The 71,721-nt window shown below is 52.3% G+C and overlaps 1 long non-coding RNA gene across 1 annotated transcript; it reads right to left on the bottom strand.

Annotated features, from left to right (window-relative positions):
- Positions 1–46,088: 46,088 nt before the first annotated feature.
- LOC132594093 (uncharacterized) lies at positions 46,089–54,715 on the bottom strand. The gene is made up of 3 exons (XR_009560211.1): positions 54,597–54,715; positions 54,393–54,513; positions 46,089–46,309 (listed from the first exon to the last, which is right to left on the bottom strand). It is a non-coding gene; the product is annotated as an uncharacterized lncRNA (long non-coding RNA).
- Between the last annotated feature and the right edge of the window lie 17,006 nt (positions 54,716–71,721).

The raw sequence follows: 71,721 nt of genomic DNA on the forward strand, positions 1-71,721 counted from the left end.
ACCCTGCGTGGCCCTGACTGGATCCCAGAGGCCCTGCTCTGAGGGGCAGGTGGTCCCCAGGAGACGGGGCGGGTGGGGGGACGTGGACAAGGATAGGAGCCAGGAAGCAGGACCGCAGGAGAGCAGCGTGCCTCCAGACCTCCTGCGCTCCGGGACCCCCAGATACTGCTTCTCCTACATGCTGCTCACCCCTTGAAAGGCCCCATCTGCAAACAGGGCTGAGCAAATAAACACCAGGGAGTACCTGGCATGTGGAAGGCTCCCTGTTGTCTGTGAAAAGGGAGGGAGGGCGGGGAGGTGGGGCAGAAGGATGGGAGGGAGGAGGGACGGGGGCCACTTTGTAAAAGCCGCTGGAGGAACAGAAAAAAATGCTGAACTGGAAACTAGAAGTCTCACATTTTTGTCTCTGCCCTCTCCTTAGCTAGCAACGCAACCTCGGACCTCCTCCCCTCCAGACACTCTGCTGAAGGGCGGGGGACTCTCTCCAGGCCTCGGGTGGACCCAGGTGCCCTGACATTAGCTTTGACATCCTAGGATTCCAGCCTTCTCACTGCCACGGGGATCTTCTCCGGAAACGGATGGCGTTTATGGCATCTGGTCTCCCTCCCAGGCTCCCTAGTGGGGCAGGGAGGAAGCATCACCTTCCAGCCCCAGGCAGGTGAGACTCATCAGTAATGACAGGGAAGGATGTCAGGCTGTGTCTGAAGCCACCAGAGGCCCAGCAGCCTGCCGCACTTTGTCATAAAATATGTTGTCACCTGGGGAAGGACCATCACCGATGAAATATTTCAGGAGACAAAAACAAGAGGTGCATTGATTTTTCCATGAGGTCAGACAACTTCTGGGAGGCCTCTTGTAACTCAGTTGTCACGGGGTCTCTCCCTGAACATCCATTTAGCCTGTGATGTCAGCGGCCTCTGACCTAGGTGGGCTGCCTTCCCTGACCACAGGCTGCTCTTTGCAGAGACCAGCGCCATCCTCTGGCCTTCCCGGACTCTGCGGAGCAGAGATGACGCAGGTCCAAGGAAAATTTCCTCTCTGGACTCACCCAAAATGGTGCGGAGAAAGGTCTGCCATGGGGACTCCAGAACGGCCTCTGCTGATGAGCAAGGTTGGTCATTAGTTGAGTTAATGACTCATGCAGAAGCACCTGCCAGCCTCCTTGACCTCCACCCCCATCTGCAAAGCTGAAGCCAGAGTGCTCTAACATACAGTACAGTAAGAGAAAAGCTGAGTCAGAGGGAGGCCAACAGATCAGGAGAAAACTGCCATTGAAAAGATAGTTTGTGACTCACGGTTCCCGAGAGGACGGGGCACGCCGGGCCATGCAGGGTCACATGGGAAAACACCAGAGGCAGAGAGGAGAAGTGTGGGCGAGAGCCTGTACTGTGGTTTCCATGGGGAGGGATGGGCGAGGCAGGGTGATCAAACTTAGGACTGGGCAGTTTGAGTAATTTCAGGAGGCTGTGGGGCATAGAGGCTGCCTTAGTCGTTTGGTACCTGGTCCTGGGGTGATTAGGGCAGGTGTTCAGTGGCCCAGAGTGTGAGAGCCCCATAGAGGAGGTGGTTGGAGGCACGGGCTCTGGATTGGTCTGTTTGTATATAAAAACCACACTCAGGTGAGGGCTTCCCTGGTGTTGCAGTGGTTGAGAATCTGCCTGCCAATGCAGGGGACACGGGTTCGAGCCCTGGTCTGGGAAGATCCCACATGCTGCGGAGCAACTGGGCCTGTGAGCCACAACTACTGAGCCTGAGCGTCTGGAGCCTGTGCTCTGCAACAAGAGAGGCCGCGATAGTGAGAGGCCCGAGCACCGCGATGAAGAGTGGCCCCCGCTCGCCGCAACTGGAGAAAGCCCTCGCACAGAAACGAAGACCCGATGCAGCCAAAAATAAATAAATAAATTTAAATTCATTCTATAAAAAAAAAAAGCACACTCAGGTGAGTTGTTTGCAATCTCTAGAAATTGGCTAACCCTGGAAGGGGGTCTCTCCAGTACCTGCAAAGACCCAGATGTCAAAGCATCAGAAATCCACACAATAAAAGACATGGTTAATACACAGAGCTGAAGTGGCCGTCCTTTATTTGCAGATGGAAATTGGAATCTATACAATATGGCTGACACCTAAGCACACTTTCTAACCTTTTGTGGGTCACAACAGGTCCCTCTCAAGAACAGGATGGATGTCGGAAAAACAAACAACCCGAGACTTCGCAGGCAATCCAGTGGTTAAGACTCCGGGCTTCCGGGGCTTCCCTGGTGGCGCAGTGGTTGAGAGTCTGCCTGCCGATGCAGGGGACACGGGTTCGTGCCCCGGTCCGGGAAGATCCCACATGCTGCGGAGTGGCTGGGCCCGTGAGCCATGGCCTCTGAGCCTGTGCGTCCGGAGGCTGTGCTCCGCAACGGGAGAGGCCACAACAGGGAGAGGCCCGCGTACCGCAAAAAAAAAAAAAAAAAAAAAAGACTCCGGGCTTCCATTGCAAGGGGCACGGGTTGGATCCCTGGTCAGGGAAGTAGCTGTATGCCGCAACTAAAGATCCCGTGTGCCGCAACTAAGACCCAGCACAGCCAAATAAATGAATATTTTAAAAAGAAAAAAAAAAGAGTAAGCCCAAAGATTTGGGCATGACCTGAGCTCTGGTTCCATGGTTGCCACTGACCAGCTACTGGACTTGGAGCAAGTTACTCTCCCAGTCTCAGCCAGCTCTTGGTTAAATGATAATGGTAAGTCCTCCATGGTATAAAGAAGAACATATCTGGTGTTTGTCCCCAGTTCCTGGCACAGAACTTCAAAAACTCTTGGAATTTTCTGAGTGATGGGAGAATCTTTGTTGCTAATGAGATGACCCAATGGTAGGTTCCTAGATGGCTTCAGGATGGGAACTGATCACCAGAAAGACAAACCATGTGAATAGAGGGTTGGAACTTTGGACCCAAGGTTTGGAGAGGGGAGGGGAGGCTGGAGACTGAGTTCAATCATGCAATTAATGACGTAGTCAAGCATACCTGTGTAATGAAACCCCAATAAAAACTCTGGACACCAAGTTCTTGATATGTTCTAGATATTAATCCCTTATCAGATACATGATTTGCAAATATCTTCTCCCATTCTGTACCTTTTCACTCTGTTGATAGAATCTTTTGATGCACAAAAGCTTTCAACTTCTATGAAGTCCAGCTTGTCTATTTCTTTTTTTGTTGCCATGCCTTTGGCATCATAAGAAGTCATTGCCAAATCCAATGTAATGAAGCTTTTGCCCTACGTTTTATTCTAAGGGTTTTATAGTCTTAGCTCCTACGTTCAGATCTCTGATCCATTTTGAGTTAATTTTTTGTATGCGGTATTAGGACTGTCATTGGCCTTGACAGTCGAAATTTGTCATTAAATTTGTCATTTGTCATTTTCGAAATTTGCCAAAATCATTTGACCATGTGTGTGTGTGTGTTTATTTTTAGGCTCTCTGTTCTATTCTATTGGTCTATATGTCTGCCTTTATGTCAGTACATTGCTTTGATCACTATAGTTTTTTTGTTTTGTTTTTTGTGGTACACGGACCTCTCACTGTTGTGGCCTCTCCCATTGCAGAGCACAGGCTCTGGAAGCACAGGCTCAGCGGCCATGGCTCACGGGCCCAGCCGCTCCATGGCATGTGGGATCTTCCTGGACCAGGGCACGAACCCGTGTCCCCTGCATCGGCAGGCCGACTCTCAACCACTGCACCACCAGGGAAGCCCCGATCACTGTAGTTTTGTAGTAAGTTTTGAAGCTAATGGAGCTTCCCAGTTGGTGAACACACGGACGTACCAGGAGAACGATGTGTCCTGATTCCACAGAGAGAGGGCATGGAAGCTGTGTATCCAGGACCCTTCTGGATCTTGCCCTATCGGTAACCTTTATAATAAAACTTCAAGTAAAAGTATAGCACTGTCCTGAATTCTATGAGTCATTTTAGAGAATTGTCAAACCTGAGGTGGTCGTAAGATAAAACCCCTGAATCTATAGCCAGCTGGTTGCAAGTGAGGGTGGCTTGGGGACCCCTGGCTGGCCTCTGACATTGGAGCAGTCTTGTGAAGGACTCAGCCCTTTTGTGGGGTCTGACAATAACTTGGGGTGGGTAGTATCATACTTGAGTTGGAGTCCACCCACCTGGGGTGGAAACAGAACACTCTCATGAGGTGTTGTAAAGATGCAATGAAATAATGAAGGTAAAAGTCAGCCCAGTGCCCTGCCCGCACTGAAAGCTTTGCAAATGGTAGCTCTTACATTTGATTGTCTTAACAAATTCTTCTTCCGTTTCTGTCAGTGGAAGGAGGGCTGAACACTAAGGCCAGTCGTGGCTTCTAGATGGCCACAAGGCCTCGAGGGGCCGTATCTCCTCTTAGTCCTCTGTTTCCTGGTCTGTGAAATGAAGATACTGAACAAAATCACTTCTAAGTTGGCCTCGGGCTCTATGAATCGGCATGCCAAATTCTACCGAAAAGTGTGCTTTTCAATCTCAGAAAAAGAACATTCTATGGTACTCTGGGCTTCCTCATTAATAAAGAATTACAGGGCTTCCCTGGTGGCGCAGTGGTTGAGAGTCCGTCTGCCGATGCAGGGGACACGGGTTCGTGCCCCGGTCCGGGAGGATCCCACATGCTGCGGAGCGGCTGCGCCCGTGAGCCATGGCCGCTGAGCCTGCGCATCCGGAGCCTGTGCTCCGCAACGGGAGAGGCCACAACAGTGAGAGGCCTGCGTACCCCCCCCCCAAAAAAAAGCATGGCCGTTCTCCAGGTGAGACTCCCGCAAACTGCAGGCAAAGCATCTGAAAAACCCAATGTTGTGGAGGCAGCTCCTGTCTTACACGGGAAAGTGTCTGTTCTCCCGGACTCGAGATAACGAGGTACCCAGGCAGCCGGGATCTGAGCAGGGCTCTTCTGCAGCCCATACGTGACGTCCGTCATGGGGGCTAGCATGATTTTAAAACACCGCGCAAATCATCCAAGACTGAGTTGGGCTCTGCTGAGTGTGTTAAATATATTTCATCGCGTTCTGGTCCTTTTAAGCCCGTAACCGTGAGCTCTTCAGATGCAGGAGGCCTACGCGCCCCTGTGAAGTGCTGTCTCCCCAGGTCACTACAAGCATCCCCTCCTCACCCTCCCATTTCCTGTCACTGCTTCTTTGCTGCCACCTGTCTCTTGCTCTCGTCTGGCTCCCTTGGGCCAATGCCTCAAAATCTTCTTTGCTTCCACTCCAGGCTCAAGGTTTACTTGGGGTCCACTTCCCTGCACAGCTGACCTGGGGTGCAGGACTGGGCCCACTCCTCACTGTGGAGGGAAGAGTGACCATCAGGCAATGGGGCTTCCCTCCGTCCTGGAAGGTTTAGTGGGGATGGGACAGTGGTTGTTTCCGCTGGTGACTATCCGGGCTCCCCCAAGCCATGCCTCAGATTCACACCGTGTTCCTACTCCGAGGATCTGAGATATCTTCTGGGGAAAAAAACCTGTTTACCAATGAGGAAGGGGCTTGGAGCCTACAGAGGGGAAAGGCCTGGCCCCAGCTTACATCTTCTACATGGGCAGGTGTGAGTTCCGGGGTCCCCAAGACCATCCTCAGGCTCAATAATTCTCTAGCAGTACTCACAGAACTCGGCAAAGCCGTTACACTTCCACGGGTACAGTCTATCCCAGGGAAAGGACACAGCTGAAAGTCAGCAGTGGGGAGAGGCACCTAGGGCAGCGTCCAGGCGAGACCAGGCGTGAATATCCAGCTTCCTCTCCCAGTGCAGTCATGTGGACGGCCCCCAATCCTCCTACAACAATGTTCGACGGTGCTCACCGAGCGTTGCCAACCAGGGATGCGCCCCTGAGCCTTGGGGTCCAGAGTTTTCATTGGGAGTTGGTCACGTAGACATCACTGCCGACCCACATGGCTGACCTTTGTCTGTGGTCCCTCCAGAGCCAAGCAGATGCCAGGCAGCCTGAGACACCCATGCATTGTGGGCACAGACTGTCCAATGTGGCCCGAGGTCCCCAGGTAAACAGGCAGGACCTTCCAAGCCTTCAGACATGACCCCCCAGGCGTCAGAACCGAGGGTCAAACCTCTCTCTGGGTAAGGTTAACCCTTTACTGCACAGAAGGGACCCCATGGTCCTCCTCCATACCTACTAGAGCCTGCAGGCACAGAGCAGGTGCTTAACAATAAATGCTTAGTGAACTGAAGGCGTTACTTATTGGCTCTTATTTTCCTCTGGACTCCGCATACGTGATTCTCTTAACTTCCTTCCCAGGCTGTCCGACATCTCCAGCAGCACACTGCCAAGAAACAGCAAAGGGGGTGGGGGGAATGTCCCTAAATAGCCCAGATCGGTATAATACAGCCACATCCTTATCAGCCAGAAACTCGGGTCTCACTCACAAGCTACTCATTTTCATATCCCTGCTCTGTTTGAGTACAAATAGTTGGGTTTCACTACCCGCGGCACATTAATTATGGGGGAGAGGAAGAGCCAGGAGACAGGGCAGAAGCATCCGTCTTGGTACCAGCAAGAATTGAAAGTAGACAAGATGGACGAGGGAGTTGAAATCATGAAAAATACTTGCGAAAAAAAAACTTGCAAAAGCAAACCTTTGGAGTCTGGGACCGTTTTGCGTAGGGGCGGGCAGTTCCTTACGATTCAATCACCATGGGCGTGACTGGGACCAACCAGAGGGTGGTAATGAACCACCAGAAGCATCATTCCTGAAACTTCACTGAAAGGTTAAGTGTCATTTGTCATTTAGGAAGGTCATGCGTTTTCAAGGGATGATGGTAGACTTGCGGTGGGTGGGAAATCCTCGGGCCTGGAGTATTTACCTTCCCGCCAGCGCTGGTTAAGAGCAGCCGTGTGTACCTTCTACTCTCTTAGAAACTTCTGTTCCTCCCTTCCACCTCCCGTTAGCACGTCACTGTAACTGGACACAAAATCTACCGAGAACTCAGTCCCCAAGCACTACACATGCTTCTGCCTGGAAGGGCTCCCCTCCCAGGTGGGCCAGCCGTGGCTATTCCCGGGATAGTACCTGTGAAGGTCATTTCTGGACTGCAGGTGACGACCAGGCTCCCAGAAAAATGCGTGTGTGTGTGTGTGTGTGTGTGTGTGTGTGTGTGAGGGGGGATGATTTAAAGAAGACAGACAAGGGGCCACACAACATGTTGAGGCCTGGAAACGCCTCTTGGTACCATCGGCCCAGCCCCTGGGCCTCCCTCTTCCTCTCCCGTCACTTTGGGCCAGCATCCAGCAGGGTGACAGGTCTGGTACATTTTCAAGCTCCCAGGAAGAGTAAAGCTGGCTCCCGGGGGACCAAGCAGAAAGTTCTCACTGCACTTGGAAGCTCTGGGACTTAGATTCTCTGAACCAGAACCAGAGCTCTTGGGGGTGACTGAGGCCTAAACCCAGGATTGGGACCAGCTAGCGGACAACAGTCTGATGCCACCAGATGGGCCATGTTTCCCTGCTGGGGAGCGAGCATGGCTGTCTTCCATCCCTGACTTCGTGTCATCCTGTTCCTGGTCCCCAGAGACATTTTCCTCCCTCGCACCCTCTTCTAAGCAGCCTCCCATCTTCTCCAGCCCAGACCCAAATGCCCTTGAATCTGCTCAGACCTTGCCTGGCACTGGCCCCTTGGCACTGGCCTCTGTCCACACGGCACCCCGACACGTGGACTGTGCTCGCCCCCTGCCTGTGCCCTTAGCCAAGATTTCTGTTTAGCAAACTCATCGCCTTCCCACCCATCGGAACCCTGTTTGCATCACGGACCACTGTGAAAATGTGAAGGACACCACAGACCAGAAGACGGCCACACACAACACTTCATGTGTAACCTTAGGGGGCCTCAGACCTCCCCAAAGTTCATCCACAAGCCCCTGAAGGTCTACAGACCCAACTCAAGGCCAAGACCCCTGAATCCAGCTCAGAGGTCCTCTCTACACGAACGTCTCTGTGGCCCATCTCCTCATCAGCCAGCTTTTATCGAGGGGCTGCTGTGTGCCACGGACTGGGGTGGACACCCCCGGAACCGACTGACTGAGGGGAGCCCCTCCCACTCACTGGGCCCTCGGCTCAGGCCTTTATCGGGGCCCCGCTCATCCATTCGCACATTCTGCGTTCATGTGACCATCTCCCACCCACACCACAGAGTCTCCTAGGGCAGGCATGCAGTACATCTCTGTTTGAGATCAGCGCGGGGGTCATCGCTCAGGAAAAGTTCTCCGAGTGCATGAGCGAATGCAGTCGCGGGAAATGTTCAGCTGGGGGTGCTGTGTCCGAGGCTAGTTCGTTGGAAGGAGATTCCCTTCAAGGCCTCTGCCTGCACTTCGCCTGACTACCACCAAGGACCCAGCAGTTCCTGTTAAGAGGCGTGGCGGTCTGGCTCCAACGCAGCCTTCACTTCTCGCTTGTGTGCTTTACCCAAAAATGCTCTCTATTATGTTATTATTTTTACTCGTGAGTGGGTATATAAATCGTTCTCTCTTTATGTTACAGCGCGGTCAGGAAAACTGAGTATTCGTCTCTCCTTTTAGCTTGTGATCATAATACCTTTACGGGGGTAACTCTGCAGTTTTGCAAAGTGATCGCAGACACGTCCCAGCCTCCCAACAGCTTTGTGAAATAAGTGGGTGATGGCTGTTCTCTCCAGTGTTAAGACAGGCAACCGGCAGCTTCCAAAGGTTAAATTACTTGCCCAGGTCTCACGGTTACTATGCAGCCATAGTAAAGACCCCCTCCCACCCCTTGGCTCCCAGGCAGCTCTCTGCCCCCGGCCCACAAAACCCCTTCCCCTCTTTCTCTGCCCTTGCCCTCCCTCCCTGGAGAACTTGATCATCCCAGCCGCCCATCCCCAAGATTACACCTTGCAAGAGCTGATTCTGCACATCCAACGCTGTGTTCAGTCATATCACGTTGGCGGTGGGGATATTTACACCATGGAAATTGGCAAAGGCCCGGTGTCCACCCCCAGCCTCTATCCAGTTGCCTTTATGTCATCCTTCTTCCACCAGCTGGTTCTGGTCAGAACCTGGAGTTTTTGTGTCTCAGAGAGAAACGCACCCTTTCCTGGAGCCCCTTGGAGTAAGGGCTGGGCTAGGCTGTGTCGGGAAAGGTGGGCCTGCCAGCTGGAGGTGAAAGGAGCCTCTCTGGGAGGGGCGGGAGGCAGCAGCCAGGAGTTTAACCGCGATGAGCCCTTGAGCTCATTTTCTTCCGGTCAAGCCTCCTTCAGAGCTTCCTTGTAAATCCCGGTCAAACCTTACGATTTTCCCCTTTCATTATTCAGCGAGGAAGAGGCAGATGAAAAATACATGACGGCATCTTCCAGGTCGGATCGCTCAGCGTGGCAAGGGTGTTTATCAAGGGTCCTTGTTCCCGCTGCGACGTCTGGGATATGAAGCTGGGCCCCCCTCCCTCCCAGCCCCCTCAGCCTCTCCAGACCTCATGCGGGTGTCTGCCGTCTGGGAGACGCAGGCACAGCTCCTGCCAAAAGAGGAAAGGCCTTTGTGCTTTATTGAAAGAGACAGGATTTATTTTCATTTTCCTTTGCCTCCTATGCTTTGAGGTTCCCTAAAGCCAGGGGATTCGGGAATAAGCAAAGAAATCAGATCCCCCATCAGAGTGGCTTTCTGGCTAATTGCCTCGGGAAGGATTAGCTGTGCATCCTCTCCTCCTTTGAAATCTGCTCTCTCATTAGGCCTTATTGATCCTCAGGTAGGATAATTCCCAGCTCCCCTCCCCTTTTATTTTAGGGAAACTTCTAGGAATCTCACTCTTGCTTTGGACAGAGGTTCTGTGCAGGGGTGGGATGTGATGCTTTAGGACGGCCTGGGCCATGCTGGCTCTGTGCCCATCCTGGACTCACCTTTGCCCGCAGCCCCTGCTCAGGCCTCGCCGACTGACGGACCCAGCACAACTTGGCCCCAAAGGCACCAGGCAGAGGAACAAAGGCCCCTTGTGCGCCAGGCAGGGGGCGCCTAGAGAAGTTGCGGTGGGTTCTGGAGCAGGGTTTCAGGACCGTACATCGCTCTCGGACCCACCAGTGTGTTGCAGCTGCTCGCACAGACCTGCGAGAGCCGATTCTGCGCGTCTCTTTCCGGTTCCATGTTTAGTGACATCACGGTGGCAGTTTGACATTGGCGGTGGGGGCAGCAGTTACACCGCAGAAACTGGCAGACACCACCCCTGGGGCTTGCGTGTTTCTGGAGAGCCAGTTGGGGGCATTTAGCAGCATGCCACCTCACTCCTATGCATCTCTTCTCCCCACCCCGGGGCATAACCCACCTGCCAGGCGCTTCTTCACGAAAGCAGCAGGGCAGGAGCTCCAGGAGGCAAGCTGGAGCCACGAAAGGCCAGTGGGCGCGCCTGCTCTTCTAGATAACAGAGCTGGGACTTAAATGCTCCTGACCAGTGAGCAGGCTCCTCTGTTTACCCAAACTGATGTGAACGTGGGCAGCCGAGTAAGGCTAACTTACAGCCCCACCCCTAGCCCCCTGCAGAGGCCCCCATGGGTGAGACAGAGAGAGGTGAGGCCACAGAGGGACAGGTCTCCCCCCTCAACCACAGGCTCTGGACCATCTTCACTCCCCATAGGGAGGGGGGTCTCTGGGCCCAGGGCTCTGGAGCGGTGAGATAGGGGCTGTGTTGCGGGACTGCTGCTGGAGGTCCCACCTGGGGACACAGAAAAGGATTAGGAAACTTAGCCCGTTTGGTCTTGCCCACCTTGGGCAGCCCAGGGAGGTTCCAGCAGAGGAGATCGGGACACGCCCAGAAACCAGACCAGGATAGAAGGTCAACTGGGCAGCCAGGGCCCCAGAAGGAACAGGTGGTATCTGTCTCTCCATCCCCTCTGGCCGTGTTGACCAGTGGATCATCTCAGAGCTGCAAATCACTTGCAGCTTCCGGGAAGCAGTGGCCCAGATAAGAGACCTGCCCCAGTTTATTCCAATTAAACGGAGGCCCTGGGCTGGCTCCTAGGAGGAAACAGCCCCATAACCTGGTGATGCCTCCAACCTCCTCCGCCTGCCCCTCTTGAAATTAAAGGGGCCCTGGGCTTCCCTGGTGGCGCAGTGGTTGAGAATCTGCCTGCCAATGCAGGGGACACGGGTTCGAGCCCTGGTCTGGGAAGATCCCACATGCCGCGGAGCAACTAGGCCCGTGAACCACAACTACTGAGCCTGAGCGTCTGGAGCCTGTGCTCTGCAACAAGAGAGGCCGCGATAGTGAGAGGCCCGTGCACCGCGATGAAGAGTGGCCCCCGCTTGCCGCAACTAGAGAAAGCCCTCGCACAGAAACGAAGACCCAACACAGCAAAAATTAATTAATTAATTAATAAAAACTCCTACCCCCAACATCTTAAAAAAATAAAAAAATAAAAATTAAAGGGGCCCTGAAGCCCGATTACGGCAGGGAGGATGCTGCCTCTTTAAACCAGAGAATCTGACTCTGCTCAAGGGATATTTGCGATCACCTCCAGCCTCCCCCGGGGCTAAAAAATTATCTCCTTTCTCTCTTTGCTAAATCACCACATCCTCAAATTGGTGCTGAGGGGGTCCCTACTGGAAAGCCCGAGTGCCAGTCTACTTTGCAAACTCTGAGCCCGTAATTGGTTTGGAAATAACAGAGTGAATAGCTCAAAAGGCTTCGGGGGGATTAATGGCAAATACTGAGTCCCCTTGATGGCGTGGGGAGTGCTGTGTGGGCATAGGTGGCGGCAGGCGCTGTTAGCGTCAGCCCATGGCACAGAAACATCATTAGGATTCAGATTCCGGCACGTGGCTTCCAAGCTCCAAACTAGCCTGTGGAGCCAAAAGGATGCTGCAGGCATCTTCCAGCCACACCCTCTCCTTTCCTTGGAGGGCCTGGAACAGAGCCAGGGGCTGGGACTCACCTGGTGCCAGAGCAGGCCACACCCACACCTGCCTCTGAGTGGCGTTGGGCAGGCATTTCCTTTGCTCAAAGAGTATTCCCTGAACAGAGTGGCTGTAAGCAACTCAAGGGCAAGGTCCTTTCTATTCTTCCTCCTTGAGCAGGGTCCACACAGGCTGGAGAAGAACGGTCGTTCGTGTCAGAGACAAATCGCGTAACCGTGCTGAGCCTTGGTTTGTAAAATGAGAAAAATGCTTCCGGTGAGTCATTATGAAGATGAGATGATTCCTTAGACCTTCCCCCAAATCACCCACCCGTAGTAGACCGTATCCTATAATAGATTCTTCCTAACGTCCTGCACTCAGTCGTCTCATGATTCCCCAGGGTGTGTGATCTCTCTCTGCAGCAAGTAATAAATCCAATTTGTTCAGCTGCGAGTATATTCCTGGTGGTCTTTAGCTGGAGGACATTGACCCTAGCTACATTTCAAGTGTTCAGTAATCACGTGTGGCTAGTGGCTACCATGGTGGACAGCACAGATGTAGAACAATTCCATCACTGTAGAAAGTGCTATCGGGCAGTGCAAGTTGACACTATGTGATTCCAAATCTCAGCTCTGCAGGTAACCCACACACCTAGAGCCCGTGCTCCGCAACAAGAGAAGCCACCGCAGTGAGAAGCCCCTGCACTGCAAGAGTAGCCCCCACTCGCCGCAACTAAAGAAAAGCCCACGCGCAGCAATGAAGACCCAATGCAGCCAAAAATAAATAAATTTATAAAAAAGATTGTGTCTTCCTGCTCGTCCTCTTCTTGAATCACTCACTCTGGGGGAAGTTGGCCACCAGGTTGTGAGGACACTCAAGCAGCCCTGTGGAGAGGTCCACATGGCGAGGAACTGAGGCCTTCAACCAACAGCTGTGTGATCTTAGGAGCAGCTCCTTCTGCCCCCGTTAAAGCTTTCGATGACTGCAGCCTTGGCTGACATCTTAACCACAACCTCATGAAAAACCCCAGGCCAGGACCACTCAGCTAAGCTGCTCTCAGATTCCTGACCCCCAGAAACTGTGTGAGATAATAAACATTTGTTACTTTAAGCCACTGAGGTTTGGAGTAATTTGTTACACAGCAATAGATAACTAATACACATGGCCTACGGTAGTGCTTAATTCATGTTAGCCGTTCTAGCCAACTGGCCATAAAGTTGGCCTCCAGGGAAAGAGCCCAGGTCTGCTGGTTCAAGCAGTATGGTTTGCCCAATCCTCCTTCTTCTAATTATAAATGAAGAAATTGGTCCTTGGGCTTTGGACGTCAATCTGTGAGTATGGTCAGTACAGCCATTCCAAGTGTGGTCTTCGGACTCAAAACATCAGTCAAGAAATGAGTGGATGCTGGGAAGTTGGGGATCTGGGTGTCCAGGGCCAGCCCTTGGGTCCAGCCCATTTAGGGAGGTGCCTTACAGCCCCAGAGGGCCTTTTTAGCAGGACTTCAGTGTCATCCTGTGTCCACACTTCAGCCCTGAGCCTGTAAGATGCTACCCAGGGGCCTGTGAGTGAATTCACACTTTGCAAGGAAAGGTGCTACGAGGCTGGAAGGGGAGAGGGAGGTCCAGTGCTCCCCAGCTTCGGCACCAGCCCTTCCTTAGCTCTGTCCTCCCAGAATTTCACTCATCCCAGGCCAGGCCTCATCATCTCGGTGCCCCCCACCCCACTACCTGGGACACCGCCAAGTCCCAAGCAGATAAACAGAGACGGTGTGTCCCACCCCATACCACTCAGGGACCTCAACGGCTCAGAACAGGCAGAATTCCCCAGAACCCCTCCCTGTCCCACTGAACAAAGACACCGGAGAGAAGAAGGGGCACCTCCAAAAGTAAGAAGACAGATGGGACCCGTGTGGCCCTCTGCCCGTAATTCTTGGAGGACCATAGTGTATCATTTCATAACTGCGTGTGAGCATCCCCGGCCGGGGAGGGAGGGTGATCCTGCCAGCAAGCACTGGCAGGATCCCCCATTCCTGGCTCTCAGACCTCCAGACGCCCGGAGAGAGTGAGGAGGGGGAAGCCGAGAACACAGGTAAGCAAAGTAATTGAAGGTTGAACTCGGCACTCAAAGGAAGAGACCGGAAGAGACCGTCCTCTCGGGTGACTGCACATTCTAGAGGCTGCCACCTCCTCCATGGGGCCTCCCTCCCCTGATGGCTACACAAAGCAGAGGGCCCCCTCTTTTTCGAGTAAGTGAAAGTAAGCCGTCTACACCGGGGTGAACAATATAGATTTATGAGATGTTGCCGGCTGCTTCTGTGTTTTCACATGTGTTTGTTAATGAAAGGTAACCTAAGGTCAGGTTATTATGTAAATAACTGCTGGGGGGGTGGAGGTGACCACTCCGCCCATTTCAGGAGGCACTAATGAGTATTGGATCTTGTCACTTTACTGAGCAGAAGGACGGAAAGGACAGGCTCAGCTCCACCTGGGCTCCAGCCCTCTCCCTCCACTCCCGCAGGGCCACAGTGAATTCAAATTCTCCTGCATCCTCTTCCCTGCTCTCCCAGACTCCCGCATCCCCACGCAGACAGAGTGGGGCAGACGGGCCACGCTGGCTGCGGGCCCTTCTGGCTGTTGGCGGTTTGCAGTGTGGAAATCACAAACCATCTCCACTGCCTGGACCCTGAAACCATCACCCTAGGCCTCCCCAGAAAACAGAAGGAAAAAGCTTGGCCAAGGAGCAGTGTCATCCAGGGTCCCAGGTGGGAGGCTGAACACAAGGTGGCAGACAGAGGTGATGGGGGCGGGAGGCGGGGGAGGTGAAGCCCTCAGTGCCCGCCGGAAGCCGGACCCAGCGTCAGGGGTGGTGGGGCCCTGGACACCCCAAGAAGGGACAGCAAGCCCCTTTGCAGGGAAGTCCTGCAGGCAGGAGCAGCGAAGCACCGCCAGGCCACGGGGAGGGCCGTCCGTGCCTGTCTGCGGGGGCGGAGACACAGGAGCTGGGTGGCCAGGAGAGGCTGCGCGGAGGAGACCGGCGTGTCAGGGAGGTGGGTCCGCTCTTCTCTGAGGGCTCCCGGCATCTCCCGGCAGGCTGGAGGGAATGAGGCTGGCTGGTATTTTTCCAGCCTTCGAGCTGGAGAGGCAGCCGGTACTGATGGCCGAGGGGCCGCCCTGCCCTGCCCTCCCGTTGCACTGCCTGTGCCAAGCTCATACAGGGCTCTGGGTGATGGAGTGGTACCACTGGGGTGTCTCTGCAAACGAGATACTGCAACCTCCCTGGGTAAATAAAAGCCAAATACAAATAATGTGCCTGCGTGGCACTCCAGCTCTGCCTTTGACTAGAGGGAACACACTGAAAGGGTTGATTAAAGATAAATAAAATTAGGCTCTTCTAGCTGCTCCAGACAGACAGGCAGGGCTCCCCTCTCTCTGTGTGGCTGAGATGAAGCCCCAGCGCACGGGGAGCTCTGGGCAGCGTGGGGAGGGGAGTGCTGACTGCAGCTGGCTTCGTGGTTACCCGCATGAGTTACACCACATGCAGGCCTGGAGCAGACAGAGACATTTTTAACCGGTAATTGTCATGTGTACGGAGTCCTCCGTGTCGTGTCGGAGAACTATCTCTCCAGAGGAAGGTGGGTGTTCTCCTCACAGAGGAAGGTGGGTGTTCTCGTCAGAAGAAGGGATGGCAGGAGACAGGTAATCCGGGGTGGCTTACAGGGGCCACCCTGGGAGACTAGGGGGTCAGGGACACAAATGAGGCCAGCCTGGCCTTCCTCTGTCCCTTCTTGGACAAACACACCTTCCCCACTCCACCCTCCACCCCAGCCTCCAAGACGGGAAGCCCCTCCACTGCCGCTTTCTCCAAAGCTGGTGGGAGGGCACCTCACCTTTTCTGAACAGGTGCCTGGCTCTCCTGTGTGGCTAACTCACCAATGGGATGGAGACACCCAAAGGAAGCAGCTTCCTTCTTGTGTAATAACAACGTGATGATAAAACAGACTAACGGCTGACATTTGTCGACTTCCCAGTATTGCCCCGTTTAACCCTCGCCACCGCCCTTAACGCAGGCTCTGTGGGTGCAGACACTGAAGCATTGAGGAGGTCAGCTTCGGGAGCCGACAGGGCGTGTCTAGGATCCACGGATAACAAGCGGGAAAGGGGCATCCGGACTCACATCTATCTTCCACCAAAGCCTATGCTTGGGACCAACCAGCCTGGAAGCTCCAAGAAAGAGGCTGTGCATCCGGCAGATGCCCAACATTGGTTCCTTGAATGAGCTGTTTGACATCCAGTCGCTGCTTTGGGCTTCGGCAGTACGTGTCTCGCTCTCAAGTTCTAGGTGACATGTGATCCACTCTGTTTCGTTTCCACCTCGTGGCTGCCAATGCCGGCTCCGTGTCCTCTTGTCCTTGGGAAGGTCTGCTGTGTGAGCTCGGATGGGGCACCCCACCCGGCTGGGCCTCAGCCTTCCCGTCTGTAGGATGAAGGGGTTGTATTATGCAGAATGAAAGGAGCCGGCATGTGACAAAAGGTCACGTACTGAACGATTCCATTTATATGGAGTGCCCGGAATAGGCAACTCCACAGAGACAGAAAAAGCAGGTTCAGTTTGCAAGGGCTGGGGGGACGGGGTGGGTGGAGAATGGCCGCTAATGGGTCTCTCTCAGGGTCTCTCACAGGGTCTCTCTCCGGGGAGATGGAAATGTTTTGGAACTAGATAGAGGCGATGGATTTGCAACACTGTGAATGTACGAAATGCCACTGAATTGTATATTTTAAAATGGTTAATTTTCTCTTACGTGAATTTTACTTCCGTATAAGAAAATGGAGGGCATCTGAGGGAGACAGGTGTACTCTCCACGGTTTATTGTCTTGTGTGGTCCTATTACTGTTCCCCCCCTTGGCCAGACACCCCTCGACATCCTCATGGCGCCCCATTGGAATGGAACAACTGGTCCTAACGCCTCACTTATGGGAGGGGAGGGGCTCCACATGCAGGCTTCAACGTCAGAAGCCTCGTGACTCAAGGTACAAGTGATACAGGAAGACGGCACGCTCCAGGATGGCAGAGAATGTGGACAGTGACATGACCACATCACGAAATGAAGGATGCCAGCTCTGCCAGGCAGTGTGGCATCTGGGATGGGTCAGGAGCTGTCCGTGCAGCCAGGAAGCAGGAGAAGCCTTTAGCCCTGAGGGATGCGAGCCCAGGCAGGGGGCAGGGACAAGAGTGGGGGCTGTAGCAGATAATCAGACTGGCAGGAGGCTGGGAAGGGCGGTCAAAAACACCCTAAGTATTCTGGTTCTTTCTATCACACCCGGATGCTTTGTGGGAAAGCGTGACGTTTTCCTTAAAAGGTTAGGGCTCTGTCCCTAAGCAGCCCTGATTCCCCTCAATGGCCCACTCGTGCATGAGGGAGACACTTCTCGGATCGACATTTATATAAGTGCTATTTGTCCAGAGATGGTTCGTGGGAGGACCTCGTGGCGCTTTTCTCCTGCGACCCAGACCTTCAGATGTATCCTCATTGAGCCCCAATTTCCCTTTAAAACAAGTCAGTTAATGTGTGGGCGAGGAACCGGTGTTCCACCCTGCAACCTTCATCCCAGATGACTCGAGTCAGGACGGGAGGTCCGTGAGCCCCGGTGAAGGTCGGGGGGCGCTCACTGTGCCCACCACACCTGCCCCCACCCACCCAGCCACAGAGGGGGCTGCGCTGTAGGTTCTGTGTGTTTTAAGACATCCATCATCCTTTTCTTCTCTGATGAGAGCAACACATGTAGTGGCAGAAAATGTAGAGCTTATAGAAAAGCATGAAGAAGAAAGTTAAAATCCCCTCCAGTCCTACCCTTTAGCCCTTTGGGGAGCATCTCTGTACACAGATGCCGGCGGCTTCACACAGGGAATTCCCGTGCGTAGAGGTTTCCGAGGGCTACCCCCCCTTCCACCTCCCACAGCTCACACCCAGGGAACAGCCAACCGGAGACCTGGTTTCTACCTTTTCCAGAAACTTCCTTAAGTTTTCAACTCTAGCTCATTGTTTCATCTCTGGGGAGCCTAGATGACACAGGGGTGCCATCTTCCACGGGTTTGAGGAAGGCACAGAAAAGGGTGTAACGGATGAGGCAGGACAACTTAAGAACAACCAGCTCCTCCCCTCCCCCTCCCCCTCCCCCTCCCCCTCCCTCCTAATTTACATGGAAACAGCCACAGCCTCCTGGGCTTGCAAATTGGATCTGCCAGGGCCCCTCAGTAAGCACAGGTGAGCAGGGGCTCAGGCACCATAAATAATGAGCAGAACAGGGATTTGCTGATGATGGAGAGACCTTCGGAGAAGAGAAGCAACAAAATTCAGAAGGAACCCGCGTTTGCCCAGCAATACAGATGATCGGTGTAAGTGGAGGGGACATGTCGTTAACGTCACCTTGGCAAAATAATTACATGCAAAGGGAACCCAGCAGCAAAAATGGAAAACAGGTAAGAGCTTTGCAATGCACAGTTTTAAGAAGCATTGTGGGGCTTCCCTGGTGGCGCAGTGGTTGAGAGTCCGCCTGCCGATGCAGGGGACACGGGTTCGTGCCCCGGTCCGGGAAGATCCCACGTGCCGCGGAGCGGCTGGGCCCGTGAGCCATGGCCGCTGAGCCTGCGCGTCCAGAGCCTGCGCTCCGCAATGGGAGAGGCCACAACAGTGAGAGGCCCGCGTACCGCAATAGAAAAAAAGCAGCATTGTGGATTTCCCAAGTCTGCTGGTGCTGTGCAATAATGCCTGGGCAGACCTCGAGAGTGGGTGGGACGTGCTGAGCATTCCGCCCCGTTGGATGAGCGGACAGCACCGCTTTGGGAACCAAGAGACCTGTGCGGTTTGGGACTAGTTACTAAACCTCTCCGAGCATCGGTTTACTCATCTGACATGTATATTTACCTCAAAGTGTTGTGAGCATCAGAAATTGCCCTGGGCATTTGGCTGGAAGGAATGCAAAGCTTCAGTTCAAGTTGAGAAGGGATACCTCTACCAGCAATAATCATGATAAAAAGTTTTTTATAACCCTCTTTGAGGGAGCTCATCCTCCCACCGTCCATCCATTGCTGACATCAGTAAACTTCCATCGCCCACTCCACTCACCACCCGCAGGGACATACTCTGCACCAAAGGCAAAACACGCCAGGTGCTCTCACGGTGTGTCCAGGGGAGTGGGAAGGATGCCCCTCTGCTTTCCACTGATTTCTTTGCCCAGAGTCTGCACTGGGATCTGAATGGGGCTGCCGCCTTTCTCTCATGCTGTTCTGTCCTCCATAAATACAATTCCCGCCTTTTGTCTAGCCAAAAACTGCAAAAACTTCAAACCCCAGCACATATGTTATCTGCTCGGTGAAGTCTTCTTTGCTGCCCACTATCCCGGGAGGTGGATTACATTTCTTGGCCTCCACTTGTCCTCCCCACTTGCTGCCGACTGGCCACAAACATTATAGTCGCGGGAGCAGGAACGCTATTTCTGAGGACAGGAGCATGCGCGTACACGTGGATGGATGGATGGATGGATGGATGGGGGATGGTTGGATGGATGGAGGATGGATGGATGGGTATGTGACAGCAGCCAACAGAGAGAGTTAGTTCCTAGCTTTGGCAGCCCAGTGTCAGCCAATGGGAGTAGGTCATTCCAACCCAAGGGGGCCCAAGAACATTTGGGAGCCTCTCTGTCCCCATGCAGTGTTCTCCACTCCCCTGGACACCATGGAAACTGGCTTGACAGGGTTGCAGCTTTTAAAATCCTTCTCCCATCATCAGAGCCTGCAAATAAAACAGTAGCTATGCCTTGCAACCTCAGAGGCTCAAAGGCAGCTAGAGAAAAGCAAAATCAAATTACCTTGAAAGGCAACAGCCCCTGGAAGAAACATGGCTTTCAAAACTGAAAGCAGGGCTTCCCTGGCGGTGCAGTGGTTAAGAATCCACCTGCCAACGCAAGGGACACGAGTTTGAGCCCTGGTCCAGGAAGATCCCACATGCTGCAGAGCAACTAAGCCCGTGCGCCACAACTACTGAGCCTGTGCTCTAGAGCCCGCGAGCCACAACTACTGAGCCCACGTGCCACAACTACTGAGGCCTCCACGCCTAGAGCCCGTGCTCCGCAACAAGAGAAGCCACGACAATGAGAAGCCTGCGCACCACAATGAAGAGTAGTCCCCGCTCACCGCAATTAGAGAAAGCCCACGCACAGCAACGAAGACCCAATACAGCCAAAAATTTTAAAAATAAATAAATAAATTTATGAAAACTGAAAGCAGGAAGACAGGAGACTGGCCCTCCGCCCCTCCTCTCCCACCACCCCACCAGCCCCTGGAGGTTTTCAGCAGGAACTGTAAACTGGGGCGTGGATGGAGAAGCCAGTCCACTGTAGGCATTGTTTTGTTCATACTGTGCTTTTTAATTTAAAATTTGGGGTGCCAACACCTAAAATCATATACTTTCACGCAAAAATCCAGCTTGTATGTCTGGCTCCTCTAGAGAAACCAGCTGCTCTGGGTGACCCCAGGCTCTCTCCCTGTGACAGCAATAACCTGGAGCTGAGCAGTCTCTGCCTCTGGACCCAGCATTCTCCAGGTGACCCCAGACCCAGCCCCCTGTACCTGCCTGACCCTGGAAGACAGGTGAATATGTACCCTTTCTATTCATGGGGGACCCTGATTCCCTCCAAGTGCACATTTCTGAAGCTCCCAAGTATCCAGGGTTTGAAGGACTCTTCCTGGACTTTCACAGGATGGAACCAGCATGATTTCTCTTCCTTCTGTCTTTTTCATGCATCTGAATATTCTGACAGTCCCCAGATCAGGATCAAGATGCTAATTCCATAATCTCTGTGACTTGTCTGTGGAAAGAGGGGAGGCCAGTGGGGGCAACTGGGGTGCATCCCTGCCCCGTTCTCAGCTTTCAGACTCTGCTGATGCTGGGTCAAGGAGGATGAGGCCAAGTTTTCCTCTCGCCAGCTGAAGGAACAGACAGAAAACTGACGAGGGCCTCACCTAGCCGCTACCTACTCTAGCAGGTGGACCTACGTACCCGGTCCCACAACTCGTGGGCTACCTTCCCTGCCAGCCAAGACCCACCAACTCTGGACTCTGTTGGTGCAAGACTGGTTGACGGGGACTTCCCTGGTGGCGGAGTGGTTAAGAATCCACCTGCCAATGCAGGGGACGCGGGTTCGAGCCCCGATCCGGGAAGATCTCACATGCCGCAGAACAACTAAGCCCGTGTGCCACAACTACTGAGCCTGCGCTCTAGAGCCCACAAGCCACAACTACTGAAGCCCGTGTGCCTAGAGCCTGTGCTCCGCAAGAAGAGAAGCCACCGCAAAGAGAAGCCCGTGCACCACAACGGAGTAGCCCCCATTCGCTGCAACTAGAGAAAACCTGCGCACAGCAACGAAGACCCAACGCAGCTAAAAAAAAAAAAAAAAAGAAGAAGGGTTGCCAGGAAGAGGGAGGGGGAGAGGAAAGAGAGGAACGGGCAGGCATCCTACCTGTTTGCACTTGGATACGCAGTGGGGTTTGTGTGTGAAGAGGAGAGCAGGCGAGGGCTATTTGTTCTGGGAATGGTTAATCCTTCTTCAAATTTATATCCTGAATCTTCTCTGCAACTGTGTCAACGAAGAGTCCGCAGCATCGCTCCATACAGCTGGGCCTGCCTCCTGCCCGAGGGGTTCTGAGCACGGGGTCCCCATCCCAAACACTCACGCCTCTAGGAACCCCTGGAGCCTCTGACTTCCGGGAAGGTGGGCCCAGGGACAGGAACAGGTGAACGCCCCACGGGACTGCACTTTGTAATGAGCGACGCTGAGCAGGCTGTGTCCCCACTCACTGTGTAAAGCAGTTACGTTACTCGGTTCTGTGTGGGAAGCTTGTTTTGTTCAGTTTGCAAGTATTTATTGTTTAAATAAGTTTCGGTGTTGGCTGGGAGTTGAGTTATCTCAAGCCAAGTTGAAGCAGTGCAGACCATGTGGACAGTTAAGTACCAACCTTCAGGGGTGTGGCCGCCTGACGCAGGCTCTGTGCAGAGGCAGGAAAGGAGGAACAAGAGCCCAGGGCACCCTCCCAAAGCGGCCACGATACTAACTGGAAAAGAGCTTCCACAGGGTCCCCCCAGTGTGTACTGGTTCATGTTTAACAGCTAGCTCTCCTTGGAGACAAAAAAAATCCCTGATCTGTAACATTTGCCAATGCCCATACTGTAAATACTCCCGCCATGGCCGATTTCAAGCTACCGATGTGAAGTGACTCATCTGTGCGAGGCCCCTCCAGCACATCTCGGAAGTAGCTTGTGTGCTACCCTGAGTTTTATTCTCTTTTCTGTTGAGTTGCAAACAGAAGAAATAGAAAACTTGGAAGGAAAAGCAGGATCTTTAAACAAAGAAACAATAAACAGACAGCAAAAACTTTTGTCTCCTAGTGAGAGGGCAAGAGGACTGGCCAGAGGCCAAATGCAAACACAAGACTACCCTTGAGGGCTTCCCTGGTGGCGCAGTGGTTGAGAGTCCGCCTGCCGATGCAGGGGACGCGGGTTCGTGCCCCAGTCTGGGAAGATCCCACATGCCGTGGAGCGGCTGGGCCCATGAGCCATGGCCGCTGGGTCTGCACATCCGGAGCCTGTGCTCCGCAACGGGAGAGGCCACGACAGTGAGAGTCCCACGTACCGCAAAAAAAAAAAAAAAAAAAACTACCCTTGAGCCCCCAGACCTCCTGGCCTAAATCCAGCCAGGCCCCCACTGGGGGTACCAGGCAGAGAGCAGTCAAGGCTGCTCAAGCCCTCCAGGCACAGGTAGGGGGTGGGCTAAGGCACAGGGATCTATTGTAAGGAGGAATCCAAAGCTGGTGCTGGGCCAGAAGAATGGGGGGAGCTTGGTGTCCTCATCTGTAAAATGGCATGATCGTAGCGCACCCTGCAGAGAGGTGTCGACAGAATTAAATGAACTGGGCTTCCCTGGTGGCGCAGTGGTTGAGAGTCCGCCTGCTGATGCAGGGGACACGGGTTCGTGCCCTGGTCCGGGAAGATTCCACATGCCGCGGAGCAGCTGTGCCCGTGAGCCATGGCTGCTGAGCCTGCGCGTCCAGAGCCTGTGCTCTGCAACAGGAGAGGCCACGACGGTGAGAGGCCCGCGTACCGCAAAGAAAAACAAAAAAAAAGAATTAAATGAACGAATGCCTTGAAGGCTTGGCTGACGCCTGGCACACAGGATGTACCCACTCATGTCATCCAATGATGCCAGGGGTGAGGACCGGCGAGGAGTCACTGGAAAGCGTGGCTCTGGTGGATGAGAAACGTCCCTAGATCACTGGGCCGCTCAGCGGGGGCATCCACCCAGTGCTTGGAGAGCTTGTCTCCAGCCAGAAGGGCAGGGTGGGAATCGGGGGAGCTTTACTGAGATGGGAGGACGGAACGACTGAGGCAATACACAGCGGGGATGGGAAGGGACGAGAATGACCTAGCTGAACCAAGTCGAAGAGCAAAACCACATGGGAGGAGAGAACAGCCAGGTCCTCCGTGGGGAGTACTGAGACAGGCACTGCTGTCACCATGGCTCGGGGCAAAGTCTTGACCATTTCTTCCACTAGGATCTTCCAGGCTGAGTTCCTTGGGAAACAGTGGTCGTTCATAGATAAATAGGTGTCCACCAGAAAGGGTTTCATGGCTGACACCAGCTGGCCTCCTGGCACAGCTTCTCCACCTGGTGCCCCAGTCCTTCTGAGTCTCAGCTGAGTGGCGGGGCTACCTGGACCTCTAATTCTCGCTATGGTGTTGATGGGTGCCAGTGAATTAATGCATTGCTCTTCTCAGATATTACTCTGACATTTTAAGCTAGGTCTCTCAGTGGCCTTGCTGGAAATATCAGGGAAGGTGAAGCTCTGTGACAGAGACCTATTTGGGGCAGAGTCTTCCTGATTCTTCAAATTATAACACGCAGGTAGGTGGTCGTGTTGCCCACACAGAAGGCTCTCTCTCTCTTTCTCTCCTTCCCTCCCTTCATCTCCTTCCCCCTACCACCCACTGCTTTCTTTCCTCCCCTTTCTGAAATTGAGGAATCCCCAGGGACAAGAGGTCCCCTGCAGAAGACTGAATTTGCAATGTGGGTGGAGGGATTGGAGCGGGAGCAGGAGGGCTTGGGAACTGCCAGGCTCCTCAAACTGGACGATGCTGGCAGAATTGTCACGAACAGCCAATCCTATGTCCTCAGGTGCCCCATCTCTGTGGGACTGGTGTCCTCCTTCTTCCTGGGGGCAGGGCAGTGCTTCCAAAGGTTCTCAGGTCCATCATGGCCTCTCCTGGTTTGATTTTTATCCCACCGGCTTGCTGTGGGCCCCAAGCCCAGGCCCAAGGAGAATTCCTTCCTGCCTTCAATGCAGACCCCGAAGAACTGAGGACAGCAACCCCACCCCAGGTCCTCAGATGACCCGAGGAGGCTGGGCTTCCTCCAGCCCATCCCCTGCCCTCCAGAGCCTGCCAGTAGCCCTCCTGCCAGACCGTCCTCATCCCCCAGAGACTGGCCTTCGGCGAGGGTAGAGCCAGCCCAGCCCAGTCATCTTGTTAGCGTGAGTCAGGGCTAAATGACCTGCTTAAATGAGGCTTCCTGCGGCCCAGCTGGAGGTGATCAGCTCCAGCGAGGAATTTGTTTTACCTCAAACTGGGATGTTTAACCCCAGGAAGAAAAAAAAAAGTCCCTGCTCACTCCCTCCCCCTGATTCATTCCTCTTGCTGCCTGTGGATGGGCTGAGCTGAGCTGACGGACCATTTGCCGTAACGGTTGGATGGAGCCAGATTTTGTAACGGGAAATGGCATCTCTCGTGGCCACTTAAGAGAAAGTAAAACATGAACAAGGCAGGGGCTGGGAATCTCCCCCCGTGTGGAGGCATCGGGCCCGCAGGTCGTGATGGGGGACCAGCCTCCCCATGGAGGCAATGATCACGGGCCAGCCTCCGTCCAGGCAGCCTCTACCATCCCAGAGACACACCCCAGAAAGCTAGGTGTGGGGTGGGGGCAGCGGAGGGGCCTTGAGATCAAAGAGTTTTTCCCACACCGTGGGATGCGGGTTTGGTTCTGGCCCAGCCATTTACTAGCTACGTGGCCTTGAGCGAGTGACTCATTCCCTCGGAGACATAGGGTCCTGGTCTATAAAATGGGGATAAGAGAACCTCCCACACAGCATGGTTTTGAGAATGAAGTGAGGCGCCCAGCACAGAAGCTGGCGTTGGACAGGGGCTTAGGAGCTGGACGCTGGTGAAAATGGGTTGGAAGAGAACTCATCCTGGACGTTCTCATGGCCTGTGACCCAGCCACCCCATTCCGGAGTATCCACCAAGGGAACATCGTGCACCCACAGATCCAGAGACATGTACAAGAATATTCATAGCAACTTACATGCAGTAGCAAAATGCTGGTCCCAATGTCCATTGATAGGAGAAGAGATAAATGAATGACACCGTATTCGCACACATTCTACAGAGCAGGGACTCCTGCGTGCCGTGCCCTGAGTGAGTCCTTCAAGAGGGATACTGAGCGGGCTTCCCTGGTGGCGCAGTGGTTGAGAGTCCACCTGCCGATGCAGGGGACACGGGTTCGTGCCCCGGTCCGGGAAGATCCCACATGCCGCGAGCCTGCGCGTCCAGAGCCTGTGCTCCACAACGGGAGAGGCCACAACAGTGAGAGGCCCGCGTACCGCAAAAAAAAAAAAAAAAAAAAAAAAGGGATAGTGAGCTAAAACAAAACAAGACCCCGACCAGAACATGCACTCTATCTTTTTAAGAAAACTGAAAAACAAGCACAATGGATATCACAATGTTGATGAGCGTACATGTAAGGATAACACCTTTTCTGAAAAGGCCAGGAATGGTAAACACAGAATCCCTGTCTATTAGGTTTACTACTTACAAGAGTATATGACAGATTCCTTTCCATGTATCAAAATCATTTTTTTCAAGACAATGAGAGAAGATGTACTGAGCCTGAGCTCTAGAGCCCGCGAGCCACAACTACTGAGCCTGTGCGCCACAACTGCTGAAGCCCGCATTCCTAGAGCCCATGCTCCGCAACAAGAGAAGCCACCGCAATAAGAAGCCCACCGCCCAACAAGAGAAGCACCGCAATGAAGAGTAGCGCCCACTCGCCGCGACTAGAGAAAGCCTGTGTGCAGCAACGAACACCCAACGCAGTCAAAAATAAATAAATAAATAAAATAAAAATTTTTTTTAATTATTAAAAAAAAAAGTTCATCCTGGCTTGCAGATGAGGGAGCGGGGAGGAGCAGATGGGACTTGCGCTCTCTGTTGATGGGAACCAGGAAGGTCCAACCACTTTGGAAAACAGTTTGGTCGTTTCTCATAGAGTTTAACACACACACACCTTATGACCCAGCGAGTCCGTTTCTCAACATTTATCCAAGAGAAGAGAAAACATATGTTCTTACAGAGACCTGTGGGCAAATAGTCACAGCAGCTTTATTCATTACAGCCCCAAATTGGAGCCAGACCCCCCGTCCATCAACAGGTCACGGGATAAACAGACAGACCTCTCCATGCAATGCGACGCTACTCATCAATAAAAACGCACGAGCTGCTGATACAGCCACACGACAATGGATGTCCAAACCCTTCTGCCGAGTGAACAGAGACAGACTCAAAGGGCTACATGCTGTATGATGCCATTTATAGGAAATTCTAAAAAAGGCAAAACTTTAGAATGAGACCACATCAGTGTAGTCAGGGTGGACTCCCCAGGATGGGGAAGGGAGTGAGGTCCCTTTTATCTGGATCCAGAGGCCCCGCGGCTGACATCCAAGCCCGTCCCTCTCGGGTCCAAGGTCCCCCAGGCTTTGTCCCACCAGGAGACCCCAGGGGTTTTCCTTCTCACTGAAGCTACCAGTCTCCCACCCCCACCCCAGCTTCCCACCCCCAGTCCCTCCAGCCTGGCCCCTCTTAACATGCCTTTGCCTTGTGTCCTTGTGTCCAAGCCTACTCAGACCTCAGACCCCACTGCCCTTGTCCCATGTGACCCAGGCCCCTTCCCAACCTCAGAGTCTCTATCTATCTACCTGGGCCTGCCCTCACCCACTGCGCCGTGCCCTGGGTCCTCGTGAAACCTCTCAGGCGGAGCAAACTGGTCCTTGAAAGGCAGCCCACAGGCCGGGCCCTGCCGCCTGGGCCCACACTTAATGCTGCCTCTTCTCTGCCCGGTTCCTGCTGGAGACACTCCAGAGGCCACCCTGCCCATCCTCACCTCCCTTCATCTGCCTACCAGGAAGTCCTCACGCCCTAGCCCACCCCCACCCAACCCAGGGCTGGCGCCTGCTGCCCCCCTCCCACCAGTCCCGGCTTCGGGCTCTCACTCCACTCTGTCTCTGCTGCAGCAAAACCAGCTCTGGCCTTGCCCTTCAGCCCTCCTGTGGCCGGCAGGCCCAGCCCCGCCGCTCCCCTTGAGGAATGGTACTTTCTCTGGCATGAGGGCTTATGCGGAAGGTTCCAGAGTCAGACACGCAGACCTCAAGGCCCACCTGGGTCACTATGAGCTGAGTGGCCTCGGGCGGCTCAGTCCTGCCCCTTCAGTTTCCGAATGTGTAAAACAGGAATGTTACTCTCCCAGAGCTGCCGTGACGCCGAGCACACTAACGTGGGTAGTTAGGGCCACGCGTGAACGGAGGTTATGATGACCACTGCTGCGACAGATACACCCCAACACCCCAGCACGAGATAGTGGGGTCGCACCCAGCGTCTCCTGAGACGCCCTGCTCTTAGCATCACCTCTTCCTGTACAGACAGTCACAGCCCGGTTCCTCCAGCACCGTTTCGGCTTTGCTGACTTTCCCTCTCATGCAGCTGGGGCAGGGAAGGTCTCTGCAGGGACACGGGTTCGTGGGACCGTGGAGGAGGGAATGCGGCATTTGTGAGAGGTTGGGCAGGGCCGCCAGCGTCCAAACAAGGAGGCTGGGTGGGGATGCTGTGCAAACCCTCGCTCTGGCTCTCGGTGGAGTACACACTGGCTGCTGCCGCCTGAGCCCCTGTGCTTCAGGGAACAGCATGTCAGTGATGGATGAGACTTTAATTAAAGTAATGAGACATTTATAACGGTGGTTATCTCCAAAATTAGGCCTTTCAGCAATTATTCCTGGGGAATGTTCTCCGGGTAGATAACTCCCTTTTTAGAACAACTGTGGGGCTGGGGAGGGGTCTCTGCACCTGACAGGGATTTTCCCAGCATCCCCTGGGCTGTGATGGGTCAATGGCAGGGCATGGTTTCCCTGGAGAACGGGATGTGGCCTCTGCCTGAGCTTTCTCCCCAGAGGAGCAAAGGTTCGATGACCCTTGGGCCCTGGTCAGGTCATAAGATACTAGTGGATCTCAGAGACGGCACCTTCGGGCCCAGAAACCAAAGATCTGGGCGCAGGTCCTGCCTCTACAACACTTGCTGTCTCTGGGACTGTGGGCAAATCCCTGCCTCTCTGAGCCTCATTCCCATCTGTAAAATGGGATGAAGACCTCAGCGGCTATAGGGAAAAACAGATGAAATGAGGTGAACAGAGTACTGTGTAACCTGTCGGGCATCAGATCCGTGATCTGTGGCTGTAATGTGCTCTAATAGTACATTCCAGAATATTCCTATTCAAACTCCCTGGGCAGGGCCTTCTACACGTTCGCATCAATTGTCTGGGTTGCTAACACCATAGATGGCCATGTATTAAAAACCAACCAACCAACCAACAGGTCTCATAGACCCCACAGACTGTGAGGCCACGGGAACTCTGGGCAAAGTTTGGAGACTTGGGCTCTGGCCCTTCGTGGCCAGGAAGGCGTGATTTGGGCAAGTTGTTAACTACGTGGACCTTCATCTCTTCACTGGAAATATGATGGTCATGGTCACTGGCCAGTGTATGGCCCAGAGAAGGCGTGAGGATGGAATGTGATTGTTCTTAGAGCAGCAGGCTGTGAGCCGTAGACCTCTCATCACTTAATGCGGAAAGGTCACAGGACCAAGTCAGGACCCCAGCAGCCACCTGCCCAGGCCTCTCCGTCCCTAACCAACAGGGAGCTCATCCGGAGACCAGAGAGACAAGCGCATTTCCCAAGATCACACAGCCAGGTGTGGTTGTGGGGTGTAAAATCCAGGCCTCTTGTTTCCTGAGGCTTTTATCAACGCCCGCACTTTGGCTATTATTATTACTGGCAACTTTTCTCTAAAATTTATTAACAATTAGCCACGTGCCAGGCACTGTTTTAAACATTCTCATGCATTATCACATTGAATCTCCGTAATAACCCTGGAAAGGCTGTTGTTATTGCTGTTGTCACTCCTATTTAACAAATGGGGAAACAGGCACAGAGAGGTTAAGAGATCTCCCCAAGGTCACACAGCAATATGGACCCAGGTCTGTGTCCCTGCAAAGCCTGTGCTCTAACCATTATACCACACTGCCTATTCTTGAAGCTACTCCAATGGGGTGGCCTATCCAGCCACTCTGGCCGGAGGAGGGGCTCCTGATACCTGCGAGTCACTGCTGATCTACCCTTTCTGGAGTTCTCCAAGGTCTGCCCTCACTCCCCTGCCTCTCCCACCCCTCAGCCTCTCTGCCATCCATCCCACCACACACCTCCCAGAAGTCAGGCTTCTGTTCCACGGAGAGAGCGCAAATGTGCCCATCCTGGCTGGGGGAAGGGATATGGTATTGTCACCTCTCCGATGACTTATCTGTTCACCCACGTGCCCTGAGCCCTGCTCCATGCCCAGTGCTGCCCTGTGTCCTGGAGGTGCAGCCGTGGAGAAGCCAGTGGGGCCTGCCCTCGGGGAGCTGGCATTCCAGAGGTGTGTCCAGTTCCCCACTGCCTGAGCCAGCACCAGGCTGCCCGTGGCCACCAGACACTGCACTCCAGGAGACAGGATGGAGGGAGAGCCAGGGCCAGCGTGCCCGCCTGCTCTTCCAGCAAGAGCAGGGCACCGGGGAGGGCTGAGGCCCTGGGTAGGAGAGAAGGACGGCCAGCCAAGCTGGCAGCAGACAGGATAAGTGACGCTGCAGCTGCTGTACGGAGGCCCGCGACAAGGCTGCCCTGTGCGGGGCTGGCCAGGATGGCCCCCTAAGCTGGTGGGCATGGCCTCCACCGGGCAGCCTGGGGGATGGAATGGACCAGCCCCCTGGGAGCAGGCATCGCTCCCCACTCTGCCCAGAAAAGGCAGAAGGACCAATGGCAGCGGTGGGGGTGGGTTCTTGCCTGGGAACAGCTGCCAGGACGCCCAGGGCCGGAAGCTGCCCCTCCCACATCCTCTCAGTGCCCTGGCTCTGCAAACGCAGGAAACTGCTTGACAGCTCCCACAATGAGAGCCAGCTCCCCGGGCTGGACCGTCACAAGCGAACTGGGGTGCATGGCTGTCCTGCTGGGAAGCAGCAGCTGAAATCCAGCCCTGAGATGCCCACTTACCAGTGCTCGCAGGGGGAGTGGGGTGGGGGGAGCAGGAAATGCCCGCTCAGGATCCACGACCTGCAGTTGCAATGAATCAGCGGTCAGGCACCCCAGAAGGCAGGCAGTGGCATCAATGTTTCTGCCCAGCCACAGGCGGCTAACGCCGCCGGCAGGAGCCTATCCACAGGGCTCTACTCAAGACCCTCTCCCCTGCAGGCCAGGCGCTGGGCCCAGAGCCCCCAGGAAGGGGCCTGCCCCTGACTGCCCTCCTCCAGGACCAGAGCCTTGTCACCTGGAGGGACCTGCATCCCTTTGTCAATGCATTTTTCAAACCAGAAATGGGGATGCATCAGTGGTCAAAGTGTTTGATCAAAAGCACGAGAAAGTGCTATACACGGATTCCAATTAAACTGCATCTGGCCACACAGTTAATGAAAACTGCCGCTGAAAGACCACAGTTACGCGAAAGCAGTGTGCTCTGGAGGCCCTGCTTCTCGGGTGCCCCAGATGCCCATAGAGAGGACCTCGCCACATGGGTTGGATAGGCCAATAGCTCTGGCCACAGGGCACAGAGTTCCCAGCCAAGGATTCCTAGAATCCAAGTAGCCCCTCCCCGTGTCCACCTTTGTCACCAGACACCCCCACCCTGCAATGGCCCCCGTCTGTCAGTCAGCATTTGCGGGTACCCTCCTTGTTCCCCTGACGTGACAGGAATCTCACCCCACGGGAGGGCATTGGTGGCCTTGACTTCCCCGAGGGCCCCACTGGCTGGGGGGTCCCTTCCGTGTAGGAGGCCCCTCAGGGCTTCTCTGAGTCTTTCTCTGGACTTGGACAGAGCCGGGCTCCAGGCAGGCCCTTGGCGACCCAGAGAAGGCGGGGATGCCCAGAAGGGTTGGCCACCTTGAAAATGGAAGAGGGGGTTACTCTACTGGGTTACAGTGTGGGAGTACCTAGCCTGTAGCGGGTGGGGCAAAGGAAACACGGGAGCGGGGAGGGGAAGAGGGAGAGTCGCCCCCTTCCTGGCCCTCCGGGAGGACCCCTCCCTCCTCTGCCCCCCTCTCCCCTGCGCAGAGCTGGAAAGACCAACCCTGGCCATGGGTCCTGGTGGGAGGGGGGCACGCTCAGCCCCTCCCCTTGCAGAGAGAGCCCTGCACCCCTCCCACACCCCGGCCTTAAGCTGAATGTGCTGCGTGCTGCGGGAGAGGTGGGGCGCTGACTCACAGCCTCTCTTCTTTGTTAGGGCCCAGACTGGCACGTTTTCAGACGGAATCCTCCGTGCCACCTGCCCCAGGGGCTCTGCTGTGATATTCCCCGAAAGCAGGTGGGGGCGGGAGGCGGCAGAGGGCTCCCCAGGGACCTCGTTCACCTGCCATCAGCGCCCAGCCCCCTCATTCTGCCGCTCTGACCCTCCCTCTGAGGATCCGTGGGGTGCGTTCTGTGTGGACCCCTGCCCCAAACCCGTGGCCCGGCTCTCCCCAGAGCTCTCTGCCTCCCTGACTTAGAACGGTAATAGCACGAGCGGGCTTTTTCTCTTTTAGTCAAAATCAATGACAATGACAGAGTTACAAAGCAAGCCGTGGGGAGCAAGAAGAAAGCGCCTGGTGTCAGAATTGAGGCAGGAGGCAGTCAGGAAAAGCTGTTAGGATTTCAGCTGCCTTAGGGTGTGCGGCTCGGCCCGGACCAGTGTGATGTCAGGAAACCCGCCGCACACCTGTCATTAATGTGCAAGGTGGAACACCGCGGCTATTAGTCTGGGGGGTGGGGACACGGGGGGGCTGAGAACTCCATAGGGAGCCTTAAAAATGCGCTTTCCTGGGCTTCCCTGGTGGCGCAGTGGTTGAGAGTCCGCCTGCCCGATGCAGGGGACGCGGGTTCGTGCCCCGGTCCGGGAGGATCCCACATGCCGCGGAGCGGCTGGGCCCGTGAGCCATGGCCGCTGAGCCTGCGCGTCCGGAGCCTGTGCTCCGCAACGGGAGAGGCCACAACGGTGAGAGGCCCGCGTACCGGAAAAACAACAAAAAAAGCGCTTTCCTGGTGGGGGAAGGGGGAGCCCCGGGTCTGCTGTGATCCCGGGAGCCCCAAGTTGGTGGCTGGGCGTGTCCTTCTGGCTGTCTTGGGCCCCCGAGGAGGGGGAGCGCCAGGCACAGGGGCTGATCCTTGCAGGTAGAGGGAGCCTGGAGGACACACTGCAGCGAGGATGCCCAGTGCCAGCGAGAAGTCCCTTTGTTTTCTCCTGTTATTCCTGCTGGCAGGAGGCCAGCACACCTGCTCACCACCTCCTTCACGCAACACCCAGGACCCTCCCTCCCCCTGAGCTGCACAGGGAAAGAGGGTAGGAGGGATGGCTAAGCCCCACCATCCTCTTGGGAGAGTCAGAGTAGCTGGGGTCCTTGTCACTTTGCCAGAGTTCCTTTTCAACTTTCACCTGAAAGAGGGGCTGTTGTGACAGTGTTGCCACCTGTCCCCTCACCCCTCCCAGGAGAGAGAGAAACAAACCAGGGAGAGGGGGTGTTCACGTGGCAAAAACTCAGGCTTCGGACCTGCATTACCTGGCAATCTTAGGAAGCAGCCTGTCTCCTCGTCTGCAAAATGGGGGTGCTAATATCTGCCTAGGCTGAAAGCAGGGCCGCCTTGCCCCCCGCCCCACACCGTAAAGTGGCTGCCTCCCCCTCTGTCACAGTTTCTCGTGTTAACCGAGTCCCCTCCCACCAGGGAAACGCATGGAGAGCCAGGAAGGCTGGGTTGGGACTTGGTGTGGGATCGCGTGTGGCTAATATCCCCATTAAATAAATACGTTTTGCTAATTGGATTACTCAGACAGTATAATATACTACTGGATTTCCAACATGATGCTAATAAATTGTGTGAAGAACTTAATCATGTTAGCATCCCGAAAGCTTGTACGAGATGAAATTAGAAAATCAGGCCCAGTTGACATCTACGGCTTCTGTAAGGTTTTCAGACTTGAGGAGTTTCCGTGAGCTTCCCTGCGCAGGAGTCTCTGAAGCTGTGTATTGGGTCCAGGGAAGGGGATGGGGGAGGAAGGGAAAGGAGAATCGGAGGTATTGAGCCAGAAAGTGAGAGCCTCTCTTCTCTTCCTGCATCCCCTGGCTGGGGGCTCCAGGGCAGAATGGCCTTCCCTTTCACTTTCTTTCTTTTTTTCTTTTCCGGTACGCGGGCCTCTCACTGCTGTGGCCTCTCCCGTTTCAGAGCACGGGCTCCGGACGCGCAGGCTCAGCAGCCATGGCTCACGGGCCCAGCCGCTCCGCGGCACGTGGGATCTTCCCGGACCGGGGCACGAACCTGCGTCCCCTGCATCGGCAGGCGGACTCTCAACCACTGCGCCACCAGGGAAGCCCCCCTTTCACTTTCTAATCTGGAAAATGGTGACTGGTGTTTAATTAACCTTGGTAAGAGACCTGAAAAGTGAGGACCAGAATCTAAGAGCTCATTACTTCTCCTGCCCCGCCCCCACCCCCAAGGCTACCCAGGAGGGGCTGAGGGAGAGGATTTGTGCGGGGAGGCAGGGCGCAGGGACAACAAAACATGCCCCCCACCCAGCCCAGCTTGCAAATGTCAAAGCACAAGGCAGATGCTTCAAACAACATGCAAACACACACACACACACACACACACACACACACACACTCACGTTCTCACGCGCATCTGCACACACACCTGAAGTAGGGCTGCAAACAGGAGCATCTCTTCAAACCTCATTAAAATAATAGCTGGCTTTGTGGCAGCTTCCCAGGTATTAATGCAAATGTTTCTCTAACTCTCCAGGTTCAAGAGCAACACCTTATACAATCCTAATTAGCATAACAAAATCCAGTTAAAGAGGAGGAAAAAAAAATCTCTTGTTTGCTGCTTCCTGGCAATTAGCAAGAACAATTACCACAACATTCGGCATTTCCAGCCCCAAAGATGCCAGGGTCCCACTTGAGCACATCAGGAGTCAATTTAGAGAAGCCAAAATAAGGCCATTAGGAAGGATGCTCACCCCATGCACGACATGCATGTTTGCAAGCCAGAAGCACACACCTGTCCCTCCACCCAGGCAGCCGCTCCCCACATCAACACACGGCCACGCTCACCTCTGCTCACACACGCCTCCCTATGCACCACTCACCCAGCCACCCGTTCATTCAACAGATGTCAGCTGGTGCCCACCACGGACCTTCTGCTTTGTACCTAGCCCCCCCAAAATTTTGTTCCGTTTTTTCAAGAAGCGCTTAGCCCTGGCCTCCTGTGTGCCTGTGCTAAGTGTTGACAACATGAAGGTGAGAACAAGACAGCCCCTGTCGGCAATTCCCTGGCGGTCCAGTGTTAGGACTCCGTGCTTCCACTGCTGGGACTAGGTTCGATCCCTGGTCAGGGAACGAAAGATCCTGCAAGCCTCGTGGCACAACCAAAGAAAAAAAAAAGACAGTCCGTCTTCACAAGGGAGCACGGGCAGGGGCTCTTATCTCTTCTGGGTGGGCAAGGTATCAGGAAAGGTCTCCGGAACCAGATGGCAACGGAGCTGGGTTTAAGAATAAAAAGCAGCTGGCCAGGTGAGCATAGGTGAGAGGAACAGAAAGAACGTTTATCGAGCCACCATGATGAGATAAAACCATGAAGGCAAGAAACAGCGGGGAGACAGGTGGGCCTGGCAGCCACACCGGTGAAGGAACGACCCAGCAGGAGACGGGGCGGGGGAAGCAGGTAGCTGAAGGATTGTAGCAGGTCTGAGGTTGGGGCTGGGGAGCGGGGGAGAGGGACCTAGGGCAGGAGAGGAGGTTGGGTGGGAGAGGCAAGGCCACAGTCCGCAGGCCCAGGGAGGATGCCATCGTCCTATCAGCCCCTAAACCCCAGGCAGAGATCCAGAAGGGCACTGAGGGATTCTGGACTGTCTGGGAGAAAGAATCCTGAGCGCCTGGATGTGAGGAGGGAAGGAGAGGGAGAAAAAGTCCAGAGTGACCGCGTGGATGCTAGGAGGAGAAGCCTGGGAGAGGAAGATATTGATGACACGGTTCGGGGCCCCCAGAGAAGGAGGGGCCCGATCTAGAATGAGGAAGGAGAAAATCCTAGTTTCCTTCGTCTTCTTCATACTGCCTTTTCCTAATCCCTTGGCCACTTTTGTTACTCTCCTCTAAGATTTTTGTTCTTGACATGACCTTCTGATAATGCCTTTGTTGAACGGGAAAAGCTGGAGGAACCACAAAGCCATTCAAATGACATTTCTCGTTCAACCCGCAATCCAGCCCTTGCAGTACAGGGTGGGGGACTGAGTGGCCAGAGGTAGAGCGCTCCCCTGGCCACCGACGCTGCTTCTCTCTGTCTCTGCACTGCCCAAGCCCTGGCTGCGCAGTGAGGGCAGGCGGAATCCAGGGTAAATGCAGAGAAGTCTCGGTGACAATTACAAACAGCAGGCAGTGGCGTTATTTGCTGCAACTGGAAGTAAGATAATAACGCGAGTAATTTAAACCCCAGGCTCCAGGTTGGAATCTACAGGCAGTAAAAAGGAAAAGGAAGGGAAGGGGAGAGGAGGAGAGAGCAGGGGAGGGGATGGGAAGGCAGGGGAGGCAGAGGTATCTGGGCAAAGGGACAGGGAGAGGAGAGTTCCAAGCAGAAGAAAGAGGAGGTGTAAAGCTCAGAGGGCTGGAAGAGCTCAGAGAAATCCCGGCCAAGCAGAGTAAAGAGCGAGTAGCCTGAGGTGAAAGAGGAGACCAGGCAGAGGCAGCTTTCAGAGGCCGGCAGTGGTGCGCTGGAACCAGCTTCTACCTGCTCCAGAGACCCGATTATTAAATCTTCAGGAATTTTGTGAGCTGGTCGTTAAATCCCACAATTAAAAATTAAATCATATACACTCCCAATTGAATAAATTTTTTAAAAAACAATGGAAATAAAAATGCAAAACTCTCCACTTCCTGATTATTCCAATACATTTTATTATTATTGATTCTGTTTCTTGTAGCTGTATGGTAGAAATAGGATATAATGGTGACTAGCCCGCATCTCCTTCCAACTCCGCGTTCAACAGCGTCATCGTTTGAAATTGGCCGTAGTGGGAGGATTTACACCACGGAAACTGGCAAACCCTACAGATTAGAGCTCGATTCATACAGTTTTGTTGATTGTCTAGACTTAAGAAAGCGATAGGATGTTACTATAGATTCAAATTAAAATGAGCTTATTGCCATTACACTGGGAACAGCACAAAAAAGATGATCACATTTGGGTTGAATTGCAACAGATTCGAGAGTTGGCTACAGACACAAGAGTTCAGCGAAGATCAGTGAAAGCATTCTGAGTATAAACTCGCTACACGGAATTTACAATAGGGGATATTGTGTATTTTATCATTCTTGGCAAATTTGTGCCACACACCCTTCCTATCAGTAAAATTTATAATAAACACACACACATTTGTTTTTCAGAGCTGATTGTCAAACATTTACCAGAACACCACTCTCTGAAAGCCATTACTAGGGGGATGGACTTCAACCTGGGTTAAAAGGATGTTACCATTCCCTAGGACTGAAGGCCCAGAGGGATCTGTAATTGGATTTCGTTTGGGGACACTGGTTCAGGGTGGAAAACAGCAAGGCCACCAGTGAGGTCGCTGTGAAAGGTGTCCCAGCACCGTGTGTGCAGCAGTGATGGGGGATAAGTGGGTGATGGGGGTGAGTGGGTGATGCGGGGATAAGTGGGTGATAGGGGGTGAGTGGGTGATGCGGGGATAAGTGGGTGATAGGGGGTGAGTGGGTGATGCGGGGATAAGTGGGTGATGGGGGTAAGTGGGTGATGCGGGGGTGAGTGGGTGATGGGGGGTAAGTGAGTGACCGGGGACAAGAAGGATGCAGCTGATAGCCAGGAATAAAGGCCTCTGATCACTCTCGTGGCCCAAGGGGCGTGGCCTGCAGCCCACCACCTTGTGCTGCTTTGCACACACCTTAGACTGTGAGCCATCCTCCCGGGATCGTGGCCCATCAGACTCATGCTAGGAGTGGCTGAGACCACGGGTTGACCTTATTTTGCAGGTCTCTCCCACAGCTCCCGAATCAGGGCATTCCACAGCATGGGTTTCTACTCTGTGCACATAGACCAGTTGTCCAGTCATCTGCCTTTCCCGGTCTCAATCAAAATCTTTCCCATTCATCTCATTCTTATCAAGCAGACAGAGCCACGTCTGAATTCCGGCGGAGGCCGCACCGTCAGGGGGCCAAGCGCCATACTGGGCAGCTAAGGCTTGAGATGTGCACTCCTCCCACCCGACCCCCAGCCTGACGGGGGAGGCCCCTCCAAAGCCATCCAGAGGAAATCAAAGCTGGTGAGAGCAGCTGCCAGTGGTCAGCAGAACTTTCTTTTCTCCGAAGCTTTTCACAGGCTGTGGGGCCTCGTGCCCTGTGCCCGCAGACACAGTGAAAAGCCGGCAGCCAATTCACTGCATTGTCTGAAGCCCCCGTGTGGCACCATTGCCTGGGCTTTCATCCCTTTTGGCAAAAAAACTCGCACCATCGGCCCCTCTGAAGCGCAGGAGATGCCTCGCTGATCTGCTGAGGAATCATGCTCTACAAGGTTAAGCATGTTTGCCCAAGAAAGACGGATAATGCTCTTATCATGTACGACCTTTACTTTGTGTGGAACGCTGTCTGTGACAAAAATGCCATTTTTTAAATGGTTTTCACACCAGGGTATCCAGCCATTAATCATGATGTATGTGAGTGACTGTGGGCTCTGCCCGGGAAATCCTGGAGGCCCAGGTTAGATTCCAGGCAGGCTGCGGGCTGCGTGCGAGCCTTCACTCCATTATGATGGGCACGGCCCCGATGGCATCCTGGGCCAGGCTCTCCCAGAAGGCTCGGGGAAAGAGCCTGCGCTCTCAGCATCCCCGGCAGGTGTGTCAGCGGGGTCCTCATTTTAAGGTGTCTGGTATCCTCAGAGCTGATGACTAACTCATCCCAATGCCTCTGCCGAGGCTGTTTATTTAGCGTCAGCTGCATCTGAGGCGCTGGGGGCTGCACACCCTCTTTCCCTCTCTACTGCTGCAGCCCTGGGTATTGTTCGGTGGGGGAACGGCTGAAGTTGGCCCACTCCTGCCTCTCCCCGCATGCCTAATTGGAGGAAAGGCAAGCCACAGAATTCAGGATGCTCACTTCCACAAAGGCATTTTCTGATATCAGCCGGTGAACCCCTGTACCGTCCAATTAGGTAGCCACCAACCACACGAGCCTCAGGAGTCCTAGTCCAGATGGAGAGGGGCTGCCGGTATAAAATACACACCAGATTTCAAAAGCTTCTTCCAAAAACAAATGCAAAATATCTTATTAATAGTTTTTATACTGATTACATGTTGAAATAATAATGCTCTGGATATATTGGCTTAAATAAAATGTATTATTAAATTTAATTCCACCCTTTTCTTTTTACTTATCTAACGTGACTACTAGAAAATTTAGAATTAGAGATGTGGTTGGCATTATACTTCTGTTGGGAGTGTAGCTATAGACCAAACACACGTGCTACGCATGCAGAGACCTGGCCTGGGTGTAGGGCAGTAGGGAAGCCCAGGTCCCTGCCGTGCAGGTGGGGGTGGGGCAGTGCTCACACAAGCATCTCTGCAAACCAGCATCTTCTGCAGATCGTTTGTGTTTTCCAAGTCTGGTGCTCTGGCAAGGATGAGTCACGACACGCTTCCCCTTATGAATAGACACCCAGTGATGTGCTTGGGGACAGATAGGCAGAGGCAGCCAGGGCCCCCCGAGTCCCCTTTTGGAAGGGAACTGGAGTGACCTCAGCGGGAAGCGGACAGTAGGTGTCCGCTCCAAATAGCCAGCAGTGCCCCCACCCCTGGGTGAAGCTCAAATCTCCCCCTCCCTCCTGCAAATTGATGTTTGGATCTATCCTCAGCCACTTCTTAAAATGACCAGGAGACAAGCACCAAGGAGCTGTTACCACTGAACCAGGAATTTCTTGACACCTTCTGGGTAGTTTCCAGGTCACACACAACTATAACGCAGTTTCCACCACTGTCCAGAAAAGCAGCTGGGAAGCCTGGGTACCCGCCCTGTGACTGTGGGAGAGTCTCTCCATCAGGGCCACACACAGATGAAGACTAAGAGCCTCCAAGGGCTGAGGACAGCAGAGGGTGAACTCACACGCAGAGGGCCGGGATGTCCGTGGACTGCCATCCCCTCCCCCTGGCAGAATTTTTGGAACATCCCTGTATGTCAGACTCTGATGGGTGCTGAGGGTTCAGACATGGACACGAGGTACCCCAGACGGGCACGTTCACTGATCATTCCAAACACAGCAGTGAGTGAGAGAAGGAGGCCCGTGAGATGCCTGGGGCGTTTAGCCCAACCTGCAGGGAGGAGATGGAGGAAATGATGCCTCGGCCCCAGGTTACAGGTACCTGAGAAAATAGAGGTGGGAAGGGCATTCGATAAGCAAGTCTCTGAGGAATGTGGCAGGGTTAGAGGTGGGAAGTGCATGGAGACTCCGGGCAATTTGGTTTTAGTGGACAGTAAAGGCCAAGACAGGGAGTGACAAGAGACAAAGCTGGAAGAACAGAGGGGCGAGAGGGAAGGGCAGGAGAAGCCTTGAGTGCCGCATCCAGGAAGCGGTCTTTCTCCCATAGGCAATGGGGTTCCCCTGAAGCACTCTCAGCTGGTGCAGAGAAGGTCAGGTCTAGATTCTTCATAAGTTGCTCTGGCAGCCAGGGCATGAAGTTGGATTAATGCCAAAGGGACAAAGTTTGGGGCCTGAACTCAGACACAGGTAATAACTAGGAATGAAAAAGAGGTGCAGGTCCAAGCACTATTGAAAAGATATAATTGGCCAGACTCAGTGTCAGATTCAACGTGGGGGTAAAGGGAGACCCCCTTGGGGCCACTGTGTGTCTCCCAAATGTGGGCTCCGATTTCCACATATGAGAAAATCATAGGCAGCTTCAAATAAATCCTGCGGGCAGAAACGGTAGCCACCAGTGACGCATCCCTGGGACACAGCAGCCTCGCAGCCACGCACCGGCCTCCTGCTGACCTCTCGCTGGCTGTCAGAACAGGCCAGGGCACCGGGGTGAGTCCCGAGCTGCCCAAGGCAGCGGGTCAAACCCAGCTAAGTAACTAAATAAAGATGCGATTGTAATGATGATTAAATTGCAGCACCCCATTAATTTCATGTGAGAGGTGGGGGAACACGAGATAGTACTTCCTGAAACTCATTGTTCGCCTGGCCCCAGGACATCCCCATGCGACGTCTGGTTGGGTCTCATTTAAGTATGTAAATTTAATGGTTCAGTAAGTAAAATTGCCTTTCTTGTTTGGAATGGTTTGTACAATAATTTATGGGCTTGCATGTTTCATCTGATGGATCTCTGTGATGGAGTAGGTGACGGCCATGAAGAGGGTATTTATATAAAGAACTCAGGAAGGGTGTGGGGAAAACTTCAGCCACGCAATCCGGAGCGTCTTATTTCCAGCCAGCGAGAGCAGAATGGCGGCCACTGAGGCACGAGGAAGGGTATCCTGACCCAGGAGAGGCCAGCTGCAGACAGCCAGAACTGCTGGAGCCTGGCATGTTCTGGAGGGTCAGTGGGCAGGAGCCCAGATGAGCTTAAATCCTTCATTCCTTAGTCTTAAAATGCATTGAGTGTAACCTGGCATGCAGAAATTGGGAAGAACTGGAGAACTCCGAATGGGCAAACATCTAGGCATCTGGGCGTTTCATCTGTCACCCGCTTCTGACACAGGCCTGCGTGCTGGTCCTTCACCTGGATTCTGACAGGCAGGTGGGTCTCCATTGCCAATCCCTCCCCCAACACACAGTCCACCCCTTGCCTGCTGGGGGCAGCAGGTGATGGTGGGGGACACGGGAGCTGGCAGTGATGAGTGGAGACGGACCAGCAAGTTGGGCTGGCCCAAGGACAGGTCATGACCAAGCCTGAGCAGGGCCAGGGGCTGGTGCAGAGGTCAGCTGGAGGACCAGGTTGAGGGTCCACAATGGACCCAGTTTCTCTTACTACGGATGGTACCAGCACAGCATTGAGAAGATCGAGCTTGGGAAGCAAGGGCTCGAGGCTCTCCCAGACTGTATGGATTTAGGAGCTGGGAGGGCAGAGCAGGTTGCCATAGAAACTTGATCTTTGCCCAAGATAATTGGTAAGTACCCATGACCACGTGCCAGCTTGATAGCAAGAAGATGCTGTGCGCAGGGACTTCAGGCCTACTTGTGCCATTGATTGATTCCTTGATCGTCCCTGCCCCTCTGTCCTCTTTCCACCTCCCCCAGTCCCCTTTGAGCCCCCGTTCCCCCCGCCGCAAATTGGGTAGACATAGAAAGTCAGGCAGAGATAGAATCCTTTATTGCTCCGCTTTGACTATGGAATTTTGTCCTGGGCCAGTGGTAAACTGAGTCTTCACAGCAAGAAAATCTGGTGGGAAAATGGAGTTTGGGGAGCCTGCTAAGAATGTGAAATCTGGGAGCCCTGTTAAACAATATTCCATCTTTAAAGGACGGGAGCATTTTAATTCAGGTCCCAAGGACACTGCTTTTGACATATCACAGTGGGTCTTGCCTCTTAAAGGAAAGATGAAGTGCGCGTGAGGGGGCTGAGATGTGTCCATTCCAGCAGTCAGCTCCAGCTGGAAGCCTCCCCATTCTGGAAGGGGCTACTGAAGACCCTGCGGAGCTGAGCCCCTCCTGCTCTGTCCTGGTTTGAGCCCTTCCCTCCCTAAGCATCCTCCCCCAGTGAGTATCCCTATCAGGATGAGTATAAATAAGCATGACCACCTCTCAATTTTCCATGGCTGATTACCCACTTTGCGGATTATCTGAAGCCAATTTTTGCTTCTAGACCAGCATTACCGCACCCAGCAGCCCTCCCCACCCCGCCTGAGTGGTGAGACTCAGAGGAGAAGCCTGCTCGTTTGCGATCAGGCTTCACAAAGGTGCATCTCAGGGGGACAAACCAAACCGCTGCCGACGTTGCGTGCTGTCCTCATGAGATAAATGCCCAGGATTTTGCATCACCCGCCCCATTGAGCCTCGTTAATGGAATAAGAAAACTGTGCCCAAATCCATCTGCCTCCACGTTTGTTTCCAGTTCACGTTTCCCTGGGGGAAGATGCCCGCTCCCCAAACCAAACTGACAATTAGAAACTGCCTGTTTTAACGGTGATGAGGACCACTGATAACCCGTGGAGAGCTCACCACGTACCCAGCCCCGGGCCGGTTCAGGTAGATGTTCTAATCCTCACACCCAAGTCGCGGCGGTGTCCCCAGGAAGCAGACTCTGAGGCAGGATTGGAGTACAAATCATTTAATCAAGAGGGGGAAGCAGGGAGGTGAGATGGGGACGGGAGGCAGCCAATCAGAGTGCCCCATCCGTACAACTCAGCGGACAAAGGAGGCTCCATCCCCCAGTGACTCTGGGGGACAGAGGCTGGGGGCTTATCCATCAACCCCCTGAGCACCCGTGGTGGAGGGCTGCTCCCAGGGACGTAACTCATCAGCACTTCTGTCCTGACCTCTTCCCAGGGGGACACTGCCTCAGGCATCAGAGTAAACAGAGGTGACTGTCAAGGGGCTATGGGTGGGACACCAACTGGTTCTGTGACACCATTTCACTGAGAAGAAAGTAAAACTCATCAAGGGTCCTTGCCCAAGGCCACGCAGCTGATGGCAGACGGGAGATTCCCCTCCAAAGCCCAAACCCTCCAAGACCCACCAAGGGCCCCCCCACCCCCGCCTGGCGACTCCCCCAGGTAAGCCTGCCTCTGTGGCTCCCCTGAGGCATCCGGCTCCCAGGTTAGAGGATTTTGCAGCCCTCCTTCTGCTAACACGTCCCTTTACCTGTGCCGGAGTAAAGGCACCACAGGGCTTCCCTGGTGGCGCAGTGGCTGAGAGTCCGCCTGCCGATACAGGGGACACGGGTTCGTGCCCCGGTCCGGGAAGATCCCACATGCCGCGGAGCGGCTGGGCCCGTGAGCCATGGCCGCTGAGCCTGCGCGTCCGGAGCCTGTGCTCCGCAATGGGAGAGGCCACAACAGTGAGAAGTCCGCGTACCGCAAAAAAAAAAAAAAAAAAGAAAGGCACCGCAGAATGAAACGTTCACAACCAAGGTCAAAAGTTAGGTAATGGCAAGAGCTTGACCTTCAAAATCCTGCTTTCTTCACCGACACAAAGAAGAGATGACTGGCCAAAAAAAAAAAAATATCCGGCTGACAAGTGCTGCTGAGAACGTGGAGGGCTTGGGACCCTCACACACTGCTGGTGGGGATGTAAAAACTGCAGCGTCTTTGGAAAGAAAACAGTTAAACAGAGAATTGCCGTGGGACTGAGCAACTCCACTCCAGAAATACACCCAAAAGCATTGAAAATAGGTGTTCAGATAAACACTTGAACACAGATGTTCACAGTAGCACTGCTGACAACAGCCGAAAGATGGAAGCAGCCCAAAGGTCCATCAACTGATGAGCGAATGGATAAACACAATGTGGTCCATTCACACGATGCAATATTATTTTAGCCACGAAAAGGAATGAAGTTCTGCTACCTGCTACTGAAACAGGAGGGAAGGGGGCAGGGCACAACCTTTAAAAGAATGACACAGCCTGAGGACACAACATAACCTGATTAGAACCAAATGGGTCCAAGATGGAGGACAAGTCGGCTTCCACTAGACCTTGAGCCTCAGTATACGCTCACTGTAACACATCAGCAAGCTAAATGACACACCCACAGGTGCCAGGACAGTTCCAAGGCCCATCATAAAGGTCAAAAAGTGGGCGGTGGCCCACTTCCTGGAAATCTCCGCCTCTTCCTGAAATAGCTGGAATACTCCTCCCACTCATTAGCCTATGAAATGACCCACCCCTATAAAACCCGACAACCCCACACCCTGGTGCCTTTCTCACCTTCTGAGATGGCCCACACTCTGTCTATGGAGTGTGGTTCTCTCTAAATAAATCCACTTCTTACCTATCACTTTGTCTCTCACTGAATTCTTTCTGTGATGAGACATCAAGAACGTGAGCCTCATTAAGTCCTGAGACCAGGTGTGTGATCTCAGTTAAAAGAACGTGGGTTCAGGTTCCAATCTGAGTTGCACCGTTTCACCACCACATGGATGAACCTTGGAAGCATTACGGTCAGGAAGAAGCCAGACACAAAAGGATACATATTGTATGATTCCCTTTATTTTATTTATTTATTTTACAAAACTTTATTCACAGATAATGTGTTAAAGAATGACATTCATTTTTAATTTTTTATTTTTGGCTGCGTTGGGTCCTCGTTGCTGCACGTGGGCTTTCCTTTCAGTTGCGATGAGCAGGGGCTACTCTTCATTGCCACGCACGGGCCTCTCATTGCGGTGGCCTCTCGTCTTGGAGCACCGGCTCTAGGCGCGCGGGCTCTAGAGCGCAGGCTCAGCAGTTGTGGCGCACGGGCCCAGCTGCTCCGCAGCATGTGGGATCCTCCCGGACCAGGGCTCAGAACCCGTGTCCCCTGCATTGGCAGGCGGATTCCCAACCACTGTGCCACCAGGGGGGAAGCCCCTATGATTCCCTTTATATGAAGTGTCTAGAATGGGCCAATCTATAGACACAGAAAACCGATTCATGGTCGCAAGGGCTGGAAGACGACAGGAATGGGGTATAACTGTTACCTGAAAGTTGGGTTCACCTCTTGGTGGACGTCAACCCAAAATACACAACCAAGCCAAAGAGTGGGAGAGGAAGGATTTCTTATTGCTTGCAGCAAGTAAGGAGAGCGCTGGAGATCTTTCCCAAAGTAGTGCCTCCCCAAACAGCAAAATTGGGGACGTTTTAAGTGAAGGGTGTTTGCATATTCGTGAAGGGGCTGGAGCAGGGGAGAATTCGGCATAGAATTGGGGCAAAGGTCAACAGAGTCCAAGTTCTAGTTGGTTGAAATCAGGAGGGTCAGCATCACCATTCCATCCTCCCCCAGGGTGGGGGCCTTTGTTCCTGGAGAACTCAAAGACTGTATGAGATTGTGATGTATATCCTTGAGGAGGAACTAGGACTCTGTTTTATTGCCGACCTATTGTTTCTTGACTGCGTTTCCTTGCTTCCTGCATATCCTTTACTTTCCCTAAGATCAGTGATTACTGAGACCTGTTCAAGGGCAAGCATCGCGGGCCGGCCTTAGATCACAGAACGGCTTAGACCAACATGGCCTCTCTTATGTCAAGAAAGCCATGCCTGGTTCTCTTGCTCTGGGGACCCCCTACCCTATCTGCCTACCTAACTGCTTGTGGTGGGGAGTTCCTTTTGCAGTGATGAAAATGTTTTGAAACTAGATAGTGGTGATGGTCGCCCAGCACCGTGAGTGTTCTAAATGCCACTGAATTGTATTTAAGATAGTTTAAGTGGGAACTTTTATGGAATGCGTATTTTACCACAAAAAAAAAAAAAAAAATAGCCACCCACCCCAGAAGGGAGGAGTGATACTGAGGTTATAAACTTTTACTGCACATGATTCAAAGGGGGCACTTGAGAAACCTGAGAAATCACAACTCTTTTTCATACCCACGATGGAGCCTGGGGACAAGCCCGAACCAATAATAATAAAATAATAAGACCTAACAGCTGTGGGGATAAAATCGTCTCTTTGGCTCACATGTGGATAATCGAGAGTTAACTCTTAATAAAATAATAAAACATGGGAGCAGCTGGAATAAAGATTACCTCCTGAGCCTACTGCCGGAGACCATCTTCATAAAATGATGACTTTCCTTTTTTATTTCCCTCATTTTATTGTACAAGATGTAATTGTAGGCAGGCTGTTCCCCAACTTCCAGGGGAAGGTAATTGTCAATCAAGATGAAAAATGTCATAATTTAAGCCTGTCCCGGCCCGACAGGAAGGTCCATATGGCCTATGAGGGAGGCACGTGCAGTGGTGATTTACGCCAGCACTAGCAGGACGGCTTTCTTCACAACAACCAGGGGCCACGTGGACTGGAAGGTCACCTTCAGCAGCTGGGGCCACCAGGTCGTGCTCCACGCTCGGCTGCAGAGAATAACCAGATGACATCCACTACTGTGGGGTCCTTGGTGAGTCCCCCGAGACGGAAGAAAGGGGCAGGGTCCCCACCCAGAAAACACTGGCGGAGAGATGACAGTGAAATAAAATAATTGGTTTCCGTTGTCCTCGTCTGCTGCCGCCGAAAGCTTAACTCTCGAGAGCAACCGACAAAGTCTGGAAGTCCGGGGGTCTGTCGTGTCGGGTTTTGTCTTTGTTGCCTTGTTGCATTTTTTTTGTCTTAAGTTTGGAAGTGTTGTTTCCTTTGCAAGGATGCTTACCTGGGACTGAGTTTTCAGGGGTCTGTTTCCCTCGAACCTGTACCCAGCCAGGGCCTGAGGAAGCAGGACACTCCTGCAGAGAGCCTGCCCACCGCCCCACCAGCCTCCTACAAGCTTAAACCAAGGCTTTATGGGCTGAACCCTGTCCCTTCCACTCCCCACCCCAACCAGGAAGCCGGAGGTCATGTTGTCAGACTCCACAACCCAAGAATCAGAGGCGTCTGGAGTTAGTAGATCCTTGAAGCAGGACCATCCCTGACCTGTCTGATGTCCAGCCTCGCAGAAGGATCGTTCCCTGCCCCCCGTCCCCCCTGGCTCCCCGCAGGTAACCCTTCCCTGGATACTCTGTGCTGGGGCTGCTGCTTCTCGAGATGAACAGAACCAGTCCTGGCTCCTCCTCCTTTGGAGCCTGTCGACTACCCCCCCGCCCCCGTCCCCGCACTGTTTTGCTTTTTTTTTTTTTAATTTTTTTTAATAAACACCATCTGAGTAGCAACACAATCACACAGTAGGGGCTGCAGCCTGTCTCCTCCATCCCCCTCGGGTCCACTGGGCCCAGGGAGACTGGCAGAGTTTCTCCTGGGGAATCAGGAGACTGGGGAAGCTACAGCAGGAGATGGCAGAGAGCATGCCCACCGCCCACACCGCGTGCGCACGCACACACGCTTTCGCACACGCGCACACACACTCATGCACTCTCCCTGTTCTCAGGAGCACCCCACACACACCTCACGGGCATCCAGTCCCATTAACTGATTGCTTCTCCCCGTCGTAATATTCTAGGCTGTTCAGCAAACCTTCTTTTGTTTCTGCTTCCCGCCGTCCTTTTGAGAGGGGCCTGTTTTGATTAATATTAATGCTCCGTCTGAACCTCCTTCCCAACCATTTTAAGGGGCAGTTCCTCTCTTCGGCAGAGGCATTGATCAATTGACACAAAGCAAGGGACAGGGATCAATACGGAGGGCGGGCCGAGACAGCAGATTCCAGAGTCTTTGGATGGCCAAGATTTGATATCTTTTTCCTTCCCAGAAACTCCCCCTCTGCTGTTCAGACTGAGCTTCAAACAGCGGGGCTGGAGGGGCTTCTAGGACGCAGGGCTCTGTGCCTGAAGCCGACCAAATTACCTCTGAAACAATGTGATAATCAGCTGAGCAGGGGATGGCCGCCTCCGGGCACCATCCTGCTAATCCTGTTTGGCAGTCTCCTCCCCTCTCCTCCCCAAGGCTCCGAGCCCCCTGCTCTGGGTGGCAGCCCCCTCGTTCAAGAAGCTAGCCTCCCCGCCGGCTAGCTCGCCTAGGCCAGGGCACCAGCCTGGGGGTGGGCAGCGGGACCAGCCCCCCATATCCCCGCCAGCTGGTCCTCCCCCTCCCCCTCTCCCTCCTTCGCCCCACCCCTTCTTCCTCTCCCCAGATCTGCTGTAACTGACATTTTCCATCTGACAGGTTCTGTTTTCCCTGCCTCCGGTTGCCGGGGAAACAAGCAGAGAGGACCGCAGCCAGGGAGCCGTTAGCTGCCTTTTTAAGGGGCCCTGGACATAAACAGTACTCTCCCTAATGGGAGCCGGGCACAGAGGTTTAAAAAAACAAAACAACACAGAAGAGGAGGCTAAAGTGGGAGGAAAAAAAAAAAATCAAGGGAAGCCCCCCGCCCCCCCACTGGGATAATGAGAGAGGAGAGAGTGAAGGAAGAAAGATTCGAGAAAGCCTCACACTCCTTTGGACAAAACCAGCAACCTTTGTGGAAAGTTCTAATCCTCTCCCTGATGTGCAAAAAAGCAGACACCTGGCCCCCAGCCCCCTGTGTGGCCGCCTCCTAAGGTCTTCAAGACCGGGAATCTCTGCAGGTAGGACTCGGCCGGCTACCTGGGACTTTGGCTCCATTGAGCTGCAGGGGGGCTGTTAGGATTGGAACTACCTCAGGGTTGAAAAGATGCTCTCCCGGAAGTGATGGGGACCATGCAAGCCTATCCTCGCACACAGGTTCGTCAGCACACCTGTCAACTATCAAGAGATTCTAGCTCTTGAGTATTTCTGACCCTCACCCCACCTGCCAAGGTGGGCTTCTGTTTCCCCTGAGCCTTTGCAACTGCCTCCTAATCGGTCCCTGCCCCCGCCACCTCCCCTCCGTTCTTCCCATCCAGTGATGTTTCCTTCCTCTTCCTCTGTGGAGCCCCCAGTGACTCCCACTTGAGCACACCTGCTGCAGAATGCTTAGCCTGGCGCCCAACACCCTTCACCATCTGACCTTGACCTAGCTTTCCAGCTCCTTCCCCCATCTGCATCCTACACCCTGACCGAGCCACATCGAGCCCCAAGGTTCTATTTCCTCAGCCTGGAAGGCTCTACCTTCTTTCTTATCCCAACTCAGTTACCCATGACCCAGTTAAAATGTCAACTCCAGGTGGTACCCCCACTGCCCTCCCTGGCCACACTGGTCCCCCTCCCCCATTTTACTCTCAGCTCTTCTGTCGAGCACCCCACCTTGGGTTTGGTTATAGGTCTGAGGTCTGAGGACTCTGAGGACTGATAATCAGCCTACACCTGTCACAGTCCATTGCATACAGCAGGTGCTCAATAAATGTTACTTCCTTGACCCACGGTGGACCTGTGAAGGAAAATGGCAGATCTCCGTGTAATATAGAGGACCTGGCATCGACATCGCAAACACACCTGCAAACCAGGTTCACCTGACCGCACGCAGGACCACATCCCCGCCTGATGGAAAGAACCAGGAAGTTAAGAGGAAGAACCTCATTTAAATGGGTTCGTTTGAAGATCTTCACGATGAAATGTTGGAAAATTTTTAAAGGATTAAAAATAGATCCAACTTTCTTTAATAATAACAACTAAAAGGGAGAAATAAAGTCTTGTTCATCATCCCATGGCCCAGATAACCCTTTTCGATATTTTTAAAAAGTAATAGAGAACCGCATGGTCCCTGTAATAAGGCTAATTCACAGCACATGTTACGAGTCTCCCAAAGTCCAGGAAATGAACTGGGATTGTTTGGGAAGCACCACAGAGGAGGGTAAATGGGCTGGGTTGCACCTCGAGAGGGGACATCAGACATAGGACAGGCATGGTCCTGGCCAGAGGGAAGCATCCCCACAAGAGCGAGCTGGCTGGTGGGGAAGGCGAAGGTACAAGGGGAGAGAGGGAATAACCTTGGGAAACTGGTGGGGCAGAGCCAAGAGCTAAGGATTCTGAGTCTAGGAGCCGGAAGGTGACAAATACACAGCAAGGGGACCATGAGACACTGTGTGTGATGCAGGTAAGGGGGGGAGAAAAGAGGCCGAGGTGGAAACAGTTAGGCGGAGGGCTCATGGGTGACTGAGACTTTTTCAGAAACTTGTTTTGTGTTGTTATGCTATTTTTATGCTTACAAAAAAAAAAAAAAGCCTCAGGGCAATCGCAATAGAACTGTTGTGAGATCGGCCTTCAAGATGCTGAGACGCCCAAACAGGGTGAGGGATGGGGTGCCGACGTGCACGTGCCAGTTGGACAGAGGAGAGGGACTTTTCAAAGGATGGACCACCTGGATGAGGCAGCTGGGTAGGTGGAGCTGGAACCAGTGGGTGGGTCTGCATATACCCCACCCAGTGGACCGTGGTGTGGATTGGGTTGGATGTGGTCTTCAATGACCAGCCTCCTCAACCCCTTTGGGGATTCAGGTCGTGCTCGCCAAGTGGTGGGCGACTGGCAACTTCTGCAGTGCCCAATACTGTTGAATAACAGAGTGATTGAGTTTTGAATTGGTGGTTTAGGGGTAACCGGCAAGGTCTCTGGGGCCACAGATACCCTCTGCAGGTGGTCTGCTCCTGGGGCAAAGGCTGGCTGCAGGGGGCTGGCTTGGGTCCGGAGCACCCTCCTGCTCAGATGCTGTTGATGTCCATGACGGGGCATCTCAGCACAAGGGCTGCTCCCCTTTTGTGTGTGCTAGGGGTTCAGGGGGGTCCTGTGGGCCTCCCAACAGTACAAGGCAGCCAGACAGAGGGTGAAACAGCTCTGAACTAACAAAAGCAGCAGCTATAAGGAGCCACCTCTCCATGGGGTCCGACCCTCGGAAGTTTCCTGCTTTTCTTTCCAGGAGCAAAGGGAGCCGATCTGTGATGAATGACAAGTTCTCCTCAGGAAGCTCAGGCCCCCCCCAGCATCCAGGTGGCTACACCCCAGGGAGATGAGAATTATCACGCACTTCATTTGCATCATGCTTTTTAATTTACCAGAGTGCTTTCGCATTTTTATTTCGTTTTGTCTTCCCTACAATTCTGTAAAATAAACAGGGAAGACATAAGCTTACCCTTCCTTTATGTGTGTAAAGCTCGGCCACTTCACCACGTAGATTGTCAAATGATTATATAGGGAAACTGAGTCCCCAAAATGTTAGATAAACTGTCCAAGGGGCCAGAGGCAGAGCAGACACAAAAAGGGTGTTTGCATCTTCTATGTCAGGGCTTTTCTTGAACAATACTGCCTCCTGGAAGAGGTCCTTAATAATGATAACGGCAAATACAACGATGGTGATGACAACGGTGGTATGTGTCAGACTCCTGTTCTATATGTTTACAATAGATGAAGAAGTTGGAGAGGGTCAGGAACCAGACTGAAGAGGATCTTGGATGCCAGGGTCAATAGTTTCAGCTTTTCCCAGGAGCAGTGGAGACCCAGCATGTTTCCAGCTGGGAGTGTGTGCTGGGTTGAACGGTGGCCACTCCCCACCCCACCCCACCCCACCCCGACCCCAAAAGGTATGTCCATGTCCTAATCCCTGGAACCTGCAAATGTGACCTGATTTGGAAAAGGGTCTTTGCACATGTGATTAAGTTTAACTCTTGTTTTATCTGGTGGGACCCAAATCCAATCACCAATGTCCTTATCAGAGGGAGGAAGAGGGAGATGAGAGAGACAGAAGAGGAGGCCATGTAACCACGGAGGCAGAAATTGGAGTGATGCGGCCACAAGCCAAGGAACCAGGGTCTGCAAGAGGCAGGAAGGATCGTCCCCTCGAGCCCCCGAGAGAGCATAGCCCAGCCAGGTGCCAGACTTCGAGCCTCCAGAACTGTGAGAGAATAAATCTCCGTTGTTTTAAGCTCCCAAGCTTGTGCTGATTTGTCACAGCAGCCACAGGAGACTGATACAGGGTGACCCACGCCACACCAGCAGGTCGGGTTTCATTTCATTTGCTCCCCCCCGCACAGGCGGGTCAGGCCTGGCTCATCGCCTAGGATGGGAGAGCAGGCACCTTAGGGCCTTGCCCAGGTTCCCGAGGTTGGCGAGCACAGAGGCACCACCAGGGCCCACGTGTCCTCACCCCGTCCCAGGGTCTCCCTCACCAAGGTTCAGAAGGCCCCGGTGCCCCAGGCAGCTGAGGACTGTGCCCGCCACCCCATTGTGTTCCTTAACACAGACCCCGCTCCTCGGGAGCTAAAGATATTTTCACCTGATTTGCATCAATTAAGTAAAGGCTCAAAAGAAATCTCTGCCTTTGCTCAGAAAGAATCTACTTGAAAAAAAAAAAAAATAGGAGCGTGAGCTGGGAGGCAGACCCCAAACTCTAGGAAATATTCTTTTCTCTGGCAGTGATAGTTGGTCACCACTCAGAGGCCTCCAGTGAGCCCAGGGGATTCCAGGGAACTCGGGAATTGCTCTCATCCTCAGGTTGGTCCCTCTTGGAGGTCAGACCCAAATCTCTCTGGTCTTCAGTTTATTCATCTGCAAAACGGGATCGTTTTAGTGGCTACTTCCCAGGACTATTAGGGAGGATAAAGACAATGAGATAATATGTGCCATGTGTTCAACAAGGTGCCTGCATGAGTCAAGATCTCCATGGATGATGGGGATGGGGAAGGGGATGGGGATGGGGGATGGGGTGGGGGATGGGGGATGGGGGTGGGGGATGGGGATGGAGATGGGGGATGGGGATGGGGATGGGGGTGGTGGTGGGGATGGGGGATGGGGATGGGGATGGGGAAGGGGAAGGGAAAGGGGATGGGGATGGGGATGGGGAAGGGGATGGGGAAGGGGATGGGGGATGGGGATGGGAATGGGGATGGGGGATGGGGGATGGGGATGGGAATGGGGATGGGGATGGGGGATGGGGATGGGGATGGGGTGGGAATGGGGATGGGGATGGGGATGGGGATGGGGATGGGGTGGGAATGGGGATGGGGGATGGGGATGGGGATAAGGATGGGGATGGGGATAAGGATGGGGATGTGGATGGGGATAGAGATGTGGATGGAGATGGAGATGGTGATGGTGATGGGCATGGGTGATGGGGGATGGGGATGGGAGATGGGGATGGGGCATGGGGGATGTGGATGGGGCATGGGGATGGGGATGGGGATGGGGAATGGGGATGGGGAATGGGGATGGGGGATGGTGGATGGGATGGTGGATGGAGATGGGAATGGGGGATGGGGATGGGGATGGGGGATGGGGATTGGGAATGGGGATGGGGATGGGGATGGGGATGATGATGGTGAAAAAACGTGTGACTAGCATGGGCAGGACTCCCAGGAGGCCATGCAGCTTGTTCGGAGGCTGGAGGGCTGAAGAGGAAGGAATCCACTCTTTAGCCTTTCCAAGTGGAACAGGCTTGCCCTGAGCCAGGCCAGTGTACCCAATGTGCGGGGCTCCAGGACCATGCCCACTACCCACCTGGAGAGGAAGCTCCACTTTGCTGCCCAGGGAAAGCCTTGGAGCCTGTCCATCCCGGGGGCACCGCCAGCCCTGCCCACCAGTCTCTTTCCTTTCCTGGATCCAGGAGCACTGCCTGGCCAGCCCTCTCCCTGTGTGTTCGATCCAAATTAATTGCCTTTGTTAGGTTAATCGTGCAAGTGTCCCTTTGATTCTTTTTCATCCAGCAGATTCCTGTGTGTTGCTAAAAATACAAACGCATGACTCACAGCCTCTGAGGACCATAAAGGAGAGAGAACACTGCATGGCCTTTCTGCGCTTTGGAGTCAGGCCAGGGTACCAGCCGGGCGGGGGAGCTGAAAATGAGCACGGCCCGCGCGCCCAGCTGCGGGGGCAGAAAGAGGAGGGGTCCCGGCGGGCCAAGCGCTCCGAGCTGTCTGCAGCGTCTTCGGGGCATGACACCACAGTTGTTAAGAAAATGTTTGCCCCGTTTCTTTGAGCTCTTCGTCTGCTCTGCTATTGGGGGCGTTATCTTGTGAAAGGTCAAGACCTCAAGATCCCGGTTCTTGTTTATGGTCGTTTGTATTCCACCTCCCATCTGCTCACACCAGCCTGTAGGAGGCAGTGAGAGGTTCTCAGATGTACGCCCAGATGTGCCCGCTGTGTCTGGGCCCTCCACAGCCTTGCACCAGTGGAGAGAGATCCGCAGGGCACCAGCCTCACCCGAGATGAGCAAGACAGACCCATTCTCACCCCTTCCCTTCTGATGTCGCAGCGGTCCTCCAGCAGCCCCTCACCCCAGCCCTGCCCTGGGAATGTCTTCCACGTTCTGTGAGGTTGGCCTTCATTTGCTTCAAGGAGAGACCCCGGGACCAAGAGGCAGCATCTCATGACCTTGAAGAGATGGGACTTTGGAATCAGAGACATTCTCTCAGGAAACCTCTGCTTCCTCCTCATCCAAATGGGGGCATTAGTAGACACGCCCCCGCCCCACCCCCCAAAGGTGACGTGATGAGGATTAAGGGAGAGCAAATATGCAAAACCCTCAGCCCAATGCCTGGCCCAGAGAAAGGTTCCATACATCACCACTGATTAGCGGACATTGATACTGTTACTGCATTCATTGCTCCCACACGTGGGGCCCACGCTTACCTCATCCTCACCCCACATCTGGGTCTTCTGCCCTCTCCTTCCTGGGTGCCTCGGCCTCTGAGTCACAAAGACAGTTGGCTGAAAAGCAAACACCATCCGTCCCGCCCCTGGGAAGCAGCCGCTGAAAAACAACAAAGCCTTCAAGAGAATTTCCTTGGCAGCCAAGGCCCTCCGATGAATCAGGGTTCTTTTCTGATTACTTACTGTATTCCAGGCGACCTGCTGGGTCATCTCCGACTCCCCTCCAGGGTGCAGAGCCAGCAGGAACAGGAATGCAGGGTAGGTGAAGGGGAAAGGAGGTGTGTCTGGGCTCAGAAATAAGGGGCTGAGCAATGCCTGTCAGGCTCCCAGGGAAATTTGTGTTGCTCTGACTGGAGCTGAGGGACCAGACATCCCTTCCCGCGCCTGAAGCCCTTCCACAGTGGCCGCCGTCTCCTTCTCCCTGAGGCAAGGGCTATATTGGGGTAGCCTATATGCCCAGCACCCTGGAATGCTCCAGCCCTGAATGGGCAGAAGTGAGAGCATCCAGCATCAGGTCAGAGCTGGCTGCCGGGGCTGCACCCACGCCTGCCCCCCTGTGCTCTCCTCTGTGATCAATATCTACATGGAGAAGGACAGCAGGACGGACGCCTGGTCGCCGGGGCTCTACTCCCCAGTGCTTCCAAACTCACTGGAAGAAGCTTAAATGTAGGTGTTAGCAGAGAATCACATTAAACAGCAAAATGACCCAGCTGGACATCTGGCGGAGGGCACTCTGTACCCCCAACACCACCACACGTACCCCTTTTGTGAGTGCTGGCTGCAGCCTCACTGATGCATAGGCAGCTGACTTTCCCGCAGCCAGGTCCATGATTAAACCTTTGAGGGTGAAATGTTCTTCCCATCTTGAAGACTGACTGATCCAGCAAGAGTTCGGTGCTATCGGAAGGTCAGTCCCCATACTGGCCACTCCTGTTCTACCTTGGGAGTTATGTAGGATTTTTTAAATTGTTAAGAAGGTGGACTGTTCGAATTGTACTTTTATTATATTGCCAGTTTCAATCTTCTTGCCTCTCTGAGGTAAATTGTTGTAATAATGGCCCCAACTTGCTCATGCCTGCCCCTCCATCCATGCCCTTAGCCCCTGCATCCATGCCCTTAGCCCCTGCGCACATGCCCTTAGCCCCTGCATCCGTGCCCTTAGCCCCTGCATCCATGCCCTTAGCCCCTGCATCCATGCCCTTAGCCCCTGCACCGCTGATTCTGAGCCTGGCCACGTGACTGGCTTTGCCAGTGACAGAACAGCAAACGTGACACCGCAGAGGCTTGGAAGGCACTTGTGCACTTTGGACCCCTGAGGCCAGAGTGAAGAAGCATGGGCTCACCTCCTCGAGGGTGAGAGGCCACATGAAGCAGAGATGGGGCGTCGCAGCTGGGATCCCCGGACGAGCAGCCTGCCGCTGGCCAGAATGTGAGTGAGGCCATCCTGGAGCCCCCAGCCCCAGCCCAGCCACCAGCTGATCACGCAGATCAGGTAAACCTGCCCAGAAAAGATCTACCCAGCCAACCCATGGAAAATGGAGAAACGATAGGCACTAAATCTGGGGGTGGTTTATGACTGATACACTCTCCAGCCTCTACCCCACTGTGAGCTGCTGGATGGCAAAGGCTGTATTATTTCAATGTGTATTTCTATGCCTGGAAAAGCACTTTGTAGAGAAAACACTCAGTAAAATGGGGTACATGGAATACACACGTACACACACACACGCATGCAGCAGACACGCACATGGACACTCACGCATTTCTCACGCATTTATCTTCTAAATGAACTGTAGATGCGTGAATTTCAAGCATCCCTCCTGCGACGTTCCTGGTGGAGATTTTTGCTGTAGGTACCGCACCTGGCAGCCAGGTCAGTGGGTGTGGCTGCCCTGCATTCTCTGGCCTTAGAGCAGGTCACCCTCAACGCTGCCTGGGACATAGCACCGCCTCAGCTGGTGCTCCAACATCATAGATGAAGAAGCACCACCACGTTCTTGACTAGCTGGGCAATGAGACCTGCAAGAGGGTCCCTGGAGATAGCAATGGAGATCTCACAGGGCAGCAGAGACCAGGCCACCTCTTGACTCCCCTTCCAGGAACAAAACTTACGGGGTCCCAGGCTGTCTGGGCGACCACCTCTTTCCACACAGTTAAGACCCACCCCCGACTGTTTTGCCCTAAGAGCCCGCGTGTACTTAGGTGTGACTGGAGTTTCTCCCTCCAGTGTGAGTGGCTTTTTTTACTATCTGAGTTATGGTCTGAGCCTGAGAGATAGCCCCCCTTCCCTCCCCCTGTAACAACAGGCCTCCCATCTCACCTTCCTCTGTATATAATACTTTTGAGAGCATCTCAGAGTTTACAGGGTCCAAGGTCAGGTTTTCTTCTCAAAAGAGCTCAGCGTTCAGAGCTGCCCACCATAGGCTGGTGAGACAGGAGCCGGCCTGGGACAGAGCTCCCGGCAGGATTCCCACCTCACTTCCAACTCCTCAGCCTCCAGCCTGGTGGCCGGTCACATGGCAGCCACCCCGCTGCCCTGGGAGCACCAGGACCTGGAGTCACCCTACTTCTCTCTCAGCCCAAGCCCGACCCAAATCCACGGGAAATGCTCAAAAACCACTGAGCTTAATAAAGTGTTGCCCACAGGTACTGTCATAGACCACTTTAGGAGAACAAATTGCTAGAAGCTTTACGAGGGCAATTTGGCAACATATATAAAATTTTTAAGTGGCCATCCCTGTTGACATCACACTTTTCCAAGTTAACCTCGAGTATAAAAAGTTTAAGAATGTTTGTCTCAGGACTGTTTGTAACAGCAAAAGAAATTGCTATTACAATTCCCAAATATCCCGGGAACCAAATGCAAAGGCACAAAAAAGAAAAGGGAGATTTTATTTTTCAAGAGGGGAGAGGGGAGAGACCAATTGGAATATCTCTTTTTTAGGGTTATAATCGCATGCTGGGGGCTTCCCTGGTGGCGCAGTTGTTAAGAATTCACCTGCCAATGCAGGGGACACGAGTTCGTGCCCCTGTCTAGGAAGATCCCACATGCCGCGGAGCGGCTGGGCCTGTGAGCCATGGCCGCTGAGCCTGCACGTCCGGAGCCTGTGCTCCGCAATGGGAGAGGCCACAACAGTGAGAGGCCTGCATACCGAAAAAAAAAAAAAAAAAGACATGTTCTACAAAATAATAATTTAGAAATACAGCTTTTTTCCCACCTATATATTTTGTACAACGACCTCTTCCTGTTTAACTTCAGCCTGTGTCCTCATCACAGCCACATCCTACATCCTCTTTTGGGACCTCGAACAATTTTCAGAAGGTATCATTTCCCTGGAAATTTCATCCGAGGCCACAAGGGCCCATTCACTTAATATGAGGACAGTGTTTCATTTTGTTTTGTTTGATTCATTTATCCTGTCAGAAATATTCACAGTTTCCACAAGATAGCCACTTATTGTATTACATTTTAAATTGATATTTAAAGTTGTTTACAACAACATTGATTGAAGTCTAATAGATCAAATATAAAATAATTCCTGTGTTTAAAAACTCTTGCTTTATACTAAATCATACATAGTAAATGTCTATCAACAAGGGATTCCTTATTCAGTGATGACACCTCCATACAGTGGAAGACTACCTCACCTTTAAAAAGAATGTGATAAGGAGATTGGTTCAAGATGGTGGAGTAGAAGGACGTGCGCTCACTCCCTCTTGCAAGAATCACAACTAACTGTTGAACAATCATCGACAGGGAGACACTGGAACTCAACAAAAGAGGTACCCCACATCCAAAGACAAAGGAGAAGCTGCAATGAGATGGTAGGAGGGGCGCAATCACAATAAAATCAAGTCCCATAACTGCTGGGTTGGTGACTCACAAACTGGAGAACAATTATACCACAGAAGTCCACCCACTGGAGTGAAGGTTCTGAGCCCCACGTCAGGTTTCCCAACCTCGGGGTCCAGCAACGGGAGGAGAAATTCCTAGAGAATCGACTTTGAAGGCTAGCAGGATTTGATTGCAGGACTTTGACAGGACTGAGGGAAACAGAGACTACACTCTCGGAGGGCACACACAAAGTAGTGTGCACATAAGGACCGAGGGGAAGGAGCAGTGACCCCATAGGAGACTGAATCAGACCTACCTGCTAGTGTTGGAGGGTCTCCTGCAGAGGCAGAGGGTGGCTGTGGCTCACAATGGGGACAAAGACACTACAAGCAGAAGTTCTGGGAATTACTCCTTGGCATGAGCCCTCCCAGAGTACGCCATTAGCCCCACCAAAGAGCCCGGTAGGCTCCAGTGCTGGGTTGCCTCAGGCCAAACAACCAACAGGGAGGGAACCCAGCCCCACCCATTAGCAGACAAGCAGATTAAAGTTTTACTGAGCTCTTCCCACCAGAGCAACCCCCAGCTCTACCCACCACCAGTCCCTCCCATCAGGAAGATTGCACAAGTCTCTTAGATAGCCTTATCCACCAGAGGGCAGACAGCAGAAGCAAGAAGAACTACAATTCTGCAGCCTGTGGAACAAAAACCACATTCACAGAAAGATAGACAAAATGAAAAGGCAGAGGAGTATGTACCAGATGAAGGAACAAGATAAAACCCCAGAGAAACAACTAAATGAAGTGGAGATAGGCAACCTTCCAGAAAAAGAATTCAGAATAATGATAGTGAAGATGATCCAGGACCTCGGAAAAAGAATGGAGGCAAAGATCGAGAAGATGCAAGAAATGTTTAACAGAGACCTAGAAGAATTAAAGAACAAACAAACAGAGATGAACAATACAATAGCTGAAATGAAAAAATACACTAGAAGGAATCAATAACAGAATAACTGAGGCAGAAGACCGGATAAGTGACCTGGAAGACAGAATGGTGGAATTCACGGCCATGGAACAGAATAAAGAAAAAAGAATGAAAAGAAATGAAGACATCTTAAGAGACCTCTGGGACAACATTAAATGCACCAACATTTGCATTATAGGGGTCCCACAAGGAGAAGAGAGAGAGAAAGGACCCGAGAAAATATGTGAAGAGATTATAGTTGAAAATTTCCCTAACATGGGAAAGGAAATAGCCACCCAAGTCCAGGAAGTGCAGAGAGTCCCAGGCAGGATAAATCCAAGGAGAAACACACAGAGACACATAGTAATCAAATTGACAAAAATTAAAGACAAAGAAAAATTATTAAAAGCAACAAGGGGAAAATGACAAATAATAACCCATAAGGTTAACAGCTTATTTCTCAGCAGAAACTCTACAAGCCAGAAGGGAGTGGCAGGACATATTTAAAGTGATGAAAGGGAAGAACCTACAACCAAGATTACTCTACCCGGCAAGGATCTCATTCAGATTCGATGGAGAAATCAAAAGCTTTACAGACAAGCAAAAGCTAAGAGAACTCAGCACCACCAAACCAGCTCTACAACAAATGCTAAAGGAACTTCTCTAAGTGGGAAACACAAGAGAAGAAAAGGACATACAAAAACAAACTCAAAACAATTAAGAAAATTGTAATAGGAACATACATATCGATAATTACCTTAAATGTGAATGGATTAAATGTTCCAACCAAAAGACACATGTTCACTGAATGGATACAAAAACATATATATGCTGTCTACAAGAGACCCACTTCAGACCTAGGGACACATACAGACTGAAAGTGAGGGGATAGAAAAAGATATTCCATGCAAGTGGAAATCAAAAGAAAGCTGGAGTCACAATACTCATATCAGATAAAATAGACTCTAAAATAAAGAATGTTACAAGAGACAAGGAAGGACACTACATAATGATCAAGGGATCAATCCAAGAAGAAGATATAACAATTATAAATATATATGCACGCAACATAGGAGCACCTCAATACATAAGGCAACTGCTAACAGCTATAAAAGAGGAAATCAACAGTAACACAATAATAGTGGGGGACTTTAACACCTCACTTACACCAATGGACAGATCATCCAAAATGAAAATAAATGAGGAAACAGAAGCTTTAAATGACACAATAGGCCAGAGAGACTTAATTGATATTTAGAGGACATTCTATCCAAAAACAGCAGATTACACTTTCTCCTCAAGTGCGCATGGAACATTCTCCAGGATAGATCACATCTTGGGTCACAAATCAAGCCTCAGTAAATTTAAGAAAATTGAAACCATAGCAAGCATCTTTTCTGATCACAACGCTATGAGATTAGAAATGAATTACAGGGAAAAAAATGTAAAAAACACAAACACATGGAGGCTAAACAATACGTTACTAAATAACCAAGAGATCACTGAAGAAATCAAAGAAGAAATCAAAAAAATACCTAGAGACAAATGACAATGAAAACACGATGATCCAAAACCTATGGGATGCAGCAAAAGCAGTTCTAAGAGGGAAGTTTATAGCTATACAAGCCTACCTCAAGAAACAAGAAAAATCTCAAATAAACAATCTAACCTTACACCTAAAGGAACTAGAGAAAGAAGAACAAGCAAAACCCAAAGTTAGCAGAAGGAAAGAAATCATAAAGATCAGAGCAGAAATAAATGAAATAGAAACAAAGAAAACAATAGCAAAGATCAATAAAAGTAATAGCTGGTTCTTTGAGAAGATAAACAAAATTGATAAACCATTAGCCAGACTCATCAAGAAAAAGAGGGAGGGGACTCAAATCAATAAAATTAGAAATGAAAAAGGAGAAGTTACAACAGACACTGCAGAAATACATAGCATCCTAAGAGACTATTACAGGCAACTCTATGCCAATAAAATGGACAACCTGGAAGAAATGGACAAATTCATGGAAAGGTATAACCTTCCAAGACTGAACCAGGAAGAAATAGAAAATATGAACAGACCAATCACGAGCAATGAAATTGAAACTGTGATTAAAATCCTTCCACCAAAAAAAAGTCCAGGATCAGATGGCTTCACAGGTAAATTCTATCAAACATTTAGAGGAGAGCTAACACCCATCCTTCTCAAACTCTTCTCAATAATTGCAGAGGAGAGAACACTCCCAAACTCATTCTATGAGGCCATCATCACCCTGATACCAAAACCAGACAAAGGTACTACAAAAAACAGAAAATTACAGACCAATATCACTGATGAACATAGATCCAAAAATCCTCAACAAAATGCTAGCAAACAGAATCCAACAACACATTAAAAGGATCATATACCATGATCAAGTGGGATTTATCCCAGGGATGCAAGGATTCTTCAATATATGCGAATCAATCAACATGATACACCATATTAACAAACTGAGAATAAAAACCATATGATCATCTCAATAGATGCAGACAAATCTTTTGACAAAATTCAACACCCATTTATGATAAAAACTCTCCAGAAAGTGGGCATAGAGGGAAACTTCCTCAATATAATAAAGGCCGTATACAACAAACCCACAGCAAACATCATTCTCAGTGGTGAAAAACTAAAAGCATTTCCTCTAAGATCAGGTACGAGACAAGGATGTCCACTCTCACCACTATTATTCAACATACTTTTGGAAGTCTTAGCCATGGCAATCAGAGAAGAAAAAGAAATAAAAGGAACACAAACTGGAAAAGAGGCAGTAAAACTGTCACTGTTTGCAGATGACATGATACTATACATAGAGAATTCTGAAGATGCCACCAGAAAACTACTAGAACTAATCAATGAATTTGGGAAATTTGTAGGATACAAAATTAATGCACAGAAATCCCTTGCATTCCTATACACTAATAATGAAAGGTCAGAAAGAGAAATTAAGGAAACAATCCCATTCACCATTGCAACAAAAAGAATAAAATACCTAGGAATAAACCTACCTAAGGAGATAAAAGACCTGTACTCAGGAAACTATAAGACACCGATGAAAGAAATTAAAGATGATACCAACAGATGGAGAGATATACCATGTTCGTGGATTGGAAGAATCAATATTGTGAAAATGACTATACTACCCAAAGCAATCTACAGATTCAATGCAATCCCTATCAAATTACCAATGGCATTTTTTACAGAACTAGAACAGGGCTTCCCTGGTGGCGCAGTGGTTGAGAGTCCGCCTGCCGATGCAGGGGACACGGGTTCGTGCCCTGGTCCGGGAAGATCCCACATGCCGTGGAGCAGCTAGGCCCTTGAGCCATGGCTGCTGAGCCTGAGCGTCCGGAGCCTGTGCTCCACAATGGGAGAAGCCACAACAGTGAGAGGCCAGCGTACCACCAAAAAAAAAAAAAAAGAAGAACTAGAACAAAAAATCTTAAAATTTGTATGGAGACAAAAATCAATCTTGAGGGAAAATAAACAGAGCTGGAGGAATCAGACTCCCTGACTTCAGACTATACTACAAAGCTATAGTAATCAAGACAATATGGTACTGGCACAAAAACAGAAATATAGATCAATGGAACAGCATAGAAAGCCCAGAGATAAACCCGTGCAACTATGGTCAAATAATCTATGACAAGGAGGCAAGGATATACAATGGAGAAAAGACAGTCTCTTCAATAAGTGGTGCTGGGAAAACTGGACAGCTACATACAAAAGAGTGAAATTAGAACACTTCCTAACATCATATACAAAAATAAACTCAAAATGGATTAAAGACCTAAATGTAAGACTGGACACTATAAAACTCTTAGAGGAAAACATAGGAAGAAAACTCTTTGACATAAATCACAGCAAGATCTTTTTTGACCCACCTCCTAGATTAAAAAACTTATAAACAAATGGGACCTAATGAAACTTAAAAGCTTTTGCACAGCAAAGGAAACTATAAACAAGATGAAAAGACAACTCTCAGAATGGGAGAAAATATTTGCAAATGAATCAACGGACAAAGGATTAATCTCCAAAATATACAAACAGCTCATGTAGTTTAATATTAAAAAAAACAACAACCCAAACAAAAAATGGGCAGAAGACCTAAATAGACATTTCTCCAAAGAAGACATACATATGGCCAAGAGGCACATGAAAAGCTGCTCAACATCACTAATTATTAGAGAAATGCAAATCAAAACTACAATGAGGTATCACCTCACACCAGTTAGAATGGGCTTCATCAGACAATCTACAAACAACAAATGCTGGAGAGGGTGTGGAGAAAAGGGAACCCTCTTGCACAGTTGGTGGGAATGTAAATTGATACAGCCACTATGGAGAACAGTATGGAGGTTCCTTAAAAAACTAAAAATAGAATTACCATATGACCCAGCAATCCCACTACTGGGCATATACCCTGAGAAAACCATAATTGAAAAAGACACATGCATCCCAATGTTCATTGCAGCACTATTTACAATAGCCAGGTCATGGAAGCAACCTAAATACCCATCGACAGATGAATGGATAAAGAAGATGTGGTACATATATATAATGGAATATTAGTCAGCCATAAAACAGAATGAAATTGGGTCATTTGTAGAGACGTGGATTGACCTAGAGACTGTCATACAGAGTGAAGTAAGTCAGAAAGAGAAAAACAAATATCATATATTAACGCATATATATGAAATCTAGAAAAATGGTACAGATGAACTGGTTTGCAGGGCAGAAATAGAGACACAGGTGTAGAGAACAAACATATGGACATCAAGGGGAGAAAGTGGCAGGGGTGGTGGTGGTGGGATGAATTGGGAGATTGGGATTGACATATATACACTAATATGTATAAAATAGATAACTGATAAGAACCTGCTGTATAAAAAATAAATAAATAAAATTCAAATAAAAAAGAATGTGATAGACCTCAAACACAGAAGACATCTGCACTATATTTCTTTTTTCTTTTTTTTTTTTTTTCTGCGGTACGCGGGCCTCTCACTGTTGTGGCCTCTCCCACTGCGGAGCACAGGCTCCGGATGCGCAGACTCAGCGGCCATGGCTCACGGGCCCAGCCACTCCACGGCATGTGGGATCTTCCCGGACCGGGGCACGAACCCGCGTCCCCTGCATTGGCAGGCAGACTCTCAACCACTGCACCACCAGGGAAGCCCTGCACTATATTTCTGAATGAAAAGAGCACACTATGGAACAAGATGTACAGTGTGATCCTATTTTTAAATACATTTATATGTTAATAATTGCATTAAATTATATACATTAAAATAGATCATATTATTGAGTTATTATCAAGGCAAGTAGGATGGTGAAAGTGTTCACTTTTGTGAAGTGCTGGCATTGCCTGGGAAGTGGGAAAATATTATATTTCCTTTATATTAGTCTTTAATAAATCAAGGAAGAGTGTTGTAATCTCTAGTAGGATAACCGCTAAAAGACAGTTTAACTAACAAGCTAATGGTGGAGGAAATGAAACAGTAGTATTCACTTGATTCGTCCAAAAGAAGGCAAGAAAGGAAGTAAAATGGAACACAGAACAGGTGGGACAAGTAAAAACCCCATAGTACAATGGGAGATTTAAACCCTAACACATCAGTAATTTGATTAAATGTAAATGAATTAAAAGACACAGACTGTCAGACTTGATTTTTTTTTTTTAATCAATTTACTTATTTATTTATTTATTTTTGGCTGCGTTGGGTCTTCGCTGCTGCACGCGGCCTTTCTCTGGTTGCAGCGAGCGGGGGCTACTCTTCGTTGCGGTGCGCAGGCTTCTCATTGCGGTGGCTTCTCCTGTTGCGGAGCACGGGCTCTAGGCACATGGGCTTCAGTAGTTGTGGCACGTGGTGTCAGTAGCTGTGGCTCACAGGCTCTAGAGCGCAGGCTCAGTAGTGGTGGCTCCCTGGCTTAGTTGCGCCGCGGCATGTGGGATCTTCCTGGCCCAGGGCTCGAACCTGTGTCCCCTGCACTGGCAGGTGGATTCTTAACCACTGCGCTACCAGGGAAGCCCCTGATTTTTTTTTTTTAATTAAACTATGTGTTTCTTATAATATCACAGAATGTTGAAAGTAAAAGGATGGCAAACAGGACAGATTTGTGGCTCATGTGAGTATGCTGGGGGGACGGGGGGACTTCCAGGGTGTGGCTCAGCCTTGTGGCTCCTCCCCGGTGCTGGTGAGTCTCACACAGGCAATTCAATGCTTCCTTCAGGATGTGGCAGGCATCTCCCTGCTCACGTTTTATCACCAAAGCATGTCACCTGGCCTCGCCTACCTCAAGGGGGCGGGAGGTGCAGCAACCACATGGTCAGAACGAGGAGAATCTAACACACACAGTGGGGAACAGCAGGACACAGAGGGAAGCAGGGGGACACAGTGGGGTGCAGTCTTCTAACTCAGATCTCTGTCCTCTTATAGGGTCCTCCAGATGGCTGGCTGTTTTGCTGTTTTGTGTGTGTGTGTGTGTGTGTGTGTGTGTGAAAGTCAGAGAGAGACACACATCTGTAATGTTAACTGCAACCAGCAGAACTCCACCTGGCCTGCTGGCCAGGTGTTGGCTGCTAGCAGGTCCAGGGAAGCTCCCTTCCGAGGCTTCGTTCAACCTTGTTGGCTGGAACTGGGTCACAGGTAGAATAAGTCATGGGCCAGAAAGAGGCAGATGACCCAGGAAGCTGAGGGGAGCAGCCTTCCCAGGCCTCAGTGACCCACGAGCAGCCCAGCGCTCCCTGTCTTGAAGGACGCTCACTGCCCCAGCCACGTACTTTCAAAGACTGCTTTACACCTCCTCCTCTCAGCTGAACTCATGTCCACGCTGTCCTGGCAGGTGGGAGGGCAGTAAGTGCAGGCCAAGGTTATGCCTTCAACCAAGAACAGTCATGTCTGTTGCTTTCTTCCATGGCCAAACGCCTCACTGTGGCCAATCTCCAGCATATGTCCCTGCCGGTCACAAGGGTCAGGATAAGCATGTAAACGGGCGGGTGGAAACTGGACTCCACGCTCGCTCTCCTGTCTGTTGGTTTTGGACCTCATTTGGTCCAACTTTGCCCAGGTTATCACCAAGGGTTTCAAATGTGGATGCTTCAGCCTAGGACACTTTAGTCTAATCCACCTATGGAAGATTCCAGGTGCTTTGGAACCTTAGAAATGTCCACCAGGCAGTAGGATGTATGGATCAGAAGCTCAGAAGGAAGGCTTGGCCTCGAGATATACATATAGGGCCTGTCTCAGTTATCCGTTGCTGTGTGACCGGCCACCCCAAACATGGTGTAGAATAATCCCTCTATTACGCACAGCAGTGGGACAGGAACGTGGATGGAGCGTGGTGTGGGTGGCTTGTGTCTGTTCTGTAATGTCTGGGACCTCAGCTGGAAAGGCTCAGTGTACAGGGGTGACCTGAATGGCTGGGCCTGGAATGCACTGGAAGCATCTCCCTGGCACCTGGGCTGGATGCCTCTGCAGGACCGGTCCATCCGAGCACTTACCACTCGGGCCTCCATGGGCCTTCGGTCTCCCACAGATGGTGACCTAGTTCCAAGAAAGATGTCCCAAGAGCGTGTCGGAAAGTCACTCTTCCAAGGGACCAGACAGAGGCTGCCTGGCTTTTTCTGACCTTGTCTCAGGAATCATGTGATCCACAGTGTCTACCGATGACAAGGGAGTCACGAAGCTCAGCCCAGAGTCAGGGGAAGGGAACGAAACCCCGGTCCTCAATGGAGAGAGGCAGGATCACATTGCAGGAGACACGTGGGGAGGCACAGGAGATGTTGATGAGGCTGGAGTTATGGGGCCCCAAGCGTCATCAGCGCGCGGTGGGATTTGGAATAGTGGACTTAAGATGTAGAATGAGAAGAATGTCGTGCAGGGCAGAGGGAGAGAAACCTCATGGGAGACGGGGAGAAGCACCGCAGGGAAGGAAGGACCAGGGTGTACGGCATCTCCAGCACATGCACAGCGGCAGGGCTTCCAGCTCACCTGCTATAAGCCGACCAGTGATTTAGGTGCGGGCTTCTCAGTTCCCCATCCGTTGGGAGGGGACGTGGAAAGGAGTTCTGAAAATGTAAGGTGTTGACCTCTTTAGATTGTTCTCACCGAATGTCATTTAAGTTATGGTCAGGGTTGGGAGGGGACAGGGAAGGAAGGGTTCACTGAGATGGAAGAACAGGGTGGGGCTGAGGTGTCGGAAGGAAAACAGAGCACCTCGCCAGAGCCTCCTCTGCTTATCCTGCTCCCTCTGTCCAAATAAGGACCCAGCTGGAGGTCCTCAGAGCCCCTCCAGCCTCCGGAGAGTCCTCACCTCCTGCCTCCACTTGCCCTCATCTGCCCACACACACACACACACACACGCGTGCGCGCGCACACACACACACACACACACTCACACACACTCACATGCTCACTCACACACACACACACACACACACAATCACTCTTCCAAATAGACATGACGGTGGCTCTTGCTCCATAGACCTGGGAGCTTTCCCAGATAAAAGGACAAGCAATAAAATCATGGGCTTGACTCTTCTTTATCCAATTACCACTCTTACTGGAGCCCGGGATCCTGCAGGTGAAGAGGGAGGAAGGCACTGATGAAATCTTGCAGAGAAGCTCGTTAGAAGCAGCAGCTGGGAACGTCCCACTCCTGGAGCCGCTCTTCCAGGGACAAGTCACCGGAATGCCCTGCTTGGAGGAGGGAGGTTAAGGCAAGGCCACCTCTCTCCACCCCAACCCCCCACTTCTTGGTGGGGTGAGTGTCCTGCGCTTGGGGAGTTTGGGGTCACACCTGCCTGGCATCTCGCCACACCTCTGGCCCCTCTGTGCTACCAGTCACTTATTCCATGCCAGCCTCAGTTCCCATATCTGTAAAATGGGAATTGTAACATCGTAAACCTTCAAAGGTTATTTTCGGAACATCCCAGGGCCGTGCTCATGCACGCATTTGTAAATCATTAATGCATGCGCTGTAAAAATATTGTGTGTTAGAAAAGATATTTTGTGTTCGTGGAGAGGGAAAAACAACAGATTCTGGGAGCTGTGAGTGTGAGCTCAGGACATCCAGAGCAGGGCATGGAAATGACTTCCATGGCCCCGGGGGCCAGGGCAGCGCATGAAGGATGGGTGGACGGTGAGGCAGCACCACAGTCTCCGCCCGGCCCGACACGATGGCTCTGCAGCGGCCAGTGAGCCAGAGCTGGTCCCTCGCCTCCTGCCTTCCCCTCTGAACGGTTTCCAGAAAAGGCTCTGTTGCCATGGGAACACATGTCCAATTATTCTACTTGCAGAAAATCACTCATCAGCCAACTTGGCTGGAACATATTCCTTTTCTACAGAACAAAACTGCCTCTTGTTTTTTTACCTCTGCCACGACCAGATCTTTGAGCGAAGAAGTGGAGAAGCGGTTCAGGGGATTCAGGCCACGAGAGAGATGGTCTTCTCGGCAGAGAAGGCAGAGGGTACTAGAGACAAGCAGGCCCTTTAGTAAAGCACAGGCAGCCTCCCCATGTCTGCAGGTTGGTGCTCAAGCTGGCGCCTCCTGAAGGGGCTGAGGGATGGCCGGTAGGCAAGGACTGGGGCCTTTGATCCCCTCTGGTCACCCGCTCTGAGCCAGGCTCTACTAGACACTGGGCAGAAAGGGATGCTTCCAGCACCTGTTTATGCCTTCAGTGGGGGGAATCAGAGTCCAGAGGGGAGTGGAGACTGGTGAGCAGATCAATAACAATAAGTGATCAGGACACAATAGAATATGTTCAGAGTAGTCAGAAGTAGACCAAGGAGGCAAGAGAATGGAGGAAGGTAAATTGGAGGCTGGGTTTTGATGTATGAATATGAGCTTGCCAAACAGACAAGGGATGAGGGTGTGTGCTCTGGGCAGAGGAGACATGGTTAAGGAGTGGAGTCCTGGAGCAACAAAGTGCATTCTGAGAGCCAGTGGTTGAATGCTGCCCCAGTGGGGCACTCAGATGGGGAGGGGAGGGAGATGGGGTGGGCAGGATTAGAGGTTGGAAGCCACATGTGCCCTTCAAGGAGGGTGGCCTTTACCCTGTGTGCAGCTGGAAGAACTCAGTCAGGTTGGCATTCGGCAGAGGCAGGCAGGACAGAGAGAAGGATGGAGCCTGGAAGACTGGCCAGCAGGTGCAACCACCATCTGGGGAGAGGAGAGGAGGCTCAAATGGTGTCAGCACAAAAGGAACAAATGAGGATCTGCAGGTGGGGGACACTGAGGGTGGAGCCCCAGGACCAGAACTCCACCCAGTTCTCAGCTCTGGGAGACAAAGTTTGGAGACAGCCTTAACCAGCTGGGGAACGGCGGAGGGGTGGGTCTGGGGGAAGGAGCAATATAGATGGGGTCACGCTGAGCAGAGGAGGCAGTGAGGTGTCGATCGCCTGAGTTCAAATCCCAGCACTGCTGCTTAGCGGCCATCTCTGTGTCCTTAGGCAAATCACTGACCCTCAAGGAGACTTGTTTCCTCTTTTGTAAAATGACACCCATTTCCTCGGGTCCTTGTGAGGATTCACTGAGGTCAGCATGAAAGGTGTGTGGTAAGTACTCCAGGATGCCAGCAGCTCTGAGCCCACGGCTCCCAGGGTTCCGGGTCAGGGTCCCCTTGCAGCTGCTGCAGCGCGCGACCCCCGCGAGGCCCAGTAAAGGAGCTGGTCCCCTGCGCACATCCTGGAGCTCACCCTGCCATCTTAGACCTTGCATAGGTGAGCAGTCCTCCTGGGATTGTGTCCTCCTGGACAGTCGCTGCAGGAAGCCCACCGGCCTGGCATTCCCAGCCTTTGGGCCCCAGCTTATCGCTTGGAGCACATTGACTGGGCCTTAATCCTGGGTTAGGTGTCCTACCTGCCTAGGGTGGCGTGACTTCTCAGGGACAGAAGCTTCTCTCCCAGCTGGCCCACTCGGAAGACCTCGTGTGTTCGTGTGTGGCCCCCTTCCACTGAGGACCTCCTGGCTCTTGGGAAGGAGCAGTCAGGTCTCTGGACCTGCTCCTCGTGTCTTGGAAATGCCCCAGGAAATGACTTACCTTGACTACCTTCACCCACCAGCACCTCTCAGCCAGACACACCACTAGTTCCCCCCAAGCAGAGCAGTAACAGGGGACTCCGGCATGGCGGGCCTTCCAAAGGTGCTGACCCCGCTCAGCCTCCTTCCTCAGCACAGCGCCCGCCCGTCCGACACCCTCGCGAAATGTGTGTTAGCGGATGAATTCATGAATAAACATAAAGCTTCGTCTCTAAGGTGGCCTCAATTCTCCCTAGTGGCCAGCGTTCATCTGCAAGGAATCGGGTGGGTGTCTGAGTAGGAAGCCCCCAGCTGAGACCTGGTAGGGCCATCTGGTTATTTAAGGGCAAAGTGGAATACCAGGTGAGCCGGACCAGGCGGTGTGATTCCAGGGAGCAGGCATCCCAAGGGGCAGCTCAACCAAGGCTGGTGGCTGGCAGCGGGGGTGGAAGGGGGGCATGGAATGGGCGGAACCATGGCATGAAGGTTAAAGCACAACCTTGACCCCAAGGAGTGGAGGAGGGGCTGAAGCAGCAGGACCTTTCAGTTGGGGCAGACAGCCCAGGGTCACCCCCATAGGGTGATCGGTCAGTGCTCTAGAGAGCATTTGACTGGAGCTCCAGGGGATCTATGCCCCCCACGTCCCCAGTACATCTGGGACCACCCAGGGAGCGAAGACTGACTTCTACAGTCCAGAAATTCCTAACTCCCCAGACCGTCTGGGCCCATCTCTATCTGCATCTCTGTCCTCCCAGGACGAGGACCTCACTGCTGGCCTCACGGGGCTTTTCCTTGTTGGCATCTGCAGGAATGGCCCCTGGTTCTCCAGCTGGGGGACTTCCAGGGCCTCAGATGCTCCACACACACCCCACCCCAATTTCCCAGACCATGAAGTGGCCTTCTTGAGACATATCCTTGCAGGGAGGAAGTCATGAACTTTGGGCTTTACAGAACTGTATTTGAAAACCACCACTTACAGCTAATTGACCTTGGATAAGTCAGACTCCCAGGGCTGAGATTGCCTGTCTATTCAGTGGAGGAGATGACACCTGCCCCCCCAATACCCGGCACACCCACCGCAGGGAAGGGAAACCAGGAGCAGACAAGCTGGGAGCACTTGACACAGGGCTTCCCTATCCCCGCCCCCCTCGCTCCCACCCCACCCTGCTCTGTGGTTTACTCAGCACGCCTTCTGAACCAAAATTTGGACCACGTGGCTTGACAAAGGATTTCTGTGCTCAGAAGGAATTCAGACTGATTCCTCTGGACAGACACACGCATCAATGCCACCCTGACCCCGGAGGCCAGCCCTCCTGCCTCACCTGTTACCTGGGCCGTGACCCCGACACCTGATCCTTGACACAGCGACATCCATCAGCCTGGATTTCATGGCTCAGCCCTGAGTCAGGCCAACAACAGCCCCTGAAGAGAACCAAGTCCCACCCCCACACCAGAAGCAAAAT

Source organism: Globicephala melas, chromosome 20 (genome assembly GCF_963455315.2).
Source record: "Globicephala melas chromosome 20, mGloMel1.2, whole genome shotgun sequence".
Classification (NCBI taxonomy): Eukaryota; Metazoa; Chordata; class Mammalia; order Artiodactyla; family Delphinidae; genus Globicephala; species Globicephala melas.